The following is a 71884-nucleotide window of genomic DNA, read 5'->3' as shown; positions in this document are numbered from 1 at the left end:
AGGGCTAGTTCTCAATCCACTAAGCTACCCAGCTGCCCCCTCCCATCTTTTTATATCAGAAGAAACTGAGGGAGTAACAACTAGGTGTTAGTGAATAGAGCAGTTAGGCCTGCAGATGGGAAGTCCTAGGGTCAATTTTACCTCAGACACTTCCTAATTAGGTGACCCTGGGCAAGACACTTAACTCCAATTGCCTAGCCTATACCACTCTTCTGTCTTAGAACTGACCCTAAGACAGAATAAGGGTTTAAAAAAACCCTAACATCTCCAAGACTTGAGGCTTGTGCAGGCCTAGTGTGGAGGGAGAATGCTAACTAGTGGAAGTTAAGGGGAAGGCAGAAAATTGGGAGGTGAAGATGATGAGCTCCATGTTAGCTATGGCGTCTCTGCCACTGCTAAATCTGGCCACTGTACTCTGAGTTCACCCACAAATTGTTCTGATAATCTGAAAATAAAAAGGGAAGACTTTGTGAAATTTCATTTCTGGATGGCTCTTAGTGATCTTACAGGCTATGGATACCAACTAGGCATCTGCTGCTCTCTTCAGTACCAGTCAAGTAATTAAATGCCTACAAAATGTCTTCTTGTTTTTGTTTTTCCACTCTTACTTTATGTCTTAGTATTAATTCTAAGACAAGAGCAGTAAGGGCTAAGCAAATGGGATTATGGTGACTTGCCCTGTGTAACAAAGCTAGGAGGTATCTGAGGCCAGACTTGAGCCCAGGACCTCCCGTCTCTAGGCCTGGTGCTTTATCCACTGAGCTACCCAGCTGTCCCCAAAATGTCTTCTTAGGCTAGCAACAGACATCCTTTGAGACCAATCACATTGCTGATGGCAGAAAACCCGAGTTCAGATATTCCCTCTGCTAAATGTGAATGGGTGGCCTTGGTTAAGTCACATATTGAGGACTCAGCCTCCCCCTCTGTAAAAATGAAGAAATTAGATTTGACATTGTTATAGGGGTGCAAAGTGGTGAACCCCTGGGTTCGGGAAGGAAACCATTCTCAAGAATGAGAGGACTCCAAACTTAGCTTAAAAGTAAAAAGAAAGACTTATTAGTAAGATAGGATTAATGGCCAGCAAGACAGCATGAGTGGAGCAGCCATAGGAGGCTCCCCCTGAATCCCTCAATCCTGGGGATTATATACTTTTACAATTGTGGGGATGTGATGCTAGAGTGGTAAACACTCAGGTATTTGGTGGGGGGGTTGGTTATCTGATCGGGGTCTGCCTGGAGACATAGGGGGTGACCCTCATAGTTAAGGGGACAGAGGGAAGTCTGAGATATACAACTCGATGTTATGGAGGAGGTGTATCTCTTTTGTCTATCTCAACTTAAAGGAATTCCAAGGACAAAGGTCTTTGCCTCAGGAGTCACAAGGGCAGGAAGGGGAAAGGGAATTCCCCTGTTCACAGCCAATCTTAGTTAAGGGGTCTAGGGTCCCTGCCATCTCTGTACAGTGCCCATGTCAGCATAATTTTTGACTAGTTCCTTTCGGATAATAATATGGCTTGACCTTTGTAAGGCCTTTTTTGGCATGCTTTGCCTCATCTGATCCCCATAAGGACTGGGTGAGGTAAGCTGATCTCATCTGATCCCATGGTATCTATTACTCTTTAGGCAGGACACCCAACTCTCCCTGCCCATCCCCATTGCTTGCCCTCACCATAAGGTTTTGGGTTCCTTCCCCTCTAAGACAGTACCTTCCATAGCCCTAACTCACACTATTCATTGCCTCTGGCACTGTAGTCTGGGGCAGCTAGGTGGCTCAGTAGATTGAGAAGCAGACCTGGGGTCTGGAGGACCTGAGTGCAGATTTGACCCCACACAGTTCCTAGCTCTGTGACCCTGGGCAAGTCACTTTACCCTGTTTGCTTCAGTTTCCTCATAAGTTAAACGAGTTGGAAAAGGAAATGGCTAACCACTATAGGATCTTTGCCAAGAAAACTCCAAATGGTGAGCTGGGGTGGGCTAGTAATGAAGAGTCAGACATGACTGTGATCCACCATGCTAATATTCTGTTAAGGCTTTAATCTTTTAGGGGCAGTGAAATGACTTAGTGGATAAAGAACCACATCTGGAATTAGGAGGACCTGGTTCAAATCTGGCCTTAGATACTTCCTAAGCTGTATAACCCTAGGCAAGTCACTTAACTCCAATTGCCTAGCCCTTAACACTCTTCTGCATTGGAACTGATACTTTCTATTGATTCTTAGAAGGTAAGGATTAAAAAAAAAGATTTTAATCTTTTCTCATTAATAAATTAGTTAATGAAGTCCTTCTTAAGGGCTAACATTAATATCTTCTAGGCCTGTCCTATTTGACTCCCTTCAGCTAATTCCTATTACAACCCCAACTCTTGGGGGGTCATTGTCCTTTCTTTCTTTTTCTTTTTTTTTTTAAAAACCCTTACCTTCCATCTTGGAATCAATACTGTGTATTGGTTCCAAGGCAGAAGAGTGGCAAGAGTAGGCAATGGGGGGGTAAGTGACTTGCCCAAGGTCACACAGCTGGGAAGTATCTGAGGCCTGATTTGAACCTAGGACCTCCTGTCTCTAGGCCTAGCTCTCAATCCACTGAGCTACCCAGCTGCCCCCAGTCATTGTCCTTTCTTTAAAAAAAATTATTTTTATTATAAACCTGTCAAATATCAGAGAAAACAAACATTTCTATGTTCAAAGAAAAATAGGGGGGAAAAAAAAGATTGTGTAAGAAACCATGAAGTTTTATTATGGACAGCTTGGCTTTTTAAAGAATGTGTTAAGTTAAATATGGCAGTTTCAACACTGCCCTGGTTGTCTGATTCCCCTTCTGCATACTGTATTTTAAAATATTGCATTGACACTTTTCTTTTTTTTTTTTTGACAGTAGTATCACTCCCTCTTCATATATTTCCACCCCCACCCCAAAAAAGGTCTCTCTTATCACCAAAAAATATAGCTGATTTAAGCAAAATAAAATCATCCACTGGCTTTGCCTGAACATATGAGGACCCCACCTTCATCAGACCTCTGCCCAAAGGTGAGAGACTTCTGGGAGTTGGGTTAGTGATGGATTGGATTCTGAAGTTCTTCACAGTGGCTTCTAGTAGTTATGTAAATTGTTTGCACTCTACCCACACCACTCCCATCAAGTCTTCCCAAGTTTCTCTCAATCTGTCCCTTTTGTCATTTCTTACTGTAAGATGCTAAAATCCTGTTACATTCCTACACCACAATCTGCCCAGCATTTTTCCTGTTGCTGAGTGTGCCTTTTGCTTTACAGTCTTTGCCACCACAAAGAGTGCTGGCTAATAAAAAACATGGTACATATGGAGTCTCTTGCTCATCTTGAACCTCTTGGGAGGTATATGGTTAATAGTAGTAGTAGTAGTAGTAGTAGTAGTAGTAGTAGTAGTAGTAGTAGTAGTAGTAGTAGTAGTAGTAATAGTGTCTGTTGACATGGAATCTAGGGACCCCAAACTTGTGGCCTAGTGAGATCTGATGAACCCCAAGTTTTAGAAATAGCTTGTAGATTGGAGACTCCCAAAGCTTGTGCTTAGTGTTCCCTGAGAATCTACCCTGAAGGGAATCTCAGGCTAGCAGTTGCAGACTGAATAATGAACCCCAGGGTAAATGCTAAATACCCTTTTGTCTTAGGCAGTCTTCCCCATAGTATCAAAGACCCCCTTCCCCGGAAGATACACCTGGGCCAGGACCATCCTTTAGTATCCATTGTAAGCAGCCCCTTCCCTTACACCCTAGCCTCTAGCTAGGATTCCTTTCCCAAGCTTAGTTGTATCCTGTCAGTATGATGTCAATCATCTCTCCCAGCCCCTGGATCTTCCCAAAGGGTATATAAATTCCCCAATTTCTTTTGTTCCTTGGAGTCTTCATCTAGCGAGGTGGCACTTCCACGGGGTCAGGGAGCAGAGGGAAGCAGAGTTCACTCTGCATAAGGCGCAGCTCTGTTTAGATGCCTAATCAACCCTGTTCCCTCTTTTCCTTGATTAAAGAGTGGCTTTATGACTATTTAATAGTTCTGTGTTTTTTCAAAGTTAACAGTAGTAGTAGTAGCAGCAGCAGCAGTAGTAGTAGTAGTAGTTATATCATAGGGTGGAGGAGTGCATGCTTTGGGGGTATAATTCCAAACTGCTTTCTAGAATAGCAGGGCCCACTTTATTTTCTTCATTTTCTTAGTGAGTTTTTTATTGTATGTGTGATATGTTTTCTATCATTACATGAGAAAAATGGAAATATGTATTGCATGAAAGTCCTGGTATAACCTATATCAGACTATTTACCACCATAGGGCATGGAGAGGGAAGGAGGGAGGGAGAAAATTTGAATCCTAAAATGTCAGAAAACAATTGTCAAAAACTGTTTCTATATGTAACAACAACAAAAAACATTTGTGCAACATCCCTAGTAGGGGCAGCTAAGTGGCTCAGTGGAGAGAGAGCCTTGGCTACAGATTCTGAGGAGCTAGGTTAACCCTGCACCCTACCCCGTTATTACTGCCCTGGAAATAACCTTTCTGGCCTCAGTTTCCTCCTTTGCAAAGTGAAGGGTTTGGGGTAGATGTCCCCTGAGAAACCCCCAACCCTAGATCTAGGCTCCCATGATGACCCTCAGACCACACCAATTTCCTTTTCTGGGCAGGGTGGATGTTCCCTGAGGGCCAGAATCCTGGGCAACTAACATCAAAGCCCTGAAGATGTCATTTGGGAGGGGAGAATGAGAGGGCCAGACTTGGAATTCCATCCCTCTGGTGACTGGGTGACAGCAGACCTGGGAACCCTCTGTAGCTAACAATCTCAGAGAACAGCTGAAGGCCCAGAAGAGCAAAGCATCAGGCCAGGGCTCAGCCAGCCGAGATAGGTCCAGGCCTCCTGGACTCCAAGGCCAGCACTAACTACCAAGCAGCACTTCCCTTCATCTCGCATAACACAGTGGTGAGTGTGAGTGGCGTGTCTGTGGATGTGAGCATGTTGTGTGAATGGGTACAGTTTGTGTGTGTTTAGTTGTCTCACTGTCAACTTATATTTCTGGAAAACCCCAAGTTTGGCCTGGTCACTTGAGAACTTGCCTTAGGGGAAGTCCCAAAACAGCCTTTTCTCACCTGAACAATAAACCTTAAAGTACTTAATAATCCCAGTTTAGGTGGGATTAGTGGATAATCAAATCTTAAATGCCCTTTTTGTTTTAGAAGTCTTCTCCCAGGTAGCCCAGCCTGGAGTCTTCCTTTTGTATACATTATAAAGCATCAGCCTCTCCAGATAATCCAGCTAACCAATCATTCTTCCCTGTCCTTTATTCCCCCAAAGGTCTATAAGACCCTTATGTTCTATTATTCTTTGGAAAATCGTCTTCGGTGGTGGGTTTTCCCAGAGACACTGTGACCAGAGTGCCGGAGCTTTGGCTCTGTGTGGTATTCAGCGCTGACTGTGGGGTGGCCAAATGTTGAGCACCGGCTCTTGTCTGGATTTGATCTTTTCTGACTATGGTAGTGGTTCTGTTTCCAGGTGGACACTGTATGTTGTGAGTGAGTACGTGTGTGTGTGTGTGTGTGTGTGTGTGTGTGTGCGTGTGTGTGGCTGTGGGTCGTGGGTATAGGTGGGTATACAGTGCTGGGTAAAAGAGACTGGACCAAAGATGCCTAGGATTCAGGACTGATTTGTGATCCTGGGACAAAGGTTTGTTCTTTTAATCTAATTTTCCTTTATAATCAGGGACAACTTCATGCTGACAAGTGGGGCATGGCCTCAGCACACTGCTTGTACCAGGCCTACAGTTTTCCAGGTTTCCTGGGTGAGAGCTAAGAGCCAAGAAAGGGAACCTTGGGCATATGCGTGGGGCCTTTACGCAAATGATGGGGGGTTTTAATCAATGCCATGGATAAATAATAAAATAAGAACAATAGCAAAAATGTATATAGCACTTGAGGGTTTGCAAAGAGTTTTACACATTGCTTTCTGACACTCAGCTTACCAGACTTACAAATGAAGCAGTGGAATCCAGAAAGATCTCGGCAGCCTAAAAGGGCCCCTTGTACAGAGTTACCCTTGTAACTTCACCTTCCCCTACATTCCCATTCTGGAGAAACTTGCCAAAAGGTTAAACCTTTATCTTGTGACTACCTCTGCCCTTTACTCAGTCAGCCTACAGGCCTTTGAGGTTCAATTCTTTTCATTTTTATCTTTTCCCCTGGGCAGCTAGATGACTCAATGGATAGCTTAGCGTGCCAGATCTAGAGTCAGGAAGTCTTGAGTTCAGATGTGATCTCAGACCCTTACTAGCTGTGTATCCCAGGACAAGTCACTTTAACCTGTTTGCCTCAGTTTCCTCATCTGTAAAATGAGCTGGAGGAGGAAATGGCAAACCACTCCAGTATCTTTGCCAAGAAAATTCCAAATGAGGTCGCTAAGCATCTGTGACTGAAAAAAGACTGAACAATATTTCTATCTTCATTAAAATGTCTACCAGGACTGTTACCTTTGCTTGGGAAGGTCCAAAAAACATAGTGTCAGGCCAATCAAAAGGAAGGCACATCTAAGTTTCCAAGATCCCCCACAGCTTTCACTTGGGGTCTTTGGCCCAGCTTATTGGTTCCTGATAGCCTCACTAATAAAAGTGATCCTAGTCAAAGTCTTGTCTCTCAGATCACCCAGATTTTCAGACATAATATCATAATTTCCTGTCATTGTCTCCACACAGACAAGGAGACTTTGCCCAGAGAAGCTGTGGTGGGGCCTTGGCTGAAGGAACCTTCCCTTGCAAGGGCTTCTGATTCATCACAAAATCTCAGATGTGAAAGGAACACCAAGCCACCCACATTTGGGTCTGGAAGAGCTGAGTTCAAATCTTGCCTTGGAAACTTACTAGCTGGGTGACCCAGGCAAGTCACTTAACCCTTTTGACTCAGTTTCCTCATTTATAAAATGGGGAATAATAATATACTAATATGTAATCATTAGAGGGAAAGAACATGTAACCATGGAAAAATGTTCTAAATTAAAAAAATTTTAATTAATAAAGTATAATATATAATCATTATGATAATGAGGATCATCAAATGAGGTAATATTTATAAAGTTGACATACAGTAGGTGCTACATAAATGCTAGCTATATTATCATTAGCTTTAAGGAATTCTTGATGTTAAATAAGAAACAAACCCACAGGCTTGTCTCTGGCATCTGCAATGTATGAAAGCAGCAGTCTTAGGAGGATGCCTGTGAAGTGGGGCACCCTTCATACAATAACATTCAAATGATAGGAACCTGTTTATTACCAGCTGTCGGGGCGCTCCCTCTTAATGGGAGTCACCCTGAACAAAGGGTGGGTGCAGGTTTTATAGAAGTGAGAGAGGGACAGGAAATCTTCTGTGCCCCAAAGGAGGGTATTGGTGGATTTAAACAAAATCATACATGTATACATCATTATAAGGGTTGGCAAAAACAAGCAGGCAGTGCTTTACAGACCCAGGCTGTTTATGCTTTTAGTAATTAGGACAAGAATGCATTCCAGTGTGATCAGTGGAGGCCTCTGGTCCTGCCATAAATTTAACTGTGGGCCTTTTCTTGTTCCCTGGGGATCCCACAGGCTCCCTGGCTCACAAATTGTGGAGCTGCCTGCTGACTTCCTGGCTCCCTGCGAATACAGGTTTTGTTTGCTTCACCTGTGTTCCTGTTGCTTGATAACTGTAGCTACCTGTTCAAAGTTCATTGTTAATAGGTAGTTGGACTACTGCAATGCAGGAGAGGCAACTCAGAGATCCCGGGGAACAGTAGCCCAAAGGCCAATGTCATCATTTCATTCCCTGGCCCACACCTTCAGCTGCCTCCCTATCTCTGTCACAAGGACAAGTCCAGACCTCTTAGCCTGCCTTTCAAGGCCCCCCCATCTACCCTTCTCATTCTAACTATATGCCCTTCATAGATACTCTGCCGAAGCCACACTGTTCTAGCCCCTCTCTCCTGGATGTTCCTTGCACGTTCCCACCTCTGTGCTTTAGTGCTTGCCATGCTCTCTGCCTAGCATGCTCTCTTCATCCCTCTCTTCCTCTCTTCCTCATCTTTCATAAATATTGCAATTGCCCAGGACACTCCTAAAGGACTTATGAGAATGCTATCCACATTGAGAGAAAGAACACCAAAGAAACACCAAAGAAAAACATCACTTATCACTTATCATATGTATATGTGGGGATGTGATTTGGGGTTTAGGCTTTAAAAGATCTCAAAAATAGCAAAAATAGATAATATGGAAATAGGTACAAAGTGATAACATTTGTACAACCCAGTGGAATGGCTTGTTGGCTCTGGAAGGGGGAAGGGAAGAGGAGAGAGAACATGAATCATGGAAACATGGAAAAATATTTTTAGAAAATAAAATCTTAGATGTACTTGGAAAAAAAATTACAATTGCAAAGGAATGAGAAACACACTCACCCTCTCTGTTTTTTTTCTTCTCCCTCTCTCACACTCTTAATCAATTATAATGTTCAATTATCCCCAAAGAGATGGAACATCACATAGGGGCAGAGGGAACAGTTAACATCTTGTATCTCCCCACCAACCACTTACCTAGAAACTCTTAGAAGTCAGAAAACTGGTGAAACATCACCAAAACCCCTCAAAGATGGATTGTTGTTCAGTCATTTCAGGCATATCCAACTCTTCGTGACCTCATTTGGGGTTTTCTGGGCCAAGATACTGGAGTGGTTTGTCATTTCCTTCTCTAGCTCATTTTATAGATGAAGAAACTAAGGCAGACAGGGTTCAGTGACTTGCCCAGGGTCACATAGCTAGGAAGTGTCTGAGGTCACATTTGAACTCGGGAAGATGAGTCTTTCTAACTCCAGGTGAAAGGAAAATTATTCTATTTTATATTACTGATCATGAATCAAGTGATAGATAAGTAACTTCAATTATAATTTTTAGAGTAAGACCCTATTATTGCACTATGTATAAGATATCAATTATAATAACAATATTAACCATAGTGTTAGAAAGGACATCATTTGATATATTAGAATATTATAGCAACTCAATATACTAAGAGTTTTGGTTGGAGAAAAAAAACTTTGGGTCTGTGGTTATCTAGGGAACCGAAACCTGTCGAAAAGGAGCTGGGTTCACTGGGAATGGTAGATGGACAGCTGGCCTGATGAGATCATATGAAAACAACTTTGGCATGTTCAGGGGTTGTTTGATCTTTGCAGATTCATGCCAACTATAGAATCCTGTGTGTTAAAAAGAGGGAGGATGAAGGAGGATGGGAGAAAGAAAAGGAATAGGAAAGAAGGTAGCCCAGCTGGAGTAGCCCCAAGCCCAGAGGGAGAAATTGACCCGAGCCCTTTGGAGCTCAATAAAGATCAGGAAACAACTTAAGGGTCTAGAATAACTGGGTTTATTTAGTTTAGGGAAAGAAAAGATCTAGGGAGGCTAGGAGGTAGATCTCTGACAGCTATGTTGGGACCAAGGCTCTTCCTCCAAAAAGCACTCAAACTCTCACTGTCCCTTTATCTTATACCTTCCTCTGACATCTCCAACAAAGGAAGTGGGAGGTGTCTGAGGAAGTTAGGGTAGAGGATCCTGAGAGAGGTAGTCTTCTAGGGTTAGTGCATTTCAAAATGCACATTTCCCCTGTGATCTTTAGGGAGACCAGTCTCCCCAATGGATTATAACAAACATAAATAAATTTACAACCATAATAAAATATAGGTTATATATACATCAATACAAGGAGAGAATGGCAACAATTTTTTACAACAAAAGAAAATCAAATACTTGCCTCTTTTTAAACAAAAATTAGGGGGCAGTTCCCTTCTTTCAAAGCAAAATATATATACATATAAAACAAATGCATTTAAACAAAACAAATGAATTTTTAACAAGATAAATGAATTAAAAAAAACATTTAAAATTTTGCACATTCAGTTTTTCTCTCTGGCTTCTGGATCAGCATGTGTCTCCATGTGGTCTCCATGGGCATCTCCATCAGGATTCTGGGAGGTAGTAAACTCACTAAAATAACTTAAAGTCTTTTCATATGAAATAAAAACACATTCTCCCCTGAGGAGGATAGAAAGAAACATTGACATCTCACAGGGATACATGGCTGAGGCATGAGGCATATGAATCACTGCCAATTAAAGTCATTAGAAAATTAGCACAAAAAAAGCCAAATGACTATTGGATGAAAATTCTAAACATCCCATCTTAAATTTTATATGAAAAAAAAAATTCTAAATAAGAAAAAAATATCACAATAGGTCTTTGAATAATTCCCAATTAAAATAATCCACATCCAATATCATGCACTTACTTACTTAGCAGCCAGGACAACAGTTAACCACCATAGTAAGGAAGGTTAGAAAAAGGACTGGATTTTTATATATTGGTCTGATATTTCCTCATTTCTTCTTTCGTTGTTGGTTCTCAGGGATAGAATATGGAGCCATAACAGCCAATTGTTAGGTACTTGACATAAAAATTTCACAAGGCAGTGTAGTACAAGGAGTCCTATGTCTTAACATATGTTAAGTGCCACAACCTCAAGTCTCGCACTAGGTTCAAGTCCTTTTTTATTAGCATAGAAGTCTCAGCAATCCTTGCAGGATTGGTTTCTCTTTTCGACCTGTGTGCTCTTTTGGCATCATTCAGGTTAAGTATGTGCTGCTTTGGCACTGTGTAGATGAAATCTGTGCTCCTTTGTAATCCCATTTCCTCAAATCAGACATATATATGTTTATATATATATACATATTATAAACATATATATATGTATATATACTAAATCCCATATTAGTTAAATACAAATGGCAATTTCAGTAGTCTAAGGCTTTTGGGTAGGCAGTTATAGTTAGTACTGTTGGATATACTAAACCTACACTAAAGTAATAATCAAAAACTCTTTCAATTTAGATAGATGACATGTGCTTAGGAAAATTCAAATTGCACATGCAATTATAAAAAAATGTGCTAAAATTCAAATATATATATATATATAAAATCAGGGACAATCAAAAAGTATATATCTATATCTCTTACAATTAGTGTCACTTAAGGAGAGGTAGAATATGAAGGTTCTTACCCAGAATTTAGATGCATTTCCTCTTACCTTAGCCATGGTCCACAGTGTGAGTGCAAATGAGGTAGATAAAACAATGGAGTTATAAAAGCAATAATACATTTAAGAAAATGCAAAAATTCCACAAAATGCAAATGAAGTCAATTCAATACAGGTTACTAATAAGTTTTCCTTGAGGTAACATAGGTACAAAGAAAATACCAAATTGTCCTTTGTTCAAGTACAAGGATTGATCAAATACAATGCAACAACAACAACAAAAAGCAACAAAAAATAGTACAGATGTAATAATAAGGAAGTCACAAATAGAATAAATAGTCAATTACAGGATGGTACAGTCAGTTATTCAGTATCAACAGAAGGTACTCATTTTACATGGCTACCATGAATCCATGAGTCCTTCTGCCAATTTTAATAGCTGTTGGTGTAGTCAATAGGACCTGAAATGGTCCATCATAAGCAGGTTTAGTTGACCCAGTATGTTTGAAGTTCTTTATGTACACACTATCATCTGGGTTTAGATCATGAAGCGAGAAGTCTATGGGGCCTGCTTAAACAGCAGCTCCAGAATTGTGGAGTTCTTACAGTTTTATTTGTAGTTGTTTGATATATGTGTCAATGGTTGTATCCCCTCCTGACAATGAAGTACAAGCAGGGGTAAATGGTTGAGCCTGAATAGGCGGATATCCAAATAGCATCTCAAATGGTGAGATTTGTAAATCATCTCTGGGTATGCTTCTGAGGTAAAATAGGGCCAGAGGGAGAATTTCAGACCATTTTAGATGAGTCTCCATGCACAATTTTCCATTCATAGTTGTTTTTTTTAAAACCCTTACATTCTATCTTGGAGTCAATACTGAGCTCCAAGGCAGAAGAGTGGTAAGGGTAGGCAATGGGGGTCAAGTGACTTGCCCAGGGTTACACAGCTGGGAAGTGTCTGAGGTCAGATTTGAACCTAGGACCTCCTATCTCTAGGCCTGGCTCTCAATCCACTGAGCTATGCAGCTGCCCCCACCATTCATAGTTTTAAGTTCTTTATTCATTCTTTCCACTTGGCCAGAGTTCTGGGGATAATAAGGTATATGAAATTTAGGAGTTATCCCCGAATGTGAGTAAATTTGTGATGATACTGAATCAGTAAAATGAGTTCCTCTATCCGAATCAATACATGCTGGTAGTCCAAAACAAGGAATAATCTCTTTTAGAAGGACTTTGACAACAAAAGCTGCTGTGGCCCAAGCAGTAGGAAAAGCTTCAGGCCACCTGGTCAGCTGATCGACTATGACCAGACAAAATTTATACTGTCCAGCTTTCAGCATAGAGATAAAATCAAATTGTAAATGCTCAAATGGCATGTATGCAAGAGGATGTCTACCAAAGGCTTTGCCACAAATAGCATGTTGATTGAAGGCCTGGCAGATAGGGCAAACTGTACATATTTTAGAGGCAATTGTAGTTATTCCAGGTGCTACCCATTTTAATAGAATCTACAATGCCTTGGGTACCAAAATGACCAGGTTTATGGATGGAGTGACAAATTTGGGCATAGGAATTTCTAGGGAGTAGGGGTTTGCCATCTGATGATACTCCACTAATTTTTTTTTGGCTTTAAATTTCTTCTTTCATTGTCCCACTTCCTTGTCAGTATAGGAAAGGGATAGATCCAAATCATCAGTGATTGTCAGTGCCAAAATCTGCTCAGGTCCTTCCAAGGCTACTAGCTTCGCTGCAGCATCTGCTTGGTCATTTCCCCTGGAGACAGGGTCAGTACCATGTGTGTGGGCAGAGCAGTGAATAACAGCTATGGCTTCGGGAAGCTGGAGGGCAGAAAGATCAGTAATAAGGTCTGCATTGGCAATACATTTTCCAGCTGATGTTAGGAATCCCCTCTGAAGCCACAGCATGCTGATAGCATGACATATGCCAAATGCGTAATGGGAGCCCGTGTAAATTGTGGCCCTCTTATCCTTCACAATAATACAGGCATATTTTAAAGCTGTGAGTTCTGCATCTTGTGCATTTACATTTGATGGTAGGGAAGCTGGCCACAGAGTGACAAATTCAGTAACTACCATAGCTCCTATATAGTGCATGCCATCCCTCATAATAGAAGAACCATCTGTAAATAATATTAAGTTGGAATTATCTAAAGGAGTGTCCAGTAAAACATTACGAGGTTTATCAGCAATGAACACTAAAGAGGTACAATCATGTAAAGGTTCTCCAGAAGTTGGCAAATCAGGGAGCAAGTTTGCAGGATTAAGAACTCCATAGCTTTTTATCATAATATTTTCATTTTTCAAGAGGGTTATCTTATATCTTGTAATCCTTTGATCTGTAAATGTCTGTGTCCTATGTCTTAATAACAATGCCTTGACCTCATGCAGGCACATTATGGGGTATCCTAATACTAGCTTGGCAGATTTAGTCACTAATAAAGCAGTGGCAGCTACTCCTTTAAGGCATGGTGGTGCTCTTGAAGCTACTGGGTCCAGCTGGGCTGAATAATAGGCCACTGGGCTTTGAGCAGGTCCCAAAAGTTGAGTCAGAACACCTGAAGCAACCCCTCTCTATTCATGGACATATAATGTTAATGGCTTATTATAATTTGGGATGTCTAGAGCAGGGGCAGACAGGATATCATGTTTTAAATTTGAAAGAGCTGTCTGGTGTTCTATTTCCAATTTTAGTGGTTCAAGGACCTAATTTTTTGTAAGTAATACAAGGGGCTTAGTGATTTTCCCATAGCAAGGGATCCACTGCCAACAGAATCCTGTTGCTCTAAGAATCAACCTTAATTATTTTTTAGTGGTAGGAGCGCTTAATTTTTGGATACTTTCAATACGTTTTGGAGAAATAAGAAAGGACTCAGCAGTTAAAATGAAACTTAAATATTGGACTTTGGGGAGATACCACTAAACTTTGTCTTTGGTGACCTTATGGCCTCTCTTATGTAGCTCCAAAAGGAGTTGCTTGCTATCCTCCTGACACGCTTCAGCACTTGATGAAGCCAAGAGCAAATCATCCATATATTGGATTAAGTGGCTGTGTTTGAATTTAGTGGTATCCGTATCTACATTCAAGAATTGCAGAAATAATGTAGGGCTGTCCATGAACCCTTGGGGCAATAGAGTCCAGGTCTACTGAAAACCTTTCCAAGTGAAAGCAAAGATATGCCTGGAATCCTCATATACAGGTATAGAAAAGAAAGCAGAGCACAAGTCTACAACAGTAAAGTGTGTAGCTGTGCTAGGAATAGAAGAAATAATGATATTTAGATTGGAAACTATAGGGTGTCTCTTTGTTAGGTGATTTTTCACAGCCCTCAAATCCTGGATGAATCGATAAAGATGCTTGCCATTGGGCCCCACTTTTGGTTTTTTAACAGGCAGGATGGGTGTATTGTATTCCAATTTGCAAGGAATACTGATACCCTGGTCAATCAGTGAATTTATTACGGATGCCTTTGATTGCCTCCTTTGGGAGAGGGTACTGAGGAATGGAAGGAGGTGGGCTAGATTTTTTTTTTAACCCTTGTACTTCGGTGTATTGTCTCATAGGTGGAAGATTGGTAAGGGTGGGCAATGGGGGTCAAGTGACTTGCCCAGGGTCACACAGCTGGGAAGTGGCTGAGGCCGGGTTTGAACCTAGGACCTCCTGTCTCTAGGCCTGACTCTCAATCCACTGAGCTACCCAGCTGCCCCTAGATTTTGTTTTAATTTGGACAGGGACAGCCAATTTAAGTAGGCCAACATCAGAAGATGATGTGGCACAGAGAGACTAAGGATTATCAGTGGGGATTTGAAAAGTAAGAAGTTCATGTACATCTGAAAGGAGGACTGGGAGCAAAGTTAAGGTTTCCTCTGGTAAGTCTAATAAGATAGAGCCATTAGACGAGTAATTTATTGTGGCTCTAAGTTTATATAATAAATCGCTCCCCAGAAGATTTATAGGGAAGCCAGGCATTAAGAGTAAAGAATGCTCCACTGGCAAGGGTCCTAAAGATACCATCCTAGGGGAAAGCTTTGGAACCTTTTGGGGTGTCCCTGATGCCCTCATTTCATTTATTAAGCCTATGAAATTGCAAGCTGAATGAGGTGTGCTCCTCAATACAGACCTGGAAGCTCCAGTGTCCAAAAGACAGTTGTAATATGTGTCACCAACTTTTAACATTACATGGGGCTTACTGGTATTGGGGTGGCGGGAGGAAACACACTGAGTGCTCAGTGCTGGCCTCTAGTGGCTAAAATGCAGTACTTCAGGGGGAGGAGAATTACTAGTGGGGGGTGGGACTAGGGGAGTGGAATTAAAGCCCAAATGGAGGAAGGGGGTGAAGTGGAAGCCCTCCCAGCTGAAAACCAAGGTAAGTTGAGTTTTATTTATTTTGGGGTTTTAGTGTTGCCTTTTAAAGGGCAAAATCTCTCCAGAGGGAAAGATTGGAGCTAGATAAATAAGGTAGGGGGCAGTAGGGAGTTATAGAAGCATGTTGGGTGGGTGGAGGTGGGAGAGAGGGAGTGGGTTTTTTCCTGGACCCCTGCTGGGTGTTTTAACAAGATCCCCTGCTGGGTTTTAGCCCGGCATGGGTAAGGAGGGTTTAGGGTTAAGGCTCCTAGGCTGGATGGAACCCCTGCTGAGGCAAAGGAGAGAGGCAGGGACTTAGCAGGGGAAGGGACCCCCACTGGGCTAGGTTTTTTGGTGGGAAAAATTTTTTTTACTTACTGGTAGTAAGGCAGGCAGGTTCAGGTCCCAACTGAGGTTGTCAGATATGTTAGGTGAAAGAAGGGAGGAAGGTATGAGGAGAAGGAAGGGAAAGGGAATAGGAAGGAAGGTAGCCTAGCTGGGGTAGCCCCAAGCCCAGAGGGGGAAATTGACCCGATAGGGGTAATTGACCCAAGCACTTCAGAGTTCAATAAAGATCAGGAAACAACTTAAGGGTATAGAATAGCTGAGTTTATTTTGTTAAGGGAAAGAAAATTTCTAGGGAGGCTAGGAAGTAGATCTCTGGCAGCTATGTTGGGACCAAGGCTCTTCCTCCAAAAAGGCACACCAAACTCATGATAGTTTTGGAGGACTAATTAAATTTTCTTCACTTAACCTTGCATTGAAATTAGGACTTCATATCAAATGTTCCAAACTCTTGTTACCAAACACCATTGCATGTCTCTTAACATCCTATGTACCTTTTGCCATGTTAATGATTTATGCTAATTAGATGCCAAAACCAATAAAACTACCTCCCCCTCACTATCTGTTCCTAGGCACTTTCAAGTTTAAGAAGACTTACCCTTCCAAATTCAAAGACTGATTGTGAGAACAAAACAAGATGACCTAGATGAAAACACTTTGTAAATCTTAAAGTTCAATGGGAGTTCGATGGGTATATGATTGGGGGTTTTGACTTTAAATGATCACTCTATTACAAAAATTAATAATATGGAAATAGGTCTGGATTAATGATACATGTATAACCCAATGGAATTGCTAGTCAGTTCTGGGAAGGGCGGGAGGAAAGTGAAAGAACATGAATCATGGAACCATGGAAAAATGTTCTTAATTAATTAATTAGAAAAACAAAAACAAAAAAAAGTTCAATGGGAGCATATGATGGCAATGGGTGTCTAATAGACAAGCACAGCATATTACCAAATGGCAGCTCATTGTAGCCTATCAGTGCTAGGCCCTCTGGCCAAATTACTCTTTCCAAAATACAGTTGTCCCTCAATATATTGAGGTTCACTTATTACGGCTTCACTGTATCACAGGTTTAAAAAAAAATCTAATTTTGTATAGTGGAGTTTTCACTATATTTCAGGATTTTGTAGATGAATACTGCATTGTAACAATGGAAATGCAGTATGCCACTACCACTTGCACAAAGGCAACCAACCACAGCACTGTGTTCTGTATCCTGGGTGCTAATTGTCTCAGTGACTGTAGCATGTTTGCTCTCCTGCTACTTCTCAAGATTTTCACCTTTCACAGTGGGTCTAGCAGGTTCTACCAAGCAAGAAGGGCCTTGAGCTCAGGCTAGTGAAGGACTATGTGGATAATACCTAGTTCTTTGTCTTTCTTTGACCTTTGCAAGAATTCTTTCCAGGCTTCTTGAGATTCTCTTTTATTGGCTTTTGGGACATTTCAACAGTTGGATTCCCCCTTGCCTCTCTGATTGTTCCTTGTCTGATTCCTTTCCTAATTCTGTTCCTTCCTCCCATACCCTAATATAATTCAAGGTTCTCTCTTTGGGAATTCCAAGGTTCTTCTGCTTCTAGGCTTTCTCCATTAGAGAGCCTGTCTATTCTCATGACTCCAACCTCTAGATCAGGGGTCAGCAACGTATGGCTCTCAAGCCATATCTGGCTCTTTTGAGGGCCAGATATGACTCTTTCTGCAGGAGCCATATTTTTTCAGGCACTGTTACAGGAGCGCACTGTGAGCACTGTACGGCTCTCACAAAATTAAATTTTAAAAAAGGTGGCGTTTATGGCTCTCACGGCCAAAAAGGTTGCCGACCCCTGCTCTAGATGAAGGATTTCCAATCTGAACCTTGATCTAGTCATCTCAAACTTGAAATGACTAAAACTAAATGTCTTTTAACCAACTCCATTCCACCCCCAGCTATCCCTTTGGATTCTTTCAATTTTCAATTGCCAGTAATTTCTAGGCTTGAAGCTTCATGTTGTCTTGAACTTTTCCTTCTCATTTGCCCTCTGCACCTCTCATTAGCCTTCAAGTCCTATCAAAGCCTTTGAGACTAAACCTTAACACTCCCCACCTCTTCTTTCTGAATTCCTAACCTTGACTTGTGTGATATACTGCCCATCTTTAGATTTAATCACCAAAGGTGAAAATATCTCCATTTTGGGTGGTCTATAACCCATGTGTGCTATAGTAAAAAATCAGAATTTACTGACTGCCTCGTGGGCTGTCCTAAGAAAAGCATCTGTTGTGTTTGGACACGAAAACTAAGAGGAGGCCACAGGAAGTGACACAAAAGAGGCCCCTTTAAAAAGAGACCTCAGTCAGCTGGGCTCTCTCTTCTGGTTTGTGAACAGGACCTGAAGGAGCTCTTCTGGTTTGTGACCAGACTTCCACATGGTGAGTGTTAAGATTGAATCTTCCTGAACTTCTCTTAAAGAACTTCCTTTTCAAAGAGACTCTGTGACTGAAGCTTTTGCTTTATTTGCCTCTGGCCCTCTGAGGCTGAGGGTTCATTAGATCTACCTGGTTAACTAGGGGATTGGTGCAAATTACCTACTGTGTTAGATTCTTATTTCCTTATTTCTTCTTCCTCATCTCATTTGTAAATAAATTTCCATAAAAGTGTAATTTTAACTTGAGGTTACTCTTTAATTGGGGATTGATAATTGTTCAACCCCCTGGTGACCTAACCTTTTAATATATTCAACCCCACACCCCCTTTTCCCCCTTACACTTGGCCACCTGATCTGATTTCCTGCATTCTTAACAGCTTTCTATTTGGACCCTGACTCTGGCCTAGGGGCTCAACATAGAAAGTCCAAGCCCCTTCCTCTAAAACAGGGATCCTTCCTGTGGAATTGCTTGTCAGCTCTGGGAGTGGGGAAAGAAGAGGGGAGGGAGAGAAAATAAATCATGTAACCACAGAAAAATATTTTAAAATAAATTAAATTTTAAAAATAAATTTAAAAATAAATAAAACAGGGATCCTTCAACTTGCTTGTGTCATGGATCCCTTGGGCAGTCAGTCTGGTGAGCCTATGGAGTCCTTCTAAGAATCATGTGTGTTCTTGTGGCTTTGGTTGTCCTCATTCTTTCATAAGTATGAATGTGTTCCCTCAGATTCTTGGAGATCAAGGACAGTGAAACTCATTATACATAGATGCAGTGGGGCATAGTAGATTGAGTCAACTTGAGTTGAGCCAGGAAGTCCTGTTTGAATCCCACTCTGACATTACTCAAACTTATTTGACATACTAAAAATATGTCAAATCATTGTGAGCCTCTGTTTACCTACTTATAAAATGGGGATCATAATATTTTTAGGACCTATCCAGCAGGGTGGCTGTGAGGCTCAAATGAGATAATATGCATGAGGGTGATGTTTTAGAAACCTGAAAAGCCTCTACAAGTCATGGATCACTCAAGATGCTTTAAGTAGAACAATGAGCAAGAAATACTGGTGGGAAACCTGGGCAAATGATAGCTCTGCCATTTAATGGTTCTGTGGCCATGGGCAGGCCACTCCCCAACTTGGAGCTTCAGTTACTACATCTGTAAAATGGGATCACTGCTGCTGAGCTGCAGAGATCTGGGCAGTGGTGGGGCTAAAGCCAGTCAGGCATCTACACTGAGTTGGGCTCAATATGGCTGGGCATCCTCCCTAGGAGAATGTAAGCTTCTCAAGGTCAGAGACTGACTTCATTTTGTCTTTGATCCCCAGAACAGAGAACAGGCCTCATGTGAGGCAGAAGCTGGAGACATTTTATGTTGAATGGCTTTGCTTTAAATTTGACCACATATATGTATTTGCTGGAACAAATTTTGTGTTTAATAATCAGAAGAAATAATATTAATACTTTATACATTTAAAAACTTACATTCTGAATTTTACAGTTAGAATTTTCTAAATAATTCTCCAAAAAGCATCAGCCAGCCACCCCAAACTAGAGGGTTCATCCTTAATTCGCTGCCCTCCTCCCTTCCCCTAGTATAGCAATTTATAGGGTAGGTTTCTTTAAAAACCATTTAAAGCTGCTGGAAGCCAACCTTTAAGTAGAGGTTTGGTTTATTGTTGCTAATAATAACAATAAGGCTAAGCAGCCGCTCTCAAAGTCTCAATACAAAGAGTTTTCTCATAGGCCCAATGAGTCTCTCTGACTTAGAATTAACAAAACTTTTCTGTTTTGGGAAGTACAAGCAAAGGCTAAGGGAGAGAGAGAGTGATATGGGCCCATAAAAAACTGGGGCAGAGTACTCTGGGTTCATGTTAGTTCAGAGAATTTTGCAACACTTTGAAAAGATAATGGAGAGGAACAAGGTACTTAAAAGGAAAGGAATCATTTTTATCTCTTTTACCCACTTCCCATTAGTCAATACTGAATCATGTTAAAAAACAAACTCTGTTTTCATGTTCTGAATAGGTGTTTTCTTCAGTCTTTCTTCAGTCCTGATCGAGCCTGTTCTGCCCTCCAGTTCTGCACCAATTCTCCTCCTACTCCTTGGCATCCCCAATTCCTCCAGCTGTTATTGCGAAGGTGGCTTCATTTTCAGGCATGTCAGGGCTACCAAAACATAAGGATGAAAGCATGAAAGAAGCCCCAGCTTCAAACATGGGTTTAGATGTGGGAGGGAGAGAACATGGATCAAATAAAACCATTATTAAAAAGTATATTGACATGGAATCTAGAAAAAATGTAAATAACATTATTTAAAAGTAAAAACAAACAAACATGAGTTTGTGTCATCTCAACCCTCTGAGCACACAACATCAACCTGTGTGACTAGGGACATCCCCTAGAGGTGAAATCTGCTGTGGTCAGCTATTTGGATTTACAATCAAGAACCTATAAGCATGTGTCTGACCAACTTGACCAGATTTTCACTACTCCAAGTCAGGCTCAACATAATTTCCTCTGAAATTAAGTAGAGCTGGGGCATTGAGATGGCACAGCAGATAGAGCACCGGCTTCCAGCCAGGCCTGGAGTCAGGAGGTCCTGGGTTCAAATCTGACTTCAGACACTGTCTAGTTGGGCAACTCTAGTCAAGTCACTTGACTTCCATTGCCTAGCCCCTGCCTTTCTGTCTTAGAGTTGTTACCAAGACAGAAAGTAAGAGTTATAAAAAGAAAAAGAAATAGGACTCATTCTACACTGGTACAGAAAGTAGAAAGACAACATGGTGTGGTAGAAGAATTGGTACATTTAGGGTCGAGAGGTAGCTTCAAATCCCAGCTCCAACACTTACTAGCTATGTGACCTTGGGCAAATCATTAGTTTTTTGGAAGCCTAAGTTTTTTCTTGGGCACAGTCAGTACAAAAGCTCCATGGTTCGCCTACCTCTTGGGGTTATTTTGAGGGAAATGCTTTGTAAATGTTGAAAAGCCTGAAACATACAAATTTTGAGAGGAACTATAGTTATTCCGCTTGGTAGACTTAGGAGTGGTGGGTGGAAATCCTCAGGAGACAGATTTCAGATCAATATAACAAAGAGCCTCCTAACCACTAGTGTTATGCCAAAGTGGAAAAAATTGTCTTGGGAAGTGGGCAGCTGGGTGGTACAGTGGCTAGAGGGCCAGCACCACAGTCAGAAAGACTCATCTTCCTGACTTCAGATCTGGGCTCTGACACTAACTGTGTGACTGGGAGGCATGTCATTTAATCCAATTTGCCTCAGTTTTCTCATCTGTGAAATGAGTTGTAGAAGGAAATGCCAAATCACTCCAGGATCTTTGCCAAGAAAAATCCAAATAGGGTCACAAAGAGTCAGATTCGACAGAAAAACAACTGAAAAGTGTCTGCATAGACAGGATGAGTCCATGGTGGGATGCTGTGAGAGGGATGGGAGAAGGGAGAATATCTAAGATGATCCCTGATAACTCTGGGGTTCTGAGTCTTTCCTTCTCTGAGAAAAGCATCTATTGCACAGTCAAAAAGGCTTCATTCCTCAGTCTTGCTCTCATCAAAAATCATGGGAATCAGTAGGAATCCCACAATGTCCCAGTGCATCTAAGATCTTACTCTGGACGTGACTTCTAACAATGAAGAACCAAATCCACTCAGGCCTGCCCATCCTGGGCAATGCAGGCCACTGTCTATTTGCAATGTCCATCCCAAAGAAAGAGACAGGCAAATGGATGGATGGATGGACAGACAGGTTGGAAGGACAGACAGATAAGGATAAGGATATAAACTGATGGACAAACTCTATAGATTTCTATCCAACTGCACGCCATCTTTTGGACGGCAGTCATATTACTTCACTTTACCTCCCTCCATCTGGGTTTCCTCATCTGTAAAATGGGGACAGTAATAGCACCTATCTCACTGAGTTGCTTTGAGGATCAAATGATATAAAGTATGTAAAGTGCTTTGCAAGCCCTTAAAAGCTACTTACATGTAAGCTAGGTATTCTTATTTTTTTTTTAAACCCTTGCCTTCTGTTTTAGAATCAGTACTAGGTATCAGTTCCAAGGCAGAAGGATAAGCTGGGCAAATGGGGTTAAGTGACTTGCCCAGAGTCCTACAGCTAGGAAGAGTCTGAGGTCACATTTGAACCCAGGACCTCCTGCCTCCAGGACTGATTCTCTATCCACTGTGCTACCTAGCTGCTCCATATAATTGTTTTTCACCAAATCTATTTTTCTTTTACAGCAAGCTGGACCAGACCCTTTGGAGAGGTTGTTCCTTCCATCAAGAAGGCCCCACCTTGCTGAATCTCCTCCAGGAAGTGGCAAACATCATTGAGAATCCATCTCCCTGATTTATAACTCTCTTCAAATCATAAGGTGGCAGAGCAATTCTTGCTGTTATATCTTTCAGAGTGTCTTATGTGATTTTGACATATATGAGGAGAGATTTGAAAGTGAAATTCATCTCAGCAGGGCTACATTATCCTTTGCTGAATTAGCAAAACCAACAGGATCTCTTGGACCCCAAATCTCAGAGGGGTTGCTTGATCTTAGAGGGCTCAGATGAACAAGCATATATTGCAAAAGGCAAGTTTCAGGGCAGAAAGAATCCTCAGAGGTCAGCAGTCCAAGGCAACTAAACAGAACTCCCCTCTACAGTATCCCTGATAAGGGGTTATATAGCCTCTACCTAAAGATCTCCGGTTAGGATAAACTTACCAGCTCTGTTTTTTGGAAAATTCTCTTCACATTGGATAGAAAGCTGCCACTCTGTGGCTCTCCCTATTGTGCCTGGTTCTGTTCTCTAGGACCCAGCAAAACAAGTCTTACCCATCTTCTTCAGGACAGCCTTTCAGATGCTTGAAGGTGGTGATCAGGGCCTCCTTAAGTCTTTTTCTATCCCAGCCTCCTTCAACTAATCCTTACATAGCCATGGTCTCTGGTCCCCCTCCTCTGGACCTGCTCCAGCTTGTCGGGGCCCATTAAAGATCTCAGCAGCAACTTCACAGAAATCATCATAGTGACTCTGGAGAAGGCCAATAAGTCTTTGAATCCACTTAAGTGTATTCGCAGAAAATTATGAGGGAGCTCACAGGGCTCCATAAAATATAACATCTGCTTTCCTAAAGGAAAAGGCATGGGCTAGATGAAAACTGTAATCTTGTGAGGTAGGAGGCCAGCTAAATGAAAGAGCACCGTATCATTATTTAACATTTGCTAAGTGCCAAGAGTTTACAGAGACTATATTGAGGACTCATGGGATTTATTTTCAGCCTTGGTCCCCAGGTTAATATACTAATTCTCTTGGCAGAATAATTTTTGAAGAGGAAATCCTTTCCAAAGAGAGACCTTGCTCTCATCTATAGCCTAAATGATATCACCTTTTAGCAAGGGTAATTTTCTCTGTGACTTCCTCTCTATCTGTACAGTGGCTTAAAACAACAAAATAAGTTACCTGTCATAAATTTTGGCGATGCGAAGCTCTCCCCTTCCTTTCCGCAAGCTAATCCTGGTTGTTGAAGCATGAGCCAGGATGTGACCTCCAATGGGCTTTTTAGGGTCTGCCTGAAAACTAAATCAAACCAGAACATTTTAATTCATTCTTGTCCTGTTGTTTTCTGCTCCAGGGATGCAGAGCAGAGTCCTCAATCTCTTACAGGGAGGACCTATTTTTAAATCCCCATATTTGCTGTTCTTCTGGCCTGCCTGAAGTGGAAACCAGCCACCTAGTTCTCATAGGCCTAGTCCAGGAAAAACCTGAAGTTCACCCCAGAGAGTATAATGATCAAGAAATTCAAGGAGAGGATACATTAACTTAACAGAAAGTCAGCTAGAAGTCCACAGGCAATAGGAAAAGGGGTCACCATCAGCCAGCTTCCCAGCACTTCTACAGATGAACTGCCATCCTTTAAAAGCTCTAGGGTGGGACAGCACTCAGGCTGGAACAGACCAGATATCCAGGGGCTTCAAGATCCCTTTTCTGAAATAATAGAAAGGGCCTTGAAGATTAAGGAGACTCTAACACCAGGAAGTAGAGTTCAGTATAGAAATGTAAGGGATTCCAGGCTATCACCAAGAAAGACTGACCACTTCACCACAGAATGCATATAGCCTGACCCTAGCACAAGTCCCCAGGCCAGGAACTGAAAGTAGATGTAGATCTAAGAAAATCCTAACCAGTTACAAAAGTTATTGTAGATCTAGAGATCTCTCCCAAATAGGAAAGAGTAATTGCATAACAACTGTAAGCAGAAACACAGAAGGAAAATACATGGATTTTCCACAAGGACTACATGAATACTTAGTTGAAATAAAGCAAGTGATAAAACTGAAATCGAAGCTCAAGGCCAGTGTCCAATTCAAATAGAAACAGATCCCTGCCAGTTGCATACTGACTTAGAAAACCACAACTTGACATTATCTAAGGGTATTGTATTTTTACTTATTTTGTTAAACATTTCCCAATCATACTTTAATCTCACTCAGCCTCATTCCAGAATTTTGTTGCCATAGCCAAAAGAGGGAAGTTTTTCACTTCTACTCCAAAGGAAAAAATTGGAAGGAGAATAAATAGCTTAGAAGAGAAAGAAGTAAACCTTAGCCAAGAAATTGATTGTCTAAAAACTAGAACAGACAAGCAGCAATCAATGATTCCATGTGTCAACTTGAAATCTAGAGACCCCAAGTCTGCCCCTGTCCCCTGAGAATTCACCCTGAGGGAAGTCCCAGACTCAACCCTTTCAAACTGAACAATGGACTTTAAGGTACTGAAGGATCCCAGTTCAAGTGGGACCACAGACCTAAATAAAATGTTAAGTACCCTTTTGTCTTAATAGTTTCTCCCATTTTATCAAAGTCCTCTCTACCTTCTCTTTTTATATCCATTGTAAAGAATTAGCCTCTCCCTGATAATCCTGTCTTGGACTTCTCATTTCTTTGTAGCCATGGTAATGTCAATCAATCATACTTCCCTGTACTTAGTTCCCCACATGGTATATAAATTCTCCAGATTCTATTGTTCTTTGGAGAAATCATCTAGCATGGTGCATTCTCCCAGGGAAACGGTCCCCAGAGCCCCAGGGTGTTGACTCTGAGTAATTTTTGGTGCTTGGATATGTAATAGAGGCCGAAAGAGATAGGACCTATCTCTTTCCTGATTAAAGACTTGTTTTTTCTGACTACTTTAGTAGTTCTGTGTTATTTCCATAACACATAAGACAGCAAAAAACAAACAAACCATAAAGACTGAAAAAAAATGGAAGAAAATACAAGGGATCTGAAATAAAAAATAACTGACCTAGAAAACAGGTCAAGGAGAAATAATTTAAAGATTACTGGACTCCTTTGAAAACCATTTCAAAAAAAAAAATCTGGACACCCCATTTCAAAAAAAGTCTATATTTATTAGAGCAGAGGACAATGTGAAAATATAACCCACCCATCACCTCCTGAAAGGAATCATAAAATAAAAAGCCTGAGAAATGTTAACAGCCAAAATCTAGAGTTTTCACATCAAAGAACTGTCAATGTGGAACCTAAGAGAACTCTAAGTTTAGTTAATTTGAAAAATGGAGACCCCAAGATTGCCCTTTTGTCCTGTGAGAGTTTGCCTCTACAGAGTGTGAAAAGGGAATTACCCTCCCTTTGTTTTTTTTAATGTAATAAATCAGGGACTTTTCATGTAATCATTCAGGAACTTGACCATTGATGTGCAGTACAGACATACCTTCAGAGACAGGAAATTGATCCCACAGGCACTACCCCTCTGGGAGATGCTAGGCAAATTAAGGAACTATGATTGTTCCTCAGATGTGATGTGGGAGAGCTAGTAGGTGGAGAAAACAGCTTATAAAGGCTTGACCAGAGGTCTGAAGATACATTCTTGCATTGGTGACACTCTTGCTAGAGACACTACTGTGTTGGCAACTCTTGTTGAAGATACTCTCACAGATTTCTGACTGGAGATTGGACCCAAAGGAGCCTTTGTTGATGATGAGCTTCATTCCATTATAATGGCAATTAGAGTATTTAGCTAAACTGCTCTCTACCTCTTTCAATATTTCCCTCTCTTTACTATCACTACTTTGATGTAATAAAGCAACTAAAGCTACTAACAGCCTCATAATTTAATTTTGGTGATTACAAATTGATCTTTTAATTATTACAATTTGGTGACCTTTTAATTATCATAGGAGGCCACAGATTCTGCCAGTTTCAGACTGAATAATAGACTCTAAGGTAAATTATAATCCCAGTTAGGTGGGACTGAACAAATGCTAAGTATTCTTTTTATTTTAAGTAGTCTCCCCTGTTGTATCAGAGATCCTTCCCAAGAAGACCAACCCCTGGGCAGGAACCATCCTTTTACTGTCTACTGTAAGTAGTCCATTCCCTTACACCCTAGCTTCTGGCTATGGTTCCTTTCCCAAGCCTGTCAGTATAGTCTGAATACTCCCATTTCCTTGTAGCCATGGTAATGTCAATCAATCATATTTCCCTGTCCCTCAGTTCCCCAAAAGGCAGATTTCCCAAATTCTATGGTACTCTGGAGCTGTCAATCTAGTGCAATTGGCCTTCGTAGAGGTCAGAAGCCAGGGTAGTCAGAATCTCAGGGTTTATGGGTTTGTGGCACGCAACCTTGTGTGGAGGCCTAAGAGAAAATTTCTGAACCCCTCTCCTTACTTAAAGATGTAATTTTTTTTTTTTACTATTTAGCAGTTCTGTGTTTTTTCCAGTTTAACAGAACCATAACAGTCATTCAAGAAGAAGCAGTTCTAAAACTAAGGAATCATAGTCAAGATCACATAAGATGTAGAAGCTCTCCTACAAGTAAGAGGAGAGCTTGGAATACAATATTCCAAAAGGCAAAAGATATGAGCTTACGACCAAAAATAACTTACAATGACAAGCTGCATATTATTCCAGAGGGGAAAATGGACTTTTCATGCAACTGAGGATTTTTGAGCATTTCTGAAGAATATGCTTTGATCTTTGAAATGCAAAAACAAGAGTGAAGAAAAAACTAGAAAGGTGAATGTACAATTGAAAGGTGAATTGAACATTTAGAAGGGGTTATATGATATTACAGTGCTAACATTCTAATGAGGGAAGAAAAAAAAGTTTCTCTTCAAAACTTTTGGGCCTCATCATTCAGACCCTCAGCATTTCTAGATCTTATCTCTGCCCTATAGTATAACTGTCTCCCTGAAGTAGAGGAGGAACTCCCTGAGGGCAGGGACTTTCCTGTTTTTTCTCACTGTAAAACTCTATACTTGGGCCAATGTTTGGCACATAGCAGGCACTGAAAACATTCTTCTTCATTCATTTACTCACTCACTCCTCAAATACTCATAATGTAGTCTCTGACCTCATAATTCCAGAAACAGATTCCTCCAGTGGATAGAGTGCTGAGCCTGAAGTCAAAAAATCTCATCTCTCTGAGTTCAAATCTGGCCTCCTACACTTACTTCATTCAGCAAACATTTGTTAAGCTCCTATTTTCTATGCAAGGCACTGAGAATACAAAGATAAAAACAAAACTAGGCCCTGGGTCAAATCCAGTGCTCCCTCCATAATACTACACTTACTTGTTCAACATTTTTATTAATGACTCAGATAAAGGTAGAGATGGCCTGTTTATCAAATTTTGGAGAAATCCTTAAAGTAATAACAGAGACAAGATCCCAAATCTCAACAGACCCAAAGAAAGAGTTAACTCTAATAAAAGATAAACAGTGATAAATTGAAATTTCTGAGTGGAAAAATCAGTTGCACAAATAGAGCAAGGGGCAGAGTGACTGTTCTGGTTAGATGACAGTTCATGTGAAAAAACCTGAGTTTTAGTGGAGGTAAAGTTAGCATTGCATTAGGTTGCACGAAGAGATCAATGTGTGGAGACTGACTCAAGAGGTCAGATGCTGAAGACAGGGAGACCAATGAGAAGGTATGGCAATGAGACCATGTGAGAAGTGATGAGGGCCTGAACTAGGGTAGAGGCCATGTGAGTAGAAAGGAGACTCATGTGACAAATATTATGGAGATAAGAGTTGACAATCAGTCAGATGTGGGAAGTAGTCAAGTTAGAATAATTTGTTCCAACAGCCAAGAAGGTGTCTGAAGCAGGCACTGCAGAGGGCTTAGAGCTTGGGCAGACATCAGAGATTCCAAGGTCATCCAGTGAATCCTGGGCCACTGCTACATATCTTGACTTTTGTTCTGCCACTGGACTTTGATGACTCTAGAAGAGAGACTGAGGCCTCCAACTTCAGATAACTGTCTAACTTAAATGCAATTCACAAACAAGTCATCACCCCACAAAATCAGTGGTCCTCTTCAAAAATGAAGGACAAACAACAACTTCCACACAATGGCTGTAACAGCCCAGCTTCCTTCTTCAGTGATTCTGAGATGATAGGCCTGGATTAATAGGAGCTTTCAACCTAACAGGGATGTTAGAAGGAGGGCCAGATTTGATGGGGCTAGGGGGCGGGTGGTGATTGAGGGGAAAATAATGGGTTCTGTTTTAGAAATATCCAGTTTGAGATGACTACAGGATACCTAGTTGGAAATGTCCAATTGGCAATTGGTAGTGTCAAACTAGAACTCAGGGGAAAGACTGAAGATGGATCTAAAAATCTGGAAGGCATCTGTAGAGATGATCACTGAGCCCACAAGAGGTAATGAGCTCACAGAAAGAGAAAATGTAGAGACTTAGAGAAGAAGACCCAGGACAGAGACTTACATTTACATTGAAAAGGCAAGACTTGGATGATGATCTCACAAATGAGACTGGGAGAATGAGTAAGAGAACTAGCATCAGAGAAAACAGTGTTATGAAACATACAGAGAGAAGAGAGTATCTAGGGGGAAAGAGTAGTTGAAAATGCTAAATGCTATAGGGAGGCCCAGAAGGATGAGGATTACAAAAAGTCCAAGTATGGGTCACACATTATTGAAGAAAAACCATTAAAGCTGAATTTCAATCAGTCAAATGCTTTTTTTTTTAAACCCTTACCTTCCATCAGTATTGACTCCAATACACAGTATTGACTCAGTCAGTCAGTATTGACTCCAATACACAGTATTGGCTCCAAGGCAGAAGACTGGTAAGGGTAGGCAATGACTTGCCCAGGATCATACAGCTGAGAAGTGTCTGAGGCCAGATTTGAACCTAGGACCTCCCATCTCTAGGCCTGGTTCTCAATCCACTGAGCTACCCAGCTGCCCCCAGTCAAATGCTTTTTAAAAAAATAATTGGAAGATAATAAGAACTTTTATACACTTTTCTTTTCAATTATGGATGAACAAAGATGCAATCTTTTGTGGAATATCTTGTTTGAAAATCTGCTTCTTTCCTTCTCACACCTTTGACATGTATATTCATCATTTTCATAAATCATTTTTCAATGAGGTGAGAAAAGACATGTTTTCAGCTGATCTTAACTTATGTCCCATCAATCACCTTTTTTCAATAATAATACGATCCATGATTTTTTCCTTGTTTGGCATCTTCCTTTCTTTCAAATAGCTTAAGAATTTAAGATAAGAATATCTTAAAAATTTAGCCCTTAATGTTTACAAAACTGTTTTTACCTCCTACACATATGAGATCTGGTCTAGCAGCTCATTATTTTTTCTAGTTTGGGGTCATTTATGCTTCCTCATTGAACACAAATGGTGGTTCCATAGCTACTGAAGAAGACAATAATATGCTAGAGAAATGCTGAGTGACTCATCTCATTTTCATCTGGTTTTGCTTTCTTCTTTTTTGCATCTTTTAGGGTTCTTGGAATGATGTGATTTAACTAGGTCTGAATCAAAGGAGCTACTATGTCCTGCTTTATATAGTGCTACTGGCCCCATCTCTTGCATAAGATTTTGTAAGCTAATTTATGTCTTAATGCCATGTTTCTCTTGACTGCCATGCCTCTATGATTGGCAAAATATTGGTAGGCTGAGATGAATTCTGCATTCTTTTGTCCTCTTTGTTAGGATGATTACCTTGGTTAAGTTCCTTCCTTGTTCCATTTTCCAGCATAAATGGAAATAGGTCCAGGTGGCACTATTAGAATTCCACACTGTATAATCTTCTCATCTTCCTCTTTCTGTCCAATTTGGTAATGATTTTATTGTTGTTTTAACAAGTCTAATTATATATAGGTAGTTTCAGAAATGACTCAGTGTCCTGGATTTAGATCTATAAAGCGACCCTAGAGGTCATCGAGTTTTTAAAGTTGAAGAAATAGGGGCAGTTAGGTGGCCTAGTGGATAGAGCTCCAGGCTTGGAGTTGGGAGGACCTGGGTTCAAATTTGACCCCAGTTACTTCCTAGTTGTGTGACTCTGGGCCAGTCACTTAACCCCTATTGCCTAATCCTTGCCCTTCTGTCTTAGTTGTTACTAAAACAGAAATTAAAAGTTTAAAAAAATAATAATAACAATAAATAAAATTGAGGAAACTGAAGATTTAGCAAGGTTAAATGACTTGCCTAAGGTCACAGCTAATGAGGATCAGACTAGGGATTTGAATTCTTTCCAAGTCTAAGTCTAATACTCTATCCACTATACCCAGGGGCTATCTTTCCACTCTTCATTTTCTATCCATTAAGATATATAGTCAATTTAATTGGGGGGAGAGGGAAAAGGGCTGATGTTTCCTTTTTTGGCATATAATTTTTCTTGAAATTGTAACAATTTAACTCTGATTTTATTTTGTGAGGCTTCGGGTAGGTAGAACAAAGTTAAATGGAATTCTACTTGTTTTTTGGGTCCTTTACTTTTATTCCTCATCTAAGTGCTTAAAAGATGTTCTAGAAAGCCTCTTGCCTTTATGGCTCTCTCCATCTTCCCCCATTCCCTCTCCTTCTCTTTGGGTATGATGGCATAAAGGAAGAAGAAGGAAGGCTGAAAACTATTCAAGTTTGGTGAGCATCTTTACTTCCACCCAGTGGTTATAACAGCTTACCTCTCCTCTTACATCAAAGGGGCACAAAAGTTTACCCTTGAAAACAGATGGACTTTCCAGCATGAAACCCATGGTGCTTGATGTTTGCCACGCAAGAGACTGCCCCTGGTATAATGGGTGAATGACAACAATTTGTTCCAGGGGCCATGAAAGCAGCTAAAGCAGATGCTACGGAGCACTTAGAGCTTGGTCAGACATCCCAGATGCCATGGCCATCCATTGCATTCTGGGCCATGGACAGCCATTCTGATTTATTGTCCTCCCGCTGGACTTCGATGATTCTGGAAGAGTGAGGCCGCTGATTTTGTGCAACTCTCTCACTTAAATCCAATTCACACACAAGTCCAAAACATGGTCTTGTAGGGTCCTTGGTCCTCTTCAAAAGCAAAGGCTGAACAAGAGAACTGGGCTGAATAATCCATTATAGTATGATAAAGTCCAGGTCATACTCTGGGCACACGATTCCTTTACTTGGAGATATAGCCTCATTATAAGATTTACAGCTTGCAGACTGTCACCACCTATTTATGGGACTCCAAACATTATAAAGTGCCCAGTTGGCTCATAAACCAAAGACACATAGTCAGCGGGGATGTCACCCCAGCTTCTCTGCCCATCACACTATTTGCTCTGCAGAGGCATTGGGGCTTTCCCCACTGATGGGCCTTTGACCTTTTATCATGTACCCGGCACTACAATTCCAATGCTTTGTCTGGAAGCCCTGCCTGGCAGCCCCTGTTCCCTCGACTGGATCACCCAGGAGTTCCTGGACTCTGTAATTTTGTTCCTTTTTAATACGACATGCCATCAAGTATAATGCCGGGGAGAGAAGCCTCAATTATTGTCAGTGTGCCTGGGGCCTCATACCAATTACAGTGAGATTTCTCTGACAGGCCTGAGGCAAGCTGCAGCTTGAAGCTCCTCAGCCAGAGAAACAAAGAGGCTGCCTGGAGCGGATCTTTGCAAGCTATATTTGAAATCCTGTTAATATTTGAACTGTGCAGAATTTTCTTCTGTAGTGGTGGCAGCAGCCCTTGTGCCTTGGCCAAAGCTGTATTGAGTCTGTTTCATCATGATTTTATATATTTCAGAGTATACTAATTATAGAGAACATGGTTTTCTCATAACTCGGTAGGAGGGAAGAGACCTTATTTCTTTGAACATTCCACACGCTAGAAGTATTAGCCTTTGTGACCCTCGCTAGCCCGGTTCTTAGCTCCCTCCGGTGGAAAATTTCCTCCTCTTTCCATATCAGTTCACTATATCCCTTTGATTGGCCTTATTATTGTATATATTAGAAGCCACTAGTTCAAAATGTTTTTCTTGCTTTCTATTTGGCATAAATATGTAGACACCCATCTGCGTTTAATTGCACATGCACTTCCCTACACACACACACACACACACACACACACACACACACACACACACACACACATATCCAATTCTGGAGCCCCTAAGTAACTTGACTCATGCCCTCCAGCTTTCATCCCTGCCTCACTGGATAGCAACAGCCTGGGCCTGTTCACAGCTTCTCCCCAGTTCTGAATAAAGAGCCTCATGGCACTTTTCACTTAGACTGCTTTATTTGAACACAGCCCACTTCCTCCTCCTGAACCAATGAGTCATTTTCTCTTTTTAAAGCTAGCCTTAAGCTAAATAGAAATGGAAGGTTTTAAAATTAATCTCTGTGTGAAGTACTTGGTGCCTTGTGTATGAAGGAGCCTGATAAAACAAGGGAGATTGGCTTAACTCTTCAGAGAACAAAGATGAGGAAGCACTGTTGTAACTTCTGGCCTTCAGGGCAAGTGCTTGAGTTCTCTGGTGAGGTCTGCGGTCTTCAGCATCTCCCAAATGACCTAACTCATTCCCTGCTTTTCACTTCTTTAGTGGTTTTTTTGTTCTTCCATGAAAAGATAAGAGGGAGGCTAAGGCTGAATAGATATAAAGATCTGGGTTTTGAGTGGCCTCCAAATTCACTTGGAATTGGTGTGTCTTCCAGGAGTAAGGAGGTGGTGATCCTTCAGGGCTCACTGGACCACAATAGGATATTGTGATCAGCTCTGAACACCCACACTCGGAGGAGGGCCACCAGAATGGGCAAGGGCCTGGAGTCTGAGTCACAAAAGACTCAGCTGAAGGAACAGGGAAGAGAAGGCTCCAGGGGATAGGAGACCTACTTGCAAGTACTGGAAAAGCTGTCCCATTGGGGGAGTATGAAATTTGTTCTGTCTGTTCCCAGAGGACAGAACCAAGAACCAAAGGGAGATATTTGGTTTAAGCTTAATGGCAAGAAAAGCCTCTTAATAATGCAAGTTCTTCAAAAACAGAATGGAATGCCTCTAGAGGCAGTGGGTTCCTCTTCATGGAGGCTTTATGTGAAGGCTGAATGACCACTGGTTGGAGGTGGGATTCTATACCAGGCATTGGTTGGACTAGAGGGCCAACTCTGAAATTCTGCAAAAAGACTTTTACAATCACTATGAGAGTGCCTTAGCTGTACAAGAGAACTTCACATTGAGGTCCATTGACCAGCACGAGGTGTAATAGTGTTCTTTATGGCTGGTGTAGAAGGCAGCCTCAAGAAAGACTGACACACACAAGAAAGGACAAAAAGGATGACTTCAGAGAAACCAGAGTAGATTTGTCTGGACTGATGCAAGGCCCAGTGAGTAGAATGGGAACAATGTATTCAGTAACAACAACATTGTAAAGAAAAGCAACTTGGTGTCGACATGGAATCTAGAAGCTCCCAAACTTGTAGTCTAGTAAGATTTAATGATCCCAGTTTACTTAACTTAAGGGTGAAAGCTCCAGGTTTGACCTTGTCACAGGAGAGTTTCTACCTGAGGGAAAGTCCAACTTCACTAGTCTCAGACTAACAATAGACCTTAAAGAAGTTTAAGTTGGGACTGCTAATCCCAACAGGTATTAAGAATGGTTTCTCCCAGTAGATTAAAGTCTTTCACCAAGGTGGCCCAGACCTAGGCTGCATCTTTCCCTTTTGTGTCTATTGTAAAGCATCAACCCCTCACAGTTATTTCTGCCTGGAATTCCTCATTTTCCAGTTACCATGGTAAAGCTAATCAACTATCCCATTTCCCCCCTCAAAAGGTATTTAAGCTTCCCAACTTTAATGGCTCCTGGGAGTTGTCTATCTAGTATGGTTGGCTCTGGGGGGGAGGGGGTCAATGACCAGAGCAACCAGAGTTCAATCCTCTGACTCTGTGTGGAGGCACTGTACCCCTTTCCTTAATTAAAGAGTGTTTTTTTTTCCTGACTATTTAATAGCTCTGTGTTGGTTTTTTTCCTAGTTAATATTGGAAAGTCTCAAGAATTATGGTCAATGCCACTATGGATGAAGAGACATGTTTCACCTCCTGGACTAAATAGGACCTATATTTCTGGATGGGGCCACCATGTGGATTTGTTCTGCTTAATTAGAATTATTTGTTACTAAGATTATATTTTCTTTGTATTTGGGGAGGGGATTTAGGAGGGAAAGAGAGCTTGTGATTGATAGGGTCAATAAAAATGAAGAAAATAAAGAGGGGCATTAAAGCATTTTTAAAAACACACAAGAGAACTGGAAGTTCAGAAAGAACCCAGACTAGCAAGACTAGCTTTGAAAGGAACATACTTTGAAAAATGTGAGATTTATGTTTTCATATATAACCATGTTCTTTCTGGTCTATTTTATATATGAATATTTCCTTTCTTCTTTTGGTATTCATTAAATTCAGATTTTTAAATACTTTCTTTGAAAGACTGACCCATTTTTGTACATTTTATGGATTCACAAAACCATATCCTTTGGATCTCCATGTCCTTTGAATATATCATTTCTTCAGATGCTTGCTGGTTTATTTCTTTAGCTTTGAAATACTGTCACTATATGACAATGAGCTATATAGAATGCTCATTAAGATATCTATGTGAGAAATAACCAGGCAGTTGTGTGAATGGAATTAGCTCACCCTCATTCATTTGTTCAGACTCTAGCCACCAGGAATAATATTACCCCATCCAACTTAGAATTAAGTGGGGAGGGGGAGGTCTGTTACCTACACGTGACAGTAAGTGACAAATCAAAAACAAGGGACTGCCCTTTGGCCAGTCCAAAACAGTATCAAGGCTGCCATTTGCCCACTTGAAATTGGAGATGGATGCAGGAAGTGATAAAAGATGCTATCTTTTAAATATGATGGTAACTTCCTGTGAGGGGCTTCTGGTGCTTTGAACTTGGTGTTGAAGGATCTCTGGTGAGACCTCAGACTGCTTCCCTTGAATTGTCATGTAGGTAAGTTAAGCTGACTCTCTTTCTCTTCCCTTGGCGTTTCTGGAGGCTCTAGCCTTAAGGAGGCCTCTCTTCTTGGAGGAGGCCTTGTGGCTAGAAGCCTTGTTTAATTAACCTCTGTGCCCCTCTGCTGGGGCCTCTAAATTCTTACCTGGTTCCTGCCTCTGGTCAGGGCCAGAGTTTCTTTCTCTCAATTTCCCTACCTTCAACCTTCCTAATTGTAAATAAACCACCATAAAAATCATCCTGACTTGGGTCTATTTTATTTTGAAATCGAGCTAATTGATTTCTGGCAACCATACCTTAAATATCTAGTCTCCTCTCTTACACAGCTCAGTGGATAGGGAGCTGGACCTGGAGACAGGAGGTCCTGGGTTCCTCAGACACTCCCCTGTGCAACCTTGGACAAGTCACTTAACAAATGCCTAGCACTTACAATTTTTCTATGAACAGATACTTAGTATTGATTCTAAACCAGAAGGTAAGGATTAAAAAAAATGTCTATTTAAAATCAGGAAGGTTTCAGGATTTTTGTCAATTCCCTTTATGAGAAATTCTATTAACTAAAACAGATGAAATCTCCCCACCCCACCAACCCATAACATGGAAAGAGAGGCAAAGAGAGGTTGGTGATTCTCCCAAGGTCTCATAGTATCTGAGAAGCAATCCTTGAATTCAGCTCTTTCTGCCTCCAAGCCCACTGCTCTCACCAGTATGCTCTCACCAGTACACCATTCTCCACATAATTAGGACACAGAATGTTTGACTCCCAACATGGGCACCTGGACTCATGATGCTCCTCTGCTTATTCCTGCCTTCATGTAAAGAAAGGCAGCACTAAGTAGTGGCTAGAGGGAAGACTCAGGCTTGAATTTTGCCTCAGACACTTAACAGCAGTGCTAAGCACACTGTCTGGCACATAGTAAATGATTAATAAATGTTTTTTGACTGACCACATGATTATAAGCATGTCACTGTGTCACTGAACTTTCTACATCTGTAAAATAGAGGTGATAAGAACATCCATTTCAGAGTGGTTATAGGGATCAAATGAGATATGAAGCTCTTTGACAGCTTCAAAGATCCACAGAGATGTGAGCTATTCTTCACTGGGGACCATTCATTGGCCCCCAGTAGTTCTGAATTCAAACTGAACCATTGGTAGTCCCACTATGTACATGATCCTTGGGCACTAGAAGGCTCTTCCAGGGGAGGATAAGCATTAGAGAAGGGGACTTGTCACCTTTTCTTTGTCCTGGGGCCTACTGAGGACTAAGGCCTTTTATAGTGATAAAAATTTTTTTAACTCCTTACCTTTTGTCTTTGAATCAAATACTGTATATTGGCTCTAGGTAATGAGGGTTAAGTGACTTGGCCAGCATCATACAACTAGAAGAGTCTGAGGACAGATGTGAACCCAGAACCTTCCATCTCCAGGCCTGGAACCAGGTTCAGAATTATTGCTCCAGAAACAATCTGCCAGGGCAAACCTGGTGAGGAAATGACCTGAAGACCAGCCAGCCTGGAAAAGGGCTGAGAGGCCTAGCAGTGGGCCAGCAGGTAGAAAATGAACTCCCCCAGACCTTCTAAAAAGTGAGGGAGAGGCTTCCCACAGCAGGGATCCCACCAATAAAATCCCAGCTCCTTGGAGGAAAGTGGTCAGCCTTGCTGTTCCTCCTTCTACCCACTAACTTTCCCGATATAAACACCAGAGGAAGAGGAGGACCAAGGAATAGAGCTTACGTCATAGTTGCTCCAGGATCAGCCGTCATCTGATTGGTCACAAACACGGCCACATTGTACTCTGCAGGAAGAAACAAAAATAAAAACCTAAGGAAAGGGGCCATGGCCAAGGATCACTGGAGTTTCTCTTTTCAGGGTTTAGAACTGCTGTTTTTTGAGCAAGAAACCTAAGCATCAGCACTTGTCCTGCCTCTCTGTGGACATGAGATCTGTGTTCAAAGTCTTTATTCATAAATGCATCTTTGGGTGGCCATTTGCATCCTCAGTATTTATTTTTTCATTGTTGTTGTTTTTTTAAAATTTAAAAACCCCTTACTTTCCATTTTAGAATCAATACTGCGTATTGGTTTCAATGCAAAAGAGGTAACCCCCTCTGTGTTTATTTAAAAAAAGGTACTGGACTCCTACGGAGGAAATCTGCCTAATTAGACTCCAGAGAAACTGGAGGGCATGAGCCCCTCTGGGCATCCAAAGCCAGGGAATCTGAGAGGTTAGGGACAGTGGCATCATTTCTCTGGGTTTAGGTTCTTACTCAGCCTATAAGAATGTCCCTGGTAAACATAGAGGCATGATCCTCTATGTTTTTATGGGGAAATATTAACAGGGCAGAACCTGCCATCAGGAGGGGCTTCAATTCAAATCCCGCTTTGTACACTTCTTAGCTTAATTTCTCCTAGCTCATATTTCCCCATTTACAAAAAAAAAAAAAAAAAAAAAAAAAAAAAAAAAATCTAACTACCTGACAAAGTAATTTTCAAGCTTTAAGCACAATATCCAGGTAAGCTATTATTGCTTTGCTATTCTGGCAAGACACAGATTTAGAGTTTAGAATAATTAAGGCAGTAAAACCAACACATGGAAAGGACTTTGTGAGCCAACATTAGCTGTCATGATACGTATGGCCCAGTGGATCCTCTGACTTTATAGAAAAGAAACCAGGGCCCAGAGATGGGGAATGAATTGACACCCCCCCCCCTTGGCCTAAAGGATTGCCCACCTTCTGATATCTTCTGAAGTCGAGATAACATCTGGGCCAGTTTCTGTTGTCTCTCAGCTAATTCCCCCCGGCCACTGAAATCCACACGGAAGAGTGCCATGATTGAATCGATGATCTACAGGATTGGGGTAGACAGTGAAAGAATAAGCAGAAAAGGAGGAATGAGTTCCTGGGATGAGGGCCCCTGGCCAGTTCCAGGGAAAGGCTTCCAGAGCAATCAGTACCAGAAGTTTGAAGACACCAGCTTCCTCATGGAACTTGGCGGCCACATAGTCAAGCAGCTCCATCTGATGCTCACCTAGTGACAAAGACACGGAGGGAATGTCTCAGAATTTAGGAGCAGCCATCAAGGACGGGTGAGTTGGACCCACTCTGGGAACCTGGAGTACCTCAACCTCTGCATTGGCAATAGAGGCCACAGAAGTCACATTTTTCAAAAAGAAAGTCGAGAACACTTACTGCTTCAAGGGGCAGAAACCATTTGGGGACCTTTTAATATCTGAAATTAAAATTCTGGACCTGGCCAGAAGAACATGGGGGAAAGGACAACCAGCCTAACAGCTATGTCAGCCTGTAGAGCCAATTCAAAGTATCTCTCAATTCACAAGCTTTTTTAAATCTTTATTTATCTATTTTTTAAAAACTCTTACCTTCCATCTTGGAGTTAATACTGTGTATTGGCTCCAAGGCAGAAGAGTGGTAAGGGCTAGGCAATGGGGGTCAAGTGACTTGCCCAGGGTCACACAGCTAGGAAGTGTCTGAGGCCAGATTTGAATCTAGGACCTCCCATCTCTAGGCCTGGCTCTCAATCCACTGAGCTACCCAGCTGCCCCCAATTCATTTAAAGCTCCTACTATGTGCTAAGTACAAGAAAGGACAATGATTCCCATTTCACAGAGGAGAAAACTGAGACTCAAAGAGAGGCACCTAAGTGGTCTCAACCTTCCCAAGGCCAGAGTTCTCTTTGCTGCATCAACTCATGGAGTGAATAAGTGCTGCCAAATTTGGAATAACAATAGCTTACATCTCTTGGGGTGGGGGGGCCGGGAAGAGGCAGCCTGCCTGGAAGTGTGATGTTAAGGTCACTTATTAATTTTTTTTTTGTAAACCCTTACCTTCTGTCTTGGAGTCAATACCATGTATTGGCTCTAAGGCAGAAGAGTGGTAAGGGTAGGCAATGGGGGTCAAGTGACTTGCCCAGGGTTACACAGCTGGGAAGTGTCTGAGGTCAGATTTGAACCTAGGACCTCCTGTCTCTAGGCCCGGTTCTCAATCCACTGAGCTACCCAGCTGCCCCCAAGGTCACCTATTCTTGATGAAATCTCAGAATTGCAGGGTTGGAAGGGGGCTCCACCCATATCATCTGGTCTCACTCATCCCAGAAGAAGAATTCCTGCTAGTATTGGGGTTCTAGTCTAGTGAACTTGGGGCCTGTGAGCTTATCTGGTTTTTGAACAGATTCTGATGGCTGAATTTTAATCCAGGGTATCCAAAAGGTCTTGGGCCATTTTGGCTATTAAAGGAGTCCAATTGGCCTCCTTCACATTTCATTTTGCCCCCATGCTTCACCAGACTGACAGAAGGTCAAGAACCCTTGTTCTGTGGGATCCTTACAAGCAGACATTCCATCTTTGCATTAAGACTGGTGAGGCCAACTTAGGGCAAGTCATTCTACTTGGGGCCAGCTCTAAATGTATGGAGGTTTTCCCTTCAAACTGTCTTTGGGCCACTTCCCCTTCTGGCTCTAGCTCTGTTCCCAAGGGACAAGCAGAACATTGTTATCTAGTCTCCTTCTGATCACTCTGGAGGGAGCGAATACAGGTGTTACTGTTCACCTACAGATGAAGACATGGCAGCCCAGAGAGCGTGACTGCTTTACCCAAAGCTACACCGCTCAGGCCCTGGGAAGATAAGGCTCTTACTGGTATAAGCACGGGCATAGAGTACGTTGTCCAGAACAGCACTGTGGTCTACATTAAAGCGGTCAGCAATGTCTCGAAGACGATCCGGACGGCTACCCCAGGTCAGAATTAAGGAGCCAGGAAATCAAGACAAAGTGAGGCAGAAAGAAAATCTAAGTGGATCAGAGAAGCATCAGAGTGAAATCCAGAGAGATGGTTCCTCAGTGCAAGAAGCAGGAGGTACCCCTTTATCCAAGAGCCTGTCCAAGGACACAGCTATGGGTTAGAGAAAGGATTTGAACCCAGATCTCCTGCTTTTCCTGGTTCACAATGGTTCTTCCTCCTGGCCTTTTTGTGGGGCTTGTACTTGCACATTTGACATTTATAGGATCATGTATTTATTTCTTCATTTAAAAAAAATTTTTACTTTCTGTCCTAGAAACACTCTAAGACAGAAGGGCAAGGGCTAGGCAAATGGGGTTAAATGACTTGCCTAGGGTCATATAGCTGAAGCCAGATTGGAACTCAGATCTGAACCCAGATCCTCCTGACTCCATGCTTGATGCTCTATCCACCATACCATCTAGCTGCCCCAAGAGCATGTTATTTATTACTAGAAAGGATCTCAAAGGTCAGTCTAATTTTTCAGATGAGGAAACTGAGGGGGTCGTGACTTATCCATGATAACATGGGTACTTAATTCCCATTCAGGTTCCCTGGCTAAACACGGCACCACTTTTGGGTCACAGCTTTAAAAAGGAGGATCCCTTTGAGGTCCATCCAGACTACTGCCAGGAGGGTGGGAACATGGCAGAGCTAGGGTTCAGGACTAGGGCCTTTGTCTTCCACTCCCAGGCACTTTGGCCTATTCCTTCCATCTCTAGAGGAAGTCCTTAGCAATGAAAAGCTGCAGAGAGCAATAAGGAAATCAATGAGCCCTTGCATACCTGTCCAGTAGCCTGCATTCAATTATTAATGATTCTTTAAAAGGACCTTGAAGGCCCTCTGTGGGAACAGAGGTTGTTCTACAGTTTACCAGGAGAGAAAGAAACTAGGTCCTTTGATTAGAAATGCTGGAACTGTTCTATTGTCAGAATTCTTCCAATTCTCATGAATCAAGTCCCCCTTTCCCCCTTAAGGTTAGCAGAGTGGTTTGTCTACATGGGTCTCTTGTCTTCTCCTCTGTAAAATAAAGGACTTGGACCAGATGGCCTCTGTGAGCCCACAAAAACCCCTGAGGTTGGTCTGGATGGCAGGTACAAGGTACCACATGGGAGACAGGCCCGACGTTTAGTTTGTTGCCAAGACAGGGTAACCTGGGGCTCTGACATTTAATACAAAATCCCAGAGCCTCTGGGTCTTTGGAAGGAGGAGGTTAGAGGAAGCTTAGACCTGGGCATCTGCATGACAAGCAGGGTCATTAGGGGAACTCCCAGGTTTGCTGGTTCAGGTCACCTTCCATAGATATGACCAAAGAATGCAGGCAAGCTTTGTGGGCAGTGTTCACTTGCCCAGACATGGCAGGTTAGGGCTTCCATGCTCACACTGGTTACCCAAGTTGATATAAGGCAAATATGAAAAGAGCCAGCAAGGCAGGGACAGGTGAACATGGGAGTGAGGAGGATCTTTCCTACACCCAACTTTCTAAAAGGTGAATGGGAAACCTCCAAGAGAGTTAAAGTCCTCAAAGATAAGTCCAATATCTGTATCAGAGCCAGGAGCAGGAGGTATTAACACTTCCCATTCCTTCTTCTGGACTATACCTTCTGTCACTGCAACAGGAATCTCCCAGTATGAAAAGAGAGGCTGTTTGGGGCTCAGAGGGACATGGTCAATGATCTTGCCTCCCTGGCTTTACCCACTGTTACCTGCTGCCTTGAATAAGTGGGAAGATTATCAGTATAAGACATTTCCAACCAGATAGTTCCTTTTTAAGGCATGGCCATCCTTCTGAATTATACTAATAGTATAGTTAAGTATAAAAAAGGTTACAAAGTATTTTCCGTATCAATGAAGATGATCTTTCCTCCTGGATAACCTCCAGCTCCTGGAAGTTGAGCTGTCACTGGAGAACAAGAGAAAACCAAGAACAAAGATGAATACTGGGCGACAAATTTAGAGCAAGTTACATTCATACACAGAGTTCAATAGGAAACATGAATTTTCCTTTTTGAACTGGGATTTTTATCCTTCACTAAGTTTCACCAAGGACCTCAGTCTCCTAGTTTCTACAGAGTAGGCCTTTGGCAGTGCTACAGTCTTCCCCTGGGTCCTCAGGCCCTCTCACTTGGGAAGGGGAGGCTTTTGGAGCTTGCTACTCTGGAAAAGCAGTATTTCTCCAAGACTAATTGTCTACCTCTGAGTAATACTAGAAGCAGAAAAGCAGGGCCAGGAACTGCCTTAAATAGGGCAATCAATATATATCACATCACTGAACTCAATGCCATCCCACTAGAGTGGGTGCTTAGATCTCCCTCTTTTTTTCTTTTTAACTCTCACCTTCCATCCTGGAATCAATACTGTATATTGGGTCCAAAGCAGAAAAGCAGTCAGGGCTTAGTCATGGAGATTAAGTGACTTGCCCAGGATCACCTAGCTAGAAAATGTCAGTTTTGAACCCAGGATTTTCTTCTCTAAGACTGGTTCTATATCCACTGAGCCACCTAGCTGTCCCCTCTTCCTTAATCAAGTATAACCCTCTCTGACATAGTTGCCTTTGGCCAGAAAACATATTCTGCTGAGGCCACCTGAGAAATGGACCTCTTTCCTAGGGCCAATCCTCAAACAAGAGATACAGTCTGTCAAGGGGATGAAGCTAGAAGCCTCTAAAACCATGTTGGTGAAGACATGGCATATATGCCTGGCATGCAGGAGGGGGCTGCTCTGTTCCTCCTCTCCACTGCACCTCGAGACAATGTTCACATGCTCTGCCGTTCTACCCAATGTGAACACTTCCTCCCTCCACTGTCTGGGGTAATTGGGTGGGGGGTGCCTCACAGGCAGCTTGAAAGTGCAATTTGGGCACATGATCTCTAAAAGGTTTGCCAATGCTGCTCTAGAGCCTGGGGGAGGGGAGCCTCCCAGCAAACAGGGTCATGTCACCTCCATGAGGTGGAGGCAGCCAAGAGGGAGACTCTAGAGGACATTAAGGACAGTGTCCAAACCTGTGATTTTAGAAGTATAGAAACTCCCACGTAAGGACAGTCCCTCTACTAAAGAGGATCTATACATTCTCTGCAACTTATAGTTAGACAGCTACCTAGGGCACTGAGGAGTGAAGTGATTTATCCAGGGTCACCCAATCAGTTTCTGGACTCAACCCAGATCTTCCTGGAACCAAAATCAGCTCTCCCTCCACCTTGTCTCATTACCTCTTATAATGATTTACACTTACCACTGGGGTTTAAGGTTTTTTAGGAAACAAATTCCCAATTATATTATATATGTATATATGTGACTATATAATACCTAATTATATATTAGAAACAAATTCCTAATAGCTTAATCACTAAGATGAAGGGAAAAGATAAACTTAGAAACTGAACTCAGGAGAACATGGATTCAAATATGGCCTCAGACATTGTCTAGCTGTGTGTTCCCAGGCAAATCACTTAACCCTGATTGCCTTCTGTTTTAGAACAGATACTAAAGACAGAAGATAAATAAAATAAGAAAGTAAGAAACTGAATTCTATGAACTGAAAATCAAAATCCTGTCTTTTGTCCCAAACTAACACCTCTTCCCAACTCTCCTGTCTCAGCCAATGACCCCAGATCCTGAGACCTGAGACTTTTGATTCCTAATGAACATATTCTGTCTTCATTTTCCATAGTTAATCACAAAGTCCCGTCAGTTTTTCCTTTGAAATATTCTCTCTCCTTAGTTTCTTGTGTGGAGTGAGAAATTAAGTGTTATTCTCAAATTATTAAGAGTTATTAATATCTAAGAGCTGGTCCCCCTCATCCATTTCTCCCACATCATTACCCAGCCAGGACAAATTTGGGTTGGATCTTTTGGAGTTTGTTTGGGAATATGCCTGAGGCAGGAGTACCAGGCTAGACTTTTCTTAGACCCTGAAGCAGCCAGATGGAATCTTAAGTGCCAAACTTGAGTACCCTTTTAAAAAAATTCTTACCTTCCATCTTAGAATTGTATTGATTCTAAGGCAGAAGAGTGGTAAGGGCTAGCCCAGTGATGGGCAACCTTTTGAGCTTGGGGTGTGAAAATTTGCCAAAAAACCGAGCATAACTCGGGTAGTGTGTCACTTCAAGAAAAAAAACCACATAATTTTGTGATATTTATAGTTTAAATAACAAAAATGTATAATTATAATATATAACTGTATTTAATAATCCAAAATAGGTAAATTAATATAGGTAGAATTGTCATCTATAGTGCAGAGTGTCTACACTACACTACAGCAAATGTTTCATTCTTGGCATGCGGCCCCATACTTCTCTGTATGCAGCCACGTGTCATTGAAAATGGCTACACATCAGTGCTGACACATGTGTGATAGGTTTGCCATCACGGGCTAGGCAATGGGGGTCAAGTGATTTGCCCAGTGTCACACAGTGTGTTATTTAGAATTTCTGGGGTTCTATTTAGAAGTATTAAGCCTCAAGATATGTAGATATATGACAAACTTCCTGTGGACATGTGGGGGACCTTGAGACTACATTTTCCGTGATCCAATGGGTTTCCGGTTTTGGACATGATGACGTCAACCAACATAGAGCGTGACTTAAATGGGGAGATGAGGCTTGGACTGGTCTCTTTTGGTACGAGGCAGTCAGGTGGAGGGAAGAAAATGCTGGGAGGTTTGAAATAGATTTTATCAGGCGCGTGGTCTTATATATTTTACCAACATGACCATGGTAATTAAAATATTACTTTTCCTCATAATATCAGCCTTTATCATTTTTAATCGTTACTACAGCTAGGAAGTGTCTGAGGCCAGATTTGAAGTCTCTTGGCCTGGCTGTCAATCCACTGAGCCATCCAGCTGCCTCCTTGCGTACTCTTTTGTCTTAGAAGTCTCTCTTATTGTATCAGAAGCTTCTTCTCAATGGCTGGACTGATCCTCACATAAGTCCTTCCCAGATAATCCAGTCCCAAATTCTTCTCTTTGCATGTCTCTAACTTCCGAATCATTTCTTTAAAATGTTAAAATTCTTGAATGTATCCACTCTTAAGCTATTCTCCAATTTCTTGAAGATGTTAATTAGCTTGAATGTAGCCATTGTAAAGCTAGTCTACATTTTGTTTCCAACTATTGTAAAAATGTTATAAATCCTTCAGGGAGGCTTGACTGTATCAAGATTCTCCTACAAATAAGGGATTTTCCAGAGAATTTGGTCAATGGCTTGAGGTAGTTCCCCCTATTTCTCTCTCAAGGTATTGTATTTTTTTTTTAAACCCTTAACTTCTGTGTATTGACTTATAGGTGGAAGAGTGGTAAGGGAAGGTAATGGGGGTCAAGTGACTTGCCCAGGGTCACACAGCTGGATTTGAACCTAGGACCTCTGGTCTCTAGGCCTGGCTCTCAATCCACTGAGCTACCCAGCTGCCCCCAAGGCATTGTATTTTAAATGATGGTTCTCCCTGGTCATATTTTTTAGTAGTGGTTAAAGAGGGTGTACTTTGAAGTTTTCAAGGTCCCCTCAATTTCCACTTCACACATGTTTTTCAATTCTACTGCCCAGCCCCCAAGACTGGATCATAATGATTTTCCCCTAGATTGTTCTCCTGGTGGACCTCTTCAGCCCATCCTCTATGCCTTTTTTCATATTAATAATTACTAAAGATGATTTATTACTTCATTCATTACCTCGACAATCTTTCTTATGTAGATTCCTTCTTAACTTCATTAACTTATTTCTCTAAGACTTCAGAGACCTGTCATTTCATCACTGTGGGATGGGCAATGATGGCAGGGGATGTGAGCTAAGTGCTTGGGTTTTGAGGAAGACAGGAGGCTGACAGAGAGGCCAGTTGATGTCAGAGAAAAGGGGATGGACTGGCTTTAGGTGTCATGAACCTCAGAGAGAGGATATTGCCAAATGATTATGGCAGATCACTAGTGTTGATATGGGTCTGAGTGGAAGCAGGAGGAGCAGGCTAATGTCAGGGGCACTCCTCCTACTGGTCCATGGGGAGGCTCCTATGGTAGGAATCTCCACTGTGGGAGAAACTTGCTAGGGACATGATATTTATGTTGAACAGTTTTTCTGAACCAAAAACCAGCATGCAGTCTGATGAAGGAGAGGGATTTTGTAAGGTTTGTTGTCTTGAAATCAAGATGGTCCCAGATGTGGTAGAAAGACACATACTTACCACAGAGGGTGTGAGAAAGCTGGGTTTTTCCTGTTCTAAATTCTGGGGAAGAAAGAGAAACTAATGAAAAAAGTCTTATTTTGTTTATTAAATGTCTAGAAAGCCCCTCCCAGCCCTGATCTGCTGCCCTTCCTCCCCCAATTCTGGAGGCTCTCATTCTAGAGTCCCTCCTAGCCTTGTTATCCTCTTTTCTAAAGCCCTTCCTCCCCAGTTGCTGGAGTCTCTGGTCTAGGTCCCTCCCAGCTTGGTCATACCAAAATATTAAGGTTTCACTCACCCCCAAAAGCTTCTGTAATTGCCATGCTCTCAATTCCGCCCCCCAACAGCTTACTGGAAACAGAAATCAAGTGAAGATTAGGCAGAAGAGAAGCAGAGAGTCTGATGAGAAGGGCAAGAGCTAAAACCACCAAGGTTGGCACATCCACAAAGCAGTACGGGTGGGGAAGCCTGGGCTGTTCAGCTGGTGGGCTGCTTTGCTGAGTATGGGCAGGCAGATGAACATCGGCTCTGCGGGGGCTCCTTCCAAACCACAGACAAGAACATATGGTTTCCCATTCTCTAGAGTCTGGGCTGGTGTGGGGATCAGGACACTTGGAACGCAACTGGACTTCTCAAGCTGTGCTGAGATAAATATCGTGCTCCCAAAGTCAGTGAATGTGTGAGTATTTTTGTAAATATTCTAGAATCCCTGAGAGAAGCAAACTGAGTGTGTTACTATGATAGAATCTGAGCTCTAGGCTCAGAGTCAGAAAACTTACATTGAGAATCAGATCTGCCCATTGAGAACTGGGTATTCTGGTGACCAAAGCATTTAACCTGAGCCTCAATTTCCTCAATTATTAAAACACAGATGGTATGGGGGCAGCTGGGTAGCTCAGTGGATTGAGAGCCAGGCCTAGAGATGGGAGGTCCTAGGTTCAAATCTGACCTCAGACACTTCCCAGCTGTGTGACCCTGGGCAAGTCACTTGACCCCCATTGCCTACCCTTACCACTCTTCTGCCTTGGAGCCAATAACACAGTATTGACTCCAAGATGAAAGGTAAGGGTTTAAATTTAAAATAATAATAATAATAATAATAATAATAATAATAATAATAATAATAATAAATTAAAACCACAGACAGTAATCTTTGAACTACTTAGCCCCTTGTAAGGAGATTCAAATTGGAAAGGAGACAAAACACCTTGTAATGGGAAGGCATAAGGCAAATAAATGTTAGGTAGTGAGGTGGTTCAATGCATAGAGCGCAGGATGGTTCGGGCCTAGTGTCAGGAAGACTTATCTTCATGAGTTCAAAATCCAGCCTCAGATACTTCCTGTGGGAAGCCAATAAGAGAATAGATAAAAATCTGAGACTCCTCTTTTGACCCCTTTTGTGATCCTTGTGATTTCTTGTTGAAAAGTACTGTGGCCTTATTGAAAAGCTTTAAGTTCCTAGCAAACCTGAATTTAAAGTGTTAACACTGTTCCCCTTTGACCAGAAATGCTGCTGCTTGTAGAGCCAAAGCCAAAATCTTAGTGGGGGCAATTCGACCCTGAGAGGGATACTCCCCAACTTGGCTTCCTGATAAGAAACCAGTCAAAATTCAGCCTTGGCCTTGATCTATTCTGAAGCCAATGTTTTATGTTTTGATGTCACATAATTTGTAACTTCTGTGCATCTGCAAAGTTTGGGGGGGGGGGTTCTTTTGTGTGAAATGAGTCTTGAAATATATATAATAAACTCCATGCTCCTAGAGACAGAGCTAGAAGCATGAGCTGAGGAAAAGATCTTCCCGGTCCTTTACTTCCTTATCAACTAAACTGTCCTTATCAGATTATCTGAGATGATAAAGAGATCTCCACACTTAGAGGCTGACTGCTCTACCATTCTCATCATTGGGAAGTTTTTTCCAACACCAGCCTCAATCTGTTTCTTTGCAACTTTGACTTGTTCTCTAGTTCTGCCTTCTTTCAAATTGAGTAAGTCTAGCCAGTCCTCCACATAAATCGTCTTCAAAGTACTTGAAGACAGTTCTATAATGATAAATAGCATCAACAACATTACCATCATCATAACTGGTGCTAATACAATATAACAAAGTGTGAAAAACACTTTACAAATATTCTCACTTGGTCCTCAGAGCAACCCTGGAGAGGAGGTACTATTATCAACTCCATTTTACAGATGATAAAACTGAGGCAAACAGAAGTTAAGTGACTTGCCCTGGGTCATACAGCTAATAGTATCTGAGGCTAGATTTGGCACTCACATCTTCCTAACTCCAGGCTCTGGAGGTCCATCCACTGTGCCACCTAGCTGCTGCCTAGTCCCACTCATCCTCTAGTCTCTCTTTTCCAGGCTACAAATCTTCCATTCTTCCAATTGAACTCTAGATCCTTTACCATTCTGTTGGCCCTTGTGTGGCTGTCATATAGTTACTGATGACAACGTGGCCACCAGAACAGAGCACAATTGCCCAGATGAGGTCTGACCAGGGCAGGGCCCAGTGGACCATCACTCACCTGATCCTGGAAGCTAGGACTCCAGAAATCACATTCAATTCTGGGCTGGGTATCTATCATGCCTTTGACTCAAACTGAGTTTGCAACGTGAGAAATGTAGAACATTGTAAGTTATTCTGCCAATCTGAAGATGAAGTAGCAGACTTTGGCAACATTTCTCCCATGGATAACCCAGCCTAGTACAAGAAGAGCTCTCCCATGCAAAGCCTGGATTTCGGTCACTGCCATGATGTTTATCATGCAATGACTCCCATAAAAGTGGATATCTAGGACTTTCTGATTAGTTAGTCAAGCTGGACTGGGAAGAGAATGACTGACCCTCAGGACACATTGGGAAGTAGATAACAGTAACAACTAGCATTCATAGAATGCTTTAAGGTTGCAAAGAGCTTTATAAGTATTGATCCTCACAATAACCCTAGGAGGTAGGTGCTATTATTATCCCCATTTTACAGTTGAGGAAACTGAGACAAATAGAGCTAAGTGACTTGCTCAAAGTCCCATAGCTAGGGGGGCAGCTGGGTAGCTCAGTGGATTGAGAGCCAGGCCTAGAGACAAGAGGTCCTAGGTTCAAATCCGGCCTCAGACACTTCCCAGCTGTGTGACCCTGGGCAAGTCACTTGACCCCCATTGCCTACCCTTACCAATCTTCCACCTATAAGTCAATACACAAAAGTTAAGGGTTTAAAAAATTAAAAAACAAAAACAAAACAAAAAAAAGTCCCATAGCTAGGAAGTATCTGAGGCTGGATTTGAACTCTGATCTTCCTGACTTCAGGCCTGCTGCTCTATCTACTGGGCTATCTAGCTGCCTCTAAAGTAAAAAGAGGAGCTAAGCTTGTTGAAAGCAAAAAAAGAACGTGGTCTAGACTCTTTAAAGTGTGTCCTTTCAATCTGTACATCTATTTTGAAAGTAAGAAAAAAAAAATCCTAAACAAATCACTTAAAACGTTGTTGCTATGCATTAGGAATGGAAGCAATAAGTCACGCCAACTTTAAAAATCTCTCTGAGATAAAAATCAGTCTGATTTTTCAACTTTTCCTGCTGCCTTTGGGGTTCTGGTTTCTTCTAAGGAATGTCATGCTGTTGCTTCAATCTGCCTGGGATTTTTACTAGCTTTGGGAGCTTTTGAAAATATCACAGGCCCTTCTGTGTAAAGAGCTTTTACAAAAGGAATGGCCACAAGACAGAGGAAAGGAGGCATGTTAGGATCCTCCTGAGACATGCCCCCCCCAAACCCTGGGGAACTGAGAGAAATGAGAAGCGTACTCAAATTCCTGGCTTCCCGTGGTGACGTGGAAAACCATCTTCCGCTTCTCACTGTACTCAAAGGCAGTCAGGAAGCCTGGCTCCTGGGAAAATAGAAAAGGAAAGGTTCGGAACAGCCACCCGTAGCCCTACGTTACTGGTCAGCAAAAGCTGCTAGATAGGCTCCCAAAGGATACTGTGCTAGCTATGAAAACATCCATCTCAGTGCCACTGAGGGCAGCAGAGTAAGAGAAATGAGGAACAGCTCCATAAAGGGCATCCCAAGTCCTAAGGGATGCTGGGACTTACATAAACTACTTCACCAGAGAACAGGTTGGGAAAGAAGGCTTCTATTTATAAACATTGCTTCAGGGAGGAATGTATAAAAACATCACCACAAACAATCATGGAAAGCATTTCGCAGGCACTTTGTTCACTCACTATCTCACAACTTGTGCTCCAGGCACTATGATCATCCCCATTTTACAGATGAGTAAACTGAGACTAAGCAAAGTTAAGACTTTTGCTCAGGGTCATGTGGCAGAGTTTGAGGTGGGGGAATCAAAGCTGGTTCTTTCCTCCCCAGACTCCATCTCTGTCATCCATGGCCTTTATGGGCCTGATATGTGGAAGGAAATACCTCCAAAGGTGGTGTGATAACTGGCTAGAGCTAGACTTGGAGAACCTCAGATGTGACCTGACCCAGCCACTCCCCACCATCTGGGTGACCACACAGGTAAGGCCCTGAACCTTTCTGGGCCTTACTTTTCTCCTATGTAAATGTAGTGGGGAGTGTTGACTGGATAACTCCTAAAGGCCTTTCTAGGGCTTTCTAGAGTCTCTGTAGCTTGTTTTGGCCTCAAGGGAAGGTAATCCATCCCATTTACTCCTCAATTGACCAATGATTCTCCTCCCATCCTTGTAATAGACCTACAGTCTAGAGTCAAGTGGAATCCCCCACATGCCATTTAAATGGGTCCACTCAATATTAAAAAAGATTTAATTAGATGGAAATTTTGTCAGAAAATGATAGAAAGGGTCAGCCTTGGGCACTCCCAGAGTTCTCACTAGCCAACAGCAAAGGGGGTTTTGCCTCAGGTACCAACATTTTAGGAATGCTTCCTCCAGGGCCCTGCTCATTCTCAGAAGGGCTAACTCTTCTCTGATGTCACCACCCTTCCTGCCTCACCTTGGGATTTCCTGGCAGTAGATGGTATTACCATCCCCAGGCATGACAAGGCCTCCAGTCATCCCTCTTAGTAGTGAGGGCTAACTCTTGGAGGAAAAGGCTGCTCTGGTCCTGGAATGACTGTACCTGTGGCCTGCCTGTTCTTTTTTCTTCTCTGTCCCCCAAGAAATGGGCCCACTGAATAAATGCTAAAGGGAGGGTCTGGCTTACTATAAGCTTGTTGGCTGCTTCTTTAATCTTGTCTACTTTGGCCTCAGAGAGTCCCTTGATGTTGCACAGAGCACGCCTGGTGGTCATCTGGATCCCCTTGACGGTGCAGATCCCTGCTGTCTTCATTTTCTTGATATCAGCCACATTCTGTAAAGAGAAGAGGGGTACCACATGTCAATGAAATGCCAGTCTGAATGGCTCCCCTCAGAGTATTGTTGCATGCGTGCGTGTCCATCTCTGCCCACTGTGCTGCCAGAACACTTGCTGTGCCCAGGTGGAGCCCACCCACCAAGCAGATTCAAATGTGGCCAAATGTTCTGGAGATATCTGCAGAGAACACACCTGCCAGGATGCCAAATGTTCTGGCTATGTCCTGACTCCTAAGAAACGTTTGTGGAAGGCTGGCCACGTCACAGATCATTTAAAAAAACAGCCTAGCTTCCCTTCTTACCTAATCACCCACTCGCCTCAGTGCCTTCTTTTGGCAAGAACTGTGGCCAATATGACTGGCTTCTCTTTTCTAAAGATAACTTTCTATACCCTTGAAAGGAGTCACACTGCTAAGTGCCATTGAACCAGGGTCTTCTCCTGTTCCTGTATTTGGAAGGAGCCGTAGAAAAGACTTCTCAATTCAACAATCAATTGTTAAGCACCAGGGGGCAGCAAAATGGCTCAGTGGATTGAGAGCCAGGCCTAGAGATGGAAGGTCCTGGGTTCAAATTTGACCTCAGACACGTTCTAGCTGTGTGACCCTGGGCAAGTCACTTAACCTCCATTGCCTAGCCCTTACCACTCTTCTGCCTTAGAACCAATACACAGTATTGATCCTAATACAGAAGGCAAAGGTCTAAAGAATAATTATTAAGTACCTACTCTATGGAGCGTTATGCTAGAGGCTGATAAGATGAAATATGAGAGTCTTTGCCTCCTATAAAATAATGAGGGTGAGGGCAGCTGGGCTAGCTCAGTGGATTGAGAGCCAGGCCTAGAGACGGGAGGTCCTAGGTTCAAACCCGGCCTCAGCCACTTCCCAGCTGTGTGACCCTGGGCAAGTCACTTGACCCCCATTGCCCACCCTTACCACTCTTCTACCTATGAGACAATACACCGAAGTTAAGGGTCTAAAAAAAAAAAAAAAAATTAAAAAAAAAAAAAATAATAATGAGGGTGACAGAATGCATACACAAATAACTAGGCCATGTTAGAATATGAGAAATTTATAAAATCAAATAGCAGCATGAAAGACTTGTGGTGGGGAGTCATGTCTGACTGGGAGGATAAGGGAAGATTTCTCAGAGGATACAATAGCTGAGTTGGGCCAGGAAGGAAGGGAAGGATTTCAATAGCCAGCAACTGTAGGGGATTGCTTTTAAACATGATAGAGAGGTTGTGTAAATGCCAGGTGGGCAGGAATGGCGAGTGGTCCAATCTGACTGAAAGTATGAGAAGAAATGTTATGATCTGAGCCTAGAAGAAGAGGTTGGAGACAACATGAAAGGCCTCGAGTGCCTGCCTCAGTGAGGAGCATGAGCTTCCTTTGGTAGAGAAGATAGCAAGTAAAGTGATCAGACATCCATCTATTAAGAAGATGATCATGACCTTAGTGTAAAGAATGGATCAGAGAGAAAGGGGGGTTGGAAGGGAGGGGAAAAGAGAAAGGAGAGAGGAGGGAGGAAGACAAGAGATAGAGGAAAACAGAAGGAAGGAGTAGAGGGAGAAGTCAATGAGTAGCAAGTGGAGAAAAGATAAAGGCTCTGGGGCATTGTGTTCTTTTCTAAGGGAGAGATGACCTAAAAAGATAAGACTCACTTTGTCCCAGAAACTGGTAGATCATCCAAGACTTTGTTCTACTTAAGCAAAGGTCATGAACAAACATTTCTCTAAAGGCTACAGACAGGCCCACATGAAAATACCAACCAAATCACTAATCTGAAGAGATACTAGAATGAAAACCACTCTGAGGTTTCACTTTCTAGCAAGGCTGAGGAGACAAAATCAGGATTGACCCATGTTGGTGGGGCTGAGAGAAGACAGGCACACTGATACCATGCTCTTCCTGTAGCCTCTCTGCACATCCAAACCTTGTTTCTCCCAGGTCCCCTCCTCTGCTCACACTGCTGCTCCCTAGCCTGGGGCAGGCCCTCATCCTCTCTCTTTAGGACTCTCACCAGAGGTTCCTAACTGGTCTCTAGGCCTCAGGTCTCTCCCCACTCCTGTCTATCTCCTGCTAAATTGCTGAAGTTCTACTAAAGAACAGACCTACTCCCTCATTGGTGAACCTTTCTGAGTGCCCAGAGGGCAAATTCCAATGATCTGTTAGCCCCAGGATTACCAGAGAGTTGAGAGAGAAAGTGCTTGCTTTGGGCGGCTAGACAGAGGGGTGGGGTATGAAAAAAAATGTCCTCAGTGCTGGGAAGAGGGGGAAGGAGCAGAGTGCTGGCTCTGCAAGTGTGCCATGTCTTTGCCAATTCTGTATTAGGTCAACAGTGAATCTGCCCAGCAGAGTCGATTTCACTTCTGGGTTAAGATGGCTTCAGAGTAGAAGCAGGGTGCTATAACTCTCCTCACTACCTATCACCAGCATACCTCAAAAGGACAAAAAACCAAATCCAGATGAAAGAAGGGACCCCACAATAGGGTGTAGTATCAAAGGTATGTGGGATTTGGGTACTTCCATGCTATAAGGAGGAGGGAATAGCTTCCATCAAAACGTGAGCTGATCAACCCTCCCCCACCCCACCCACAGTACCAGAGTCAGAAGCTGTGCAACAGAGTTAGAGTGAACAGGCACACAAAATCTAGCTCCTTGGCAGCTAACTGGCACCACTAGGAGCTTGCCCCTGAGAGCAGTAAGACCTAAGACCCCAAGGAGGCTGGAGAGTGCAGACCTTGGGCATTGGAGTAGGGTTGAGAGAGGCAGTGGCAGCTCCCTGAGACTCAGGGGAAAACCTTAGGTGGAGGAGCAAGCATGGGGCAATTTCCAGGCTCTGGGAAGCCAGCTAGGACCACAGGGGCTTGACCCTGAAAACAGCTAGACCAGAGTCCCCAGGAGGCTGGGGAGCGCAGACCTTGGGTACAGGAGTGAGGGTAAGTGGGGCCACAGACAGCAAAGGCCTAGCAGACAGTGGAAGCCAGGAGACTCACAAAGTAGCCTCAGACAAAAACTGTTCCCTAACTCCATACGAAGAGAATCAGCTTGCCTTACTCAGACTTCTGGCTGAGAAAGCATAATGATGCCAAGCAAGGCCCAAAAAATAAACAAGAAGACCAAGAAAAAAGCTCTAACACTTGATAACTTCTGCACAGAAAAAAACCCCAGAAAACAGAGGACAACAAACAATTAAAGACATCTAAACCTTCCCCCCAAAATGAAAGTGGGTCATAAAGTCTTGAAGAGTTCAAATCTGAGATTGTGAGAAAGATCGAAGAGATCTGGCAAGAAAATAACAGTTTAAAAGGCAGAATTTCGCAATTGGAAAGTGAGGCTCTGAAATCAAATGAAATGATAAACAAATTGAAGACCAGAAATGACCAGCTGGAAGCCTTGAAGAGCCAGATCGAGCAGACTGAAAAGGAAAACCAAAAGATTATAGCCAAAAACCAGTCTTTAAAGGCTAGAATTGGGCAAGTAGAAGCCAATGATCTCACAAGACAGCAAGAATTAATAAAGCAAAGTCAAAAGACTGATAAAATAGAAGGAAACATGAAATATCTCAATGAGAAGATAATAGATCAAGAAAACAGGTCTAGAAGAGACAACTTGAGAATTATTGGTCTTCTGGAAAAATCAGAGACAAATAGAAATCTAGATATCATACTACAAGAAATTATCCAACAAAACTGCCCCATGTCCTCGAACAAGAGGGAAAAATAGACATTGAAAGGATCCATAGATCACCCTCTACACTGAACCCTCAAAAGACAACCCCCAGGAATATAATAGCCAAATTCAAAAGCTTCCAAGTTAAGGAGAAAATATTACAAGAAGCCAGAATAAAACTAGATCTAAACAACTGGAAAAACATTGAGTGCTCATGGGTAGGACAAGCTAACATAATAAAAATGACCGTCCTATCCAAATTAATTTACCTATTTAGTGTTATACCTATCAAACTGCGAAAAAACTTTTTTACTGAATTAGAAAAAATTATAACAAAGTTCATTTGAAAGAACAAAGGACCAAGAACATCAAGGGAAATATTGAAAATAAAATATGAAAGAAGGTGGTCTAGCAGTACCAGATCTTAAACTGTACTATAAAGTCATCAAAACAATATGGTACTGGCGAAGAGACAGAAGGGAAGATCAGTGGAATAGACTAGAGGTAAGCAACCTCAGCAAGACAGTTTTCAATAAACCCAAAGAACCCAGCATTTGGGACAAAAATCCACTATTTGACAAAAACTGCTGGGAAAACTGGAAAACAATATGGGAGAGATTGGGCCTAGATCAACATCTCACACCCTATACCAAGATCAACTCAGAATGGGTGAATGACTTGAATATAAAGAAGGAAACTATAGGTAAATTGAGTGAGCACAGAATAGTATACTTGTCAGATCTTTGGGAAAGGAAAGATTTTAAAACCAAGCAAGAGTTAGAAAAAAATCACAAAATGTAAAGTAAATAATTTTGACTACATTAAACTAAAAAGTTTTTGTACAGACAAAACCTATGCTACCAAAATTAGAAGGGGAACAACAAATTGGGGGAAAAAATCTTTATAATAAAAAACTCAAAGGTCTAATTACTCAAATATACAAGGAGCTAAATCAGTTGTACAAAAAAATCAAGCCATCTCCCAATCAATAAATGGGCAAGGGACATGAATAGGCAATTCTCAGATAAAGAAATCAAAACTATCAATAAGCACATGAGAAAGTGTTCTAAATCTCTAATACTCAGAGAAATGCAAATCAAAACAACTCTGAGGTATCACCTCATACCTAGCAGATTGGCTAAAATGACAACAAGGGAGAGTAATGAATATTGGAAGGGATGTGGCAAAATTGGGACATTAATGCATTGCTGGTGGAGTTGTGAACTGATCCAACCATTTTGGATGGCAATTTGAACTATGCTCAAAGGGCTTTAAAAGAATATCTGCCTTTTGATCCATCCATAGGACTGCTTGAATTATACCCCAAAGAGATAATAAGGAAAAAGACTTGTACAAAAATATTTATAGCCACACTCTTTGTGGTGGCAAAAAATTGGAAAATGAGAGAATGTCCTTCAATTGGGGAATATCTGAACAAATTGTGGTATCTGTTGGTGATGGAATACTATTGTGCTCAAAGGAATAAAGAACTGGAGGAATTCCATGTGAACTGGAATGACCTCCAGGAATTGATGCAGACTGAAAGGAGCAGATCCAGGAGAACATTGTACACAGAGACTGATACTCTGTGATACAATCTAACATAATGGACTTCTCTACTAGCAGCAATGCAAGGATCCAGAGTAAGGCTGAGGGACTTATGAGAAAGAAAACTAGCCACATTCAGAGGAAGAACTGTGGGAGGAGAAACACAAAAGAAAAACAACTGCTTGAACACATGGGCTGATGGGGATATTATTGGGGATATAGACACTAAATGATAACTCTAGCCCAACTATCAATAATATGGAATTAGGGCATGATCAATGATACATGTAAAATCCAGTGGAATTGTGTGTCAGCTAAGGGGGGTAGGGGGGTTTGGGGGAGAGGGAAAAAATGTGAAATATGTAACTAGGGGAAAATATTCAAAATTAAAAATTAAAAAAAAATCTGCCCAGCAGCCAAGATAGGGTCCTGAAGCAATTTGTCTATTGCCAATGTTTTACTCAGTGGTGAGTCTGGAGAGGAGAATGTTTGGAGGTCACACTTTGAGGCCACTCTCCTAAGGGTCAGCGTACTATCTAGCTGCACAAAACCAGATGGTTGGGGTAGCTAGGTGGCTCAGTGGGTTGAGAGCCAGGTCTGGAGAGAGGAGATTCTGGGTTAACATCTGTCCTCAGACACTTCTAGTTGTATGACACTGGCCAAGTCACTTAACCCCCATTTCCTAGCCTTTACCACTCTTCTACCTTGGAACCAATAAACAGTATTGATCCTAAGACAGAAAATAAAACGTTTAAATACAACAGCAAAAACAAGTTGGCTCTGTACTTTCTGATCTTGCTAAATTTTCTTGGTAAATAGGTCTTTGTAAAAGTTAAAAAAAAAAAAAAGTAGGTCTGACCATGTATTCCCCCCCTTACTGAACTCTATTGTCCCTGGGTTTAAATATAAACTCCTCTGTTTGGCATTTAAAGACTTAAAAGGCTCCTCCTGATATTTCCTGTTTTATTACATCCTCCCTCCACTCATTCTCTGATCTATTTGTGTTCCTCCAACATAATATTGCACCCCCCCTTTTTGTGACTTCTCACTAGCCATCCTCCAAGTCTGTAATGCCCTGCCCTTCTCCTCCCCCGGATCTCCCTGGCTTCCTTCAAGCCACAGCTCAAGTCTCCCCTTTGGCAGCCAACACCTTTTCTGGGTCCCCTAGCTCTTAGTACCATCCCCTCTCAGATTACCATCTGTCTCTTCCCCATCCACCTCATAGGTTCCCAGTTCTTTACCTAGGGGCTCCCCTAGTAGAATGCACACCTCTGGAGGGCAGGGGACTGGTTTTGCTTTTCTTTGTATCCCCATCATTTCAAGCAGTAAAAGGCCTAATAGTAAGCACTGACTATCAAAGACATCAAGGTGGGATTATTCAATCAAAGTGACTAGCAACCTTACTATTAGGATGGTGCAGGCTAGTTGTTCAGGTCTGGGATCAGAACAAAATAAGACATCAGTAGCCCATCTAATAATTTTTTTAACCCCTTATCTTCTGTCTTAGAATGAATACTGAGGGAATCCTAAATTTGCAGCTAGGTGGCTCAGGAAATAGAATGCTCAGCCTGAACACAGATGGTTCTGGGTTCAAATCTAGTCCCAGGTATCTGGGTAAGTTACTTAACTCTAATTGCCCAGCCCTTACTGTTTTTCTGCATGGATCCAATGGATCCAATACTTAGTATGGATCCTAAGATGGAAGGTAAGGGATTTTTAAAAAGAATGGAGGCCAAGTATCAGTTGCCCAGGATCATATAGCTAGGAAGTGCCTGAGGCCAGAACTGAATTCAGATCTTAAAGATTCCCTTCCTGGTACTCTTATCTACTACACCACCTAGCTGTATATTAATATAATGGAATACTATTGTGTGCAAAAAATTATACATATGAGGAATTCAGAGAAATGTGGGAAGATTTGTCTGGACCAACAGTGAGCAAAATCAGCAGAACCCAAAGACGATTCACAATGATTATAGCAGTGTACATGAAAGGATCCCTACCCCCTACCCCTCAACGAAGGCTGACCCTGACTGACTGAAAAACTAAGTTCATATAGAAATAGACCTGTTTCTTCATGGCAGAGAAGCAGGGGCTACTAGGTCAGAATGCTATATCTTTTGCCCAATGTGGTCACTCCCTGGGATGTTTTTGCGTAATTGTTCATTGCTTCTTCCTAGAAAGGATTCAAGCTGGAGAGCAATGGGTAGGACCTGAGGGCTTTCTCCCAGAAATGGCTGCATTGTAAAGACAAAATACATTCCCCAAAGACAATTTTAATATGTAATCATAATAATAATAATAATAAAAGAAACAAGTAGACCAGTTGGTTGTACTCCAGAAGTAGGCACAACATGAAGAGTATCTACAAGTTTGAGCGAAAGAAGAGAAAGAAAGAAAGTTTTTAGAACACTCTCAAACTCTCTCTAATAGCAGGGAGAGAGTTGTGTCATGAGTATGACTTTCAGGTTCTCCCTGAACACCATCCAGACACTTCACATGCTATGGAACAGAACAGAACAGAATAGACCAGAACTCCTCTTCGAAGTCAGCCTAGACAGGGAGACAAAGGAAAGGACAAAGGTGCTGAATAACAGAGCTGGACAGTCCAGTCCTACTTACTATGCCGTGCTTTTGCAGCAGATCGATGTCCTGAAACAATGATTCCTAAAGACAATGGGCAAAAATAGGAGAAGGCTATGTGATCACTCCTTGAACCAACTAGATTTCAGTTCTGCTAACCAACATAGTCAACTACAGATGACTCCAATCCACCCTCTATGGGGCAGACTAAGGGGAGGGCAAATTAGGTTTATCTTTGTTTCTTCTCTCAAGGATGCTCTTAATGCTACCCCTGTCCCATTGCCCTTTCTTTCTTTACTTCCTTCCTCCTCCTTCCTTCCTTTCTTCCTTCCCTTCTTTTTTCCTCCCTTCCTCTCTTCCTTCTTCCTCTTCCATATTGAAAGTATTTCTAACAACCAGGGATACGTATGTTCTAAATTTACCTCATCATCCTGGTATCCTTGTTCTTCCTGAACAACCTGGTCCTCCATGGCCTTCATGATGAAAGATCAGCAATAGGTCAGTTCTGAAAAGAAATGTAGTTATTAGACCATAGAGATCCAAATACAGCCCTTGGTAAGAGCTATAACTAAGGTGAGGCTAGAGAGCTTTGCCCAGGGTACAGAATTTGGGGAGTGCTGAAAACTTGTAACCCTTTAGCAGAAGAAAAAACAGAGCTTTGTAACTAGTTATCAAGAAGAATTAAAGAAGAAATTCCCACATGGTTTACTTCTGCCCTTCCTGCAGTAGCTACATAGGTTCTTCTCTATCCCAGATCACTGGTAAACTATATATAAGTTTATAGATTCTGCCTTTTTGTTTTTCTGAAAATTGGGACATTTATCCATCTCTAGACTAGAATAATTCTCTCATTCCCAACAATCTACAAATCGATGACATGGGCAAAAAAAAAAATCATCTCTTAGATGTTGAAATACACACATACACACACACAAACATACATACAATACAGGCAAATTCTTATATGTAAAGACTATATGTAAAGAAAATTAAATGAAAATTAAAAAATAATTTTGGAATTATATGTTAAATTTTTAATTTAAAATATGAAAGAAAACAGGCAATAACAAAATCATTGAAAAAAAAAGTCTTTTTTGTTGTCATCAGCATTCCTGACCAGCCTCAGATCATTTCAACCTTTAGTGTCTCTAACTCTGTTCAAGGGGTATTGTCACATTTCTGTAGTTCCCCATCTTATTCCATCTTCTGACTATGTCTCCAAAATAGATCTTGAGCTCCCTATTTATACATTTCATTCTCTTAAAAAAAAAAAAAAAGATTAGGGAAGGCATAGCTAGAATATCAAACCTAGAGTAAGGAGGACATGGGTTCAGATCTGGCCTCAGACATTTTTCCTAGTTGTGTGACCCTGGACAAGTCACTTAATCCCCTTTGCCTACCCTTGCCCTTTTATCTTAAGAGTTATTACTAACACAGAAAGTGTTTTGTTTTGTTTTTTAAAAAACACCTCCTTTCTTTTCTTTCTCATCTGAAATGTTTCTTTTTTTTTTCTTCGGAATTCCATTTTTGAGTTTCCTGTCTCTCTTGGGCCAACTTCCCTAGGAGAATTTTAAGCCATGGGATTCTACCCATCCTTTCTCTGAACCCACTGAAATCTATTCTTCCTAAATCTAGGGCCCACATCGGATTATTGCTCCTTTTCTTTGCTTCTTTATAAAAAATTCTAAAATTGAGTTGTCTTTTATCTGCAAGTTTCCAATGTATGTCTACTTCAACAGCTGGATTTGTAAAGCACTTTAAATTCATTGTCTCATTTAATCCTGTGTCATAAGTAATGCAGATAATTATTATTTGCATTTAGAAATGAGGAAAATGAGTCTGTGATCACACTGGCAGAGCTTAGATTTGGGCCCAATATCTTTTGAAGTTAGAATCTCTTTCTTCTATGTCACAAGGATTCATTCCTTCTGGTTGGCAAGAATCTGGCCCAGAACCCTAATTCCCTTCATTGCTTTCTTCTCCTTTTGAAGAATGAGATGATCATTAATGCAAGTTTAGAATTTATTAATTAGGCAGAGTTAGGTGGCTCAGTGGACAGAGAGCCAGGCCTGGAGATGGAAGGTTCTGAGTTCTAATCTGGCCTCGGATACTTTCTAGCTATGGGACCCTGAATGAATCACTTAATCCCACTTACCTAGCCTTTTCTGCTCTTTTGTATCAATTCTAAGACAGAAGGTGTTTGGTTTTTTTTTTAATTATCAATTGAGAGTTTTAGCAGAGAGGGTACTTAGGCAGATATCTGGATTACTGAAGTCCCTCATCATGCCAAGCCATATTTGTCATCTAATTCTTAAAATTTTTTATGTACCATCTTCTTTCCAGGAGGTCCATGGTCTATTCCTATGAAAACATTCCTTCTAGTTTTCTTCCATTAACTTTTACCCAAATGTTTTTCCATCATGCTTTCCCTTCTAAATTCTGAGTTCCTTTTTGTAAGTATATCTTCTTTTTTGTAAGCCCTTTCCTTTGGTCTTAAAATTGATCCTATGTATTGGTTGAAGGCAGAAGAGCAGTAAGGGCTAGGCAACTTGAGTTAAATGACTTGCCCAGGGTCACACAGCTGGGAAGTGTTTGGAGTCAGATTTGAACTCAAGGGCATTCTGTCTCCAGGCATGGCTATCTCTATTCACTGAGCCACCTAGCTACCCCTGCATGTTTTTTTAATAAACAATACTATTCTACTGCCTTTTTAAGATAATCAATTCCTGTTGAAAAGGTATTAACATATTCCCACCATGAATGCCATCCCCCAACTCTCAGGGATACTTAAGAAGCAAATTTTGCCTCCTTGTTTTTAGGATCTCCAATTCATCTAGTTTATTGCCCTCACTTTGTGTGTTCATGTACAGACACCTAAGGCTAATGTTTTACTGCTAGCTTACTTCTTGGATATTATCTCTTATGAATAATGGCTTCTCTGGAGTTATTCTTCTGTACCGTCTCTGTTACTCCCTATGACATCTGCTTTGGCAGATATATGTAGGTAATCTGCTCCCTTCCCTTTGAAGTTGAAAGCTCTTTTTAAAAAAATGAGATTTGTGAGACTTCAGGTGAATATTATCAGCCTTTGTTAGGTATACTCTTTCTCTGGCTGAGAGCCTATCATGCCTCTATTTTAAGCCATGGCAACCAATCTAAATCTTATTCCAGAACATACCATCTTCTTAACCAGCTGTTCATTTTTGAAATCTGCCTTCCCCTCCTGAATTCCCTACTTTCAGTTGGCAGTAGCAAGGAAACCACCACCTGTATTGCTAAGGTAGCCTTTTCCCTCCTAGAACTGTATGCTTTCTAAGTCTCTTCATTTGTCCCCAGGTGCACCAGACATAGAGAGGAGTCATCGGATGTGACAGGGCTCTGATGACAGACCGATACCCCCAAAAGAAAGCAAACCTTCCCATCAGTAATAAGGAGCTGTCTCAGAAGCTCTAGTCTTCTTTCTCCTTCCTTACTCAGACACCTCTCTCCTGAAGCTACCTAAAAAGATATATTCCTTGGTTCCAAAGAAGCCATTTGTTCCTGAGAAAGCCTGGCTCTCCCTATCCCTCAAGGAAAGAGCTCACCACCTATTTATTATCTGGTGCCAAATGTTTCCTGGGCTTCCTTTTTTCCCTTTCTGGGTTAAATCCTTATGTCCTGGGTTCAAATCTGATTTCAGACACTTTTTAGCTGTGTGACTCTGGGCAAGTTGTCACTTAACCCCCACTGCCTAGTGCTGACCACTCTTCTGCCTTGAAACCAATAAACAGTATTGATTCTAAAACAGAAGGTAAGGTTTAAAAAAAAAATTCTTATGTGAGTGTGGGGGCAGCTAGGTGACTCAGTAGATAGAGAACTAGGCCTAGGCACAAGAGGTCCTGGGTTTAAATCTAGCCTCAGACACTTTTTAACTGTGTGACCATGGGCAAGTCACCTAACCCAAACTGCCCAACCCTTTTCTGTCTTAGAACCAATATAAAGTATTGATTCTAAGACAGAAGGTATGGGTTTGTTTTTTTTTAATTCCCTTATCTTCCAACTTCCACATACAAATCAGGAGTCTCCTCTTCTTCCTAAGACCCTTCTCTGTCCTGAAATACTTCGCTCAATGTTTTAAGGAATGTATCACCTTCCTTGACAATCCCTTATACTATGAACCTAGAGTTTGCAGAGAGGCATTCCCAGAGCCCTTCACCTACACAGGTGACTAAACCATGCTGGATACATAATTAGTAGGTACTTAGTAATGGAAGACACACATATAACAGACTCTCTGGTGGCTCCTAAAGAATCCTTCTTGCCTTCTATTCTTGCTACTGGTGAGACCCTGATATTCTGCAGCTTTTTGTCCAATGTTTGACTGCTGGGGAGGTCAGGAACTGTGGGGTCCCTGTACCTGGTTTCACCTAATTATAAGAACCTTTACTCTTAAGATAATAGGAGTTTGACTTTCAATGAATCATGTTCTGCCAAGGGTTAAATGCAAAGAGAAGCCACCTATTGCTCTTATCTGTGAGGAGGTCTTTAGAAAAATCTAATCACTACCTTGGACAGCTAGTAACTTATACTGAATGGTTTCTAACTTGCCTACCAACTCAAAAATTATACAATTCAAAACAAAACAAAACAAAACAAAACAAAACAAAACTCCAGTATCTTTGCCAAGAAAAACTCAGGGACAGCTAGGCATTAGATATGGGATAAAGAGGTAGGCCTGGAGATGAGAGGACCTGAGTTCAAATCTAGATTCAGACACTTCATATATAATCCTGATTGCCTACTCCTTTCTACTCTTCTGTCCTAGAATTGATGCTAAAAATTTCTTTCTTTCTTTTTTTTAAAACCCTTACCTTCCATCTTGGAATCAATACTGGGTATTGGTTCCAAGGCAGAAGAATAGTAAAGGCTAGGCAAGGGGGGTTAAGTGACTTGCCCAGGGTCACACAGCTGAGAAGTGTCTGAGGCCAGATTTGAACCTAGGACCTCCTATCTCTAGGCCTGGCTCTCAATCCACTGAGCCACCCCACTGCCCCCGGTATTTATTTCTTAAATAAAATTACACAATTCTTTTCCTGCCATCTTTTCACTCATTTCAATCTTATATGGTGATTTAGTTTTTTGTTTAATCTGCAATCTGTGACCCAGCCAGACCTGCTTTCTGGCTATTCACAGCATTCCATGCCTGGAATGCACTCCCTCTCCCCTCCAACTCTCCCTTTGTTTCTTTAAAACTCAGCTCAAACAACATACCTTATAATTAAAGCCTTTCTAGACTCTCTCAGTTGTCAAACCTTCCTCCAGCACTTATTCCAGTCTCAGTTTCCTCATCTGTAAAATGGAGATATAATAATATCACCTACCCCACAAGGCTGTTGTAAGGATCAAATGAGATAACTCACAAAAAACGCTGTGCAAACTTTAAAACCCTATAAAAAGACTAGCTATTCCTTATATGCTTTTTAGCCCTTTAAAAACATTTTTTTTAGAAAATTGCATGGTTGTGGTTTTTCCTTCTTTTTTTTTAAGTTTTGAACTTTTCTTACCTTCTTTATTTGTAAAGTGAGGTTAATAAAAGCACCTATACCTCATGATTATAAGTTCAAATAAGATAACCTAAATAAAACACTGTGCAAGCCCCATATAAAGACTAGCTATTGTTATATGCTTTTAGCCTTTTTAAAGGTTTTTTAGACACCTGCAGGCTTTTTAAAAAAATTCTCAACCTAGTTTTATTATTTTTCAAAATGAGGCACATACCCCACAGAGTCGTTAGGGGAATCAAAAGAGATATTTTATGTAAAAATTTTTTGCTATCATAATTAATCCCACAAGAAGTAACCAGAAGGCAGCAAGGCAGTGCCAGTAGAGAACAAGACAGAGATAGTAAGACCCAGGTTCAAATCCAGCCTCAGTCACTTACTAGCCCTGTGACCCTCCTGTCCCTTTCCCTCAAATTCCGCATCTATAATTGGGTGGGTGGGTGGTTGGTTGGTGTGAGCTCTCTAACTGCCTTGTAGTGTGTTCTCCCAAGGATGACCCTCTGGCTTTTTCCTCTGGGCTAAGGGATCAGTAGGGAGGCCGGCCTCGGGGGCGACCAGGACCAGCTAAAGCCTAACAAACAATAAAAGCTAACAGACACCGAGGCGCGCTTCGCGCTATCGCCAGTTCATTTCACAGCAGGGTACCCTAAGGCCTCGGGAGGCTTCCCTGGCTGCCCGCAGGCCCAGCTCCCCCTGGCGGGAGAGGATGAGGTGGACGAGCAGGCCCCTCCCTCTCCGGCCCCGCCCCAGGTCCGCGTTCCACCTCAGCTCTGCTCGGCCACGCCCCGGGCAAAGGCAGGGACATGCTCCAGGTTCTGGGTCAGCGCCCCGCTCCCCCGGCCCAACCCTTCCCTCTCTCCAGGTTCCCACAGGCCTCTTCAGGCCCCTTAGTGGGCCCACCCCAGGCCGCAGAGGCGCCCACAGGAAACGCGAGAGGCGGCGGAGCAGCGGCTACCGTGAAGACTAAGAAGAGAAGGCGGCGGCGGGCCCGGAGGGGGCGGGCCCGGAGGGGGCGGGCCCGGAGGGGGCGGGCCCGGAGGGGGCGGGCCCGGAGGGGGCGGGCCCGGAGGGGGCGGGCCCGGAGGGGGCGGGCCCGGAGGGGGCGGGCCCGGAGGGGGCGGGCCCGGAGGGGGCGGGCCCGGAGGGGGCGGGCCCGGAGGGGGCGGGCCCGGAGGGGGCGGGCCCGGAGGGGGCGGGCCCGGAGGGGGCGGGCCCGGAGGGGGCGGGCCCGGAGGGGGCGGGCCCGGAGGGGGCGGGCCCGGAGGGGGCGGGCCCGGAGGGGGCGGGCCCGGAGGGGGCGGGCCCGGAGGGGGCGGGCCCGGAGGGGGCGGGCCCGGAGGGGGCGGGCCCGGAGGGGGCGGGCCCGGAGGGGGCGGGCCCGGAGGGGGCGGGCCCGGAGGGGGCGGGCCCGGAGGGGGCGGGCCCGGAGGGGGCGGGCCCGGAGGGGGCGGGCCCGGAGGGGGCGGGCCCGGAGGGGGCGGGCCCGGAGGGGGCGGGCCCGGAGGGGGCGGGCCCGGAGGGGGCGGGCCCGGAGGGGGCGGGCCCGGAGGGGGCGGGCCCGGAGGGGGCGGGCCCGGAGGGGGCGGGCCCGGAGGGGGCGGGCCCGGAGGGGGCGGGCCCGGAGGGGGCGGGCCCGGAGGGGGCGGGCCCGGAGGGGGCGGGCCCGGAGGGGGCGGGCCCGGAGGGGGCGGGCCCGGAGGGGGCGGGCCCGGAGGGGGCGGGCCCGGAGGGGGCGGGCCCGGAGGGGGCGGGCCCGGAGGGGGCGGGCCCGGAGGGGGCGGGCCCGGAGGGGGCGGGCCCGGAGGGGGCGGGCCCGGAGGGGGCGGGCCCGGAGGGGGCGGGCCCGGAGGGGGCGGGCCCGGAGGGGGCGGGCCCGGAGGGGGCGGGCCCGGAGGGGGCGGGCCCGGAGGGGGCGGGCCCGGAGGGGGCGGGCCCGGAGGGGGCGGGCCCGGAGGGGGCGGGCCCGGAGGGGGCGGGCCCGGAGGGGGCGGGCCCGGAGGGGGCGGGCCCGGAGGGGGCGGGCCCGGAGGGGGCGGGCCCGGAGGGGGCGGGCCCGGAGGGGGCGGGCCCGGAGGGGGCGGGCCCGGAGGGGGCGGGCCCGGAGGGGGCGGGCCCGGAGGGGGCGGGCCCGGAGGGGGCGGGCCCGGAGGGGGCGGGCCCGGAGGGGGCGGGCCCGGAGGGGGCGGGCCCGGAGGGGGCGGGCCCGGAGGGGGCGGGCCCGGAGGGGGCGGGCCCGGAGGGGGCGGGCCCGGAGGGGGCGGGCCCGGAGGGGGCGGGCCCGGAGGGGGCGGGCCCGGAGGGGGCGGGCCCGGAGGGGGCGGGCCCGGAGGGGGCGGGCCCGGAGGGGGCGGGCCCGGAGGGGGCGGGCCCGGAGGGGGCGGGCCCGGAGGGGGCGGGCCCGGAGGGGGCGGGCCCGGAGGGGGCGGGCCCGGAGGGGGCGGGCCCGGAGGGGGCGGGCCCGGAGGGGGCGGGCCCGGAGGGGGCGGGCCCGGAGGGGGCGGGCCCGGAGGGGGCGGGCCCGGAGGGGGCGGGCCCGGAGGGGGCGGGCCCGGAGGGGGCGGGCCCGGAGGGGGCGGGCCCGGAGGGGGCGGGCCCGGAGGGGGCGGGCCCGGAGGGGGCGGGCCCGGAGGGGGCGGGCCCGGAGGGGGCGGGCCCGGAGGGGGCGGGCCCGGAGGGGGCGGGCCCGGAGGGGGCGGGCCCGGAGGGGGCGGGCCCGGAGGGGGCGGGCCCGGAGGGGGCGGGCCCGGAGGGGGCGGGCCCGGAGGGGGCGGGCCCGGAGGGGGCGGGCCCGGAGGGGGCGGGCCCGGAGGGGGCGGGCCCGGAGGGGGCGGGCCCGGAGGGGGCGGGCCCGGAGGGGGCGGGCCCGGAGGGGGCGGGCCCGGAGGGGGCGGGCCCGGAGGGGGCGGGCCCGGAGGGGGCGGGCCCGGAGGGGGCGGGCCCGGAGGGGGCGGGCCCGGAGGGGGCGGGCCCGGAGGGGGCGGGCCCGGAGGGGGCGGGCCCGGAGGGGGCGGGCCCGGAGGGGGCGGGCCCGGAGGGGGCGGGCCCGGAGGGGGCGGGCCCGGAGGGGGCGGGCCCGGAGGGGGCGGGCCCGGAGGGGGCGGGCCCGGAGGGGGCGGGCCCGGAGGGGGCGGGCCCGGAGGGGGCGGGCCCGGAGGGGGCGGGCCCGGAGGGGGCGGGCCCGGAGGGGGCGGGCCCGGAGGGGGCGGGCCCGGAGGGGGCGGGCCCGGAGGGGGCGGGCCCGGAGGGGGCGGGCCCGGAGGGGGCGGGCCCGGAGGGGGCGGGCCCGGAGGGGGCGGGCCCGGAGGGGGCGGGCCCGGAGGGGGCGGGCCCGGAGGGGGCGGGCCCGGAGGGGGCGGGCCCGGAGGGGGCGGGCCCGGAGGGGGCGGGCCCGGAGGGGGCGGGCCCGGAGGGGGCGGGCCCGGAGGGGGCGGGCCCGGAGGGGGCGGGCCCGGAGGGGGCGGGCCCGGAGGGGGCGGGCCCGGAGGGGGCGGGCCCGGAGGGGGCGGGCCCGGAGGGGGCGGGCCCGGAGGGGGCGGGCCCGGAGGGGGCGGGCCCGGAGGGGGCAGCGAGGCGGGGCGCTAGAGGGAGGGGCGGGGGCCCTGCCAGGGAGCTAGTAGGGCAGAACGCGTTAGGGAGAAAGGCGCTGGAGTCAGGTGAGGGAGGAGCAGGAGAGATAAGGGCTAAAGTGAATGTGCTGAAGGTGGGGGTAAACCTGAGTGAGAATGCTGAGTGGGGAGGAACTTGGGTGTAGAGGATAAAGTCTTGGGGGTGCTTTGGGGAGTCTTCCCTCTCCCATTCTCAGGCTTATCATTCCCCATTTTGTTCAACTCCCACCCCCCATATTCAGCCTCCTCTTCCAGATAACTGAGTCACCCCAAAATTGCACTGTCTGGAGGAGCAGTGTCGTTCTCCACCCCCGACTTTTAAGACAATAACCCTTATTGGTTCCGAGGCAGAAAAGCTTAAAGAGCTAGGCAATGGGGTTGTGACTCCCCTGGGGTCAGTGCTAGGAATTGTCTTAGGTCAGATGTGTGCCCAGGATGGTTCCTTTCTAGGCTTTCAGCCCCGTTTTTTAAACCAGAAGCTCTCAAGGGTCCCTAAAGGACCAAGGCGTAACTGGACCCTGCTTTCTGGCCATCCCCAAGGTGTTCGCACCCCCAACCCCTATCCTCCCAGAGGAGTGAACCCCATTAGCTTTGGTTCAGAAGTTTCTTCACCCCTCTGAAAGGGGGCATCACTGAAGCACTTTCATCCCCAATGTTAATCCATGAATTAGTTTAGACTTGGAACTAGGCAATTCTTTCTCTTCACTGTTGGAATCATTTTAATGGAATAAATGACCAAACCTCACCATAGAGCTTAGAATTTCACAAGGGAATTGTATTTAGGTACATCTTAAAATGCCAGCAAATAGCTGTCCTCGTGATTCAAAAGATGCTCTCCCCAAACCGTAGCATATTGTATTAAAAGGAAAATAATGTTCATAGTCACGAGGAAAATCACCCGAGTTCACAGACATCTTGATTTACAAAGCATGGAAGCTTTCATCCAGGATCTCTGGCCAATAATAATTATGGTCAGCTCTAGTCAGTATTATAAAGCATAAACCAACAATATCTGAGAGCTGCACCAAAAATGATCTCACAAATATGGCATGTGAAACTTCTTAGTGTTTCACCTTTTACTCATCCTTGCCTCAAGAAAACCCTTTGTCACTCTCTTCTCTTTCACCCATTTTACATTCAAAGCCCTTCATATCCCTTCTATCTTTCTTCTCTTCTTAACACCTTTGAACTCACCACAAATGAGACACTCAATCTCTCAGCTCTGGGAATTTTCTCTGGCTCTTCCTCCTGTCTAGAATGCTCTCCCTCATCTCTGCCTGTTGCCTTCTCTGACTTCAAGTTCTCAACTAAAATCTCATCTTCCACAGGAAGCCTTTCCCAAGTACTTTCTTAATTCCAGTGCCTTCCCTCTATAGTTATTCCCTATTTATCTTGTATATAATGTATTTACTTGTTATTGTTACCATTAGATTATAAGCTCCTTGAGGACAGGGACTGTGTGTGTGTTTTAAAACCTTACTTTCCATCTTATAATCAATACTATGTATTGGTCCTAAAGCAGAAGAGCAATAAGGGCTAGGCAATGGGGTTTAAATGAGTTGTCCAGGGTCTAGAAAGTGTCTGAGGTCACATTTGAATCTAGGACTCTGGTCTCTAAGCCTTTGTTATCAATCCATTAAACTACCTTGCTACCCCCCTGTATTCATTCTTATGTACCACTCTCCTCTCTCACTCATGAGCACACACACACACACACACACACACACACACACACACACACACAATGTTAGGGTCCGAATGGATGACTACCCAAGGAGCACACGGAGACAATGCAATCCAAGCAAAGGGAAATCTTTATTTCTAGTGCGAGCTAGGGGAGCTCAGCAAGAGAGTTGGAGGGGGGCATGGTCAGAGTAAAGATTATATATGTTTGGGGTGGCGGGAAACTCAGGGGGTGGCGGGAAAGGTGGAGGGTATCGGCAGACTCAGGGGGGGGCCTGTAGTTCTTGAAGTAGCCTTTGTAGTTAGTGGTTTTTGGCTGTCTCCCCAAGCATGTAGGGTTTTTATGCTACATTTGGGAGCCTAATAACACCCTATTGTTAGTGACCGTGGATTTCTCTAAGACATCCTGACCTGTTAGTAACTGTGGGTTTCTCAGAGCCATCCTGATCGGGGAGTCCCTAGCTTGTGTTTGCTTGTGGTTGCTTAGTTTCTGTGTCATAACTTTGGGGTTCTACAACACAATGGTTAGTATAGGCTCTTGGTAAGTAGGTAGTATGTATTTAAACCCTTACCTTCTATCTTAGAATTGACACTAAGTATTGGCTCTAAGGCAGAAGAGCAATGAGGACTAGGTAACTGGGGTTAAGTGACTTGCCCAAGGTGCACAACTAGGAAGTGTCTGAGGCCAGATTGGAACTCAGGACCTCCTGTCTCCAGGTCTGGCTCTCTACCCATTAAGCCACCTATCTGTCCCCTGACAGAGTCTATCTTTTCCCTCTTTTTGTGTTCCAGCATTTAACACAGTTTCTAGCACATAGTAGATAAGAATTGTTTACTGCCTGCCTGCCTGCCTGACTTGTGCAGTAATAGGGAGAGATGGGAGTTTTAGGAATCTAATGATCCTTTCCTCCTTCTATGTTGATGGATGCAGAGGAAATCACACAGTGACTTAGAATAGGTCCACACAGTTTCTCAGCTCATCTTCCCATGGTCCACACTATTCAGTACTAAGAAAACAAGGGGCCTGAGCTTCTTCCCTTTTCTAGACCTTAAGAATCCTCCACCTCATCCCCCTTTCTTTATACCCTTGCTTCAGTCTCTGCCTAGAACAGTGGTAGGGAACCTTTTTTTTTTTTAAACCCTTAACTTCTGTGTATTGGCTCCTAGGTGGAAGAGTGGTGAGGGTGGGCAATGGGGGTCAAGTGACTTGCCCAGGGTCACACAGCTGGGAAGTGGCTGAGGCTGGGTTTGAACCTAGGACCTCCCGTCTCTAGCCTCTAGGCTCTCAATCCACTGAGCTACCCAGCTGCCCTGGCAGGGAACCTTTTGAAACTTTTTAGGGATCCTGTGCTATGCCATTCCCCCAGACTGCATGCCAGTGCCCATCCCCCAATTGTGTGCCATGCCATGCCCCACCCCCAACTGCATGCAGGGGTGTGGCTTCCTATGTTCCATTAGGATACCAGTATGTACAATTAGAGGAATACATCGTCATTCCCTTCCTGGAGGTGACAGGGTGCCCAGTGCAGC

The 71884-nt window shown here is 44.0% G+C and overlaps 1 protein-coding gene across 1 annotated transcript; it reads right to left on the bottom strand.

Annotated features, from left to right (window-relative positions):
• Positions 1 to 20096: 20096 nt before the first annotated feature.
• On the bottom strand, positions 20097 to 64817 carry DMC1 (DNA meiotic recombinase 1). Its single transcript, XM_044678260.1, has 14 exons — positions 64777 to 64817; positions 59949 to 60031; positions 59566 to 59610; positions 51576 to 51722; positions 50198 to 50280; positions 46697 to 46749; positions 46420 to 46461; positions 42076 to 42148; positions 40105 to 40196; positions 38407 to 38480; positions 38183 to 38297; positions 37186 to 37246; positions 23639 to 23755; positions 20097 to 20337 (listed from the first exon to the last, which is right to left on the bottom strand). Exons 2-14 carry the CDS (start codon positions 60003 to 60005, stop codon positions 20268 to 20270), a joined length of 1029 nt encoding a protein of 342 aa, XP_044534195.1. The 5' UTR covers positions 60006 to 60031; positions 64777 to 64817; the 3' UTR covers positions 20097 to 20267.
• Between the last annotated feature and the right edge of the window lie 7067 nt (positions 64818 to 71884).

Source organism: Gracilinanus agilis, chromosome 5, assembly GCF_016433145.1.
Source record: "Gracilinanus agilis isolate LMUSP501 chromosome 5, AgileGrace, whole genome shotgun sequence".
In the NCBI taxonomy this organism is placed as follows: Eukaryota; Metazoa; Chordata; class Mammalia; order Didelphimorphia; family Didelphidae; genus Gracilinanus; species Gracilinanus agilis.
This window is presented reverse-complemented; position numbering and strand designations above follow the sequence as displayed.

Coding starts and splice junctions, on each gene's coding strand:
- DMC1 (XM_044678260.1), bottom strand. CDS start 60,005: ATGAAGGCCATGGAGGACCAGGTTGTTCAGGAAGAACAAGGATACCAG. Junction 46,750..50,197: donor ACGGGAAGCCAGGAATTTGA/GTACGCTTCTCA, acceptor TTCTGTTTCCAG/TAAGCTGTTGGGGGGCGGAA. Junction 37,247..38,182: donor ACTTCAGAAGATATCAGAAG/GTGGGCAATCCT, acceptor TTCTTCCTGCAG/AGTACAATGTGGCCGTGTTT.